At 47.9% G+C, this 60,000-nt stretch overlaps 1 protein-coding gene across 1 annotated transcript; it reads right to left on the bottom strand.

Moving 5' to 3' along the window:
- Positions 1-1,189: 1,189 nt before the first annotated feature.
- PYGB (glycogen phosphorylase B) lies at positions 1,190-58,209 on the bottom strand. Its single transcript, XM_082744271.1, has 20 exons — positions 57,812-58,209; positions 44,115-44,216; positions 32,567-32,645; positions 29,774-29,877; positions 24,736-24,867; positions 22,607-22,718; positions 22,140-22,222; positions 20,654-20,797; positions 19,956-20,048; positions 18,555-18,701; positions 17,145-17,308; positions 16,108-16,222; positions 14,843-14,944; positions 14,023-14,170; positions 10,813-10,871; positions 8,747-8,888; positions 6,780-6,987; positions 5,263-5,397; positions 4,007-4,073; positions 1,190-2,601 (listed from the first exon to the last, which is right to left on the bottom strand). Exons 1-20 carry the CDS (start codon positions 58,052-58,054, stop codon positions 2,449-2,451), a joined length of 2,532 nt encoding a protein of 843 aa, XP_082600397.1. The 5' UTR covers positions 58,055-58,209; the 3' UTR covers positions 1,190-2,448.
- Positions 58,210-60,000: the final 1,791 nt, after the last annotated feature.

The raw sequence follows: 60,000 nt of genomic DNA, 5'->3' as shown, positions 1-60,000 counted from the left end.
CCCAGTGCTCCATGCAATCCGTGCCCTCTCTAATACCTACCACCTGGTTCCCCCAACCTCCTACCACCCCACCCCTTCGAAACCCTCAGATTGTTTTTCAGAGTCCATAGTCTCTCATGGTTCACCTCCCCTTCCAATTTTCCTCAACTCCCTTCTCGTAACTCCCCATGTCCTCCATGCTATTTGTTACACTCCACAAATAAGTGAAACCATAGGATAATTGACTCTCTCTGCTTCACTTATTTCACTCAGCATGATCTCTTCCAGTCCCGTCCATGTTGCTACAAAAGTTGGGTATTTGTCCTTTCTGATGGAGGCATAATACTCCCTAGTGTATATGGACCACAACTTCCTTACCCATTCGTCCGTTGAAGGGCATCTTGGTTCTTTCCACAGTTTGGTGACCGTGGCCATTGCTGCTATAAACCTTGGGGTACAGATGGCCCTTCTTTTCACTACATCTGTATCTTTGGGGTAAATAGTCAGAAGTGCAATGGCAGGGTCATAGGGAAGCTCTATTTTTAATTTCTTGAGGAATCTCCACACTGTTCTCCAAAGAGGCTGCACCAACTTACATTCCCACCAACAGTGGAAGAGGGTTCCCCTTTCTCCACATCCCCTCCAACACACATTATTTCCTGTCTTGATAATTTTGGCTATTCTAACTGGTGTAAGGTGGTATCTCAATGTGGTTTTAATTGGAATCTTCCTGATGGCTAGTGATGATGAACATTTTTATGTATCTGATAGTCATTTGTATGTCTTCATTGGAGAAGTGTCTGTTCATATCTTCTGCCCATTTTTTTTTTAAGATTTTATTTATTTATTGACAGAGAGATTACAAGTAGGCAGAGAGGCAGGCAGAGAGAGAGAGGAGGAAGCAGGCTCCCTGCTGAGCAGAGAGCCCGATGCGGGACTCGATCTCAGGACCCTGAGATCATGACCTGAGCTGAAGGCAGCGGCCCAACCCACTGAGCCACCCAGGCGCCCCTGCCCATTTTTTGATATGATTATCTGTTTTCACACAGACTCTTAAGTCCCACCTACAGCTGGGATGGGAGAGCTTGGTCTGTCCTTAATCCCAGAGTGATGGGCCCCTTACGAGGGAGGGTCCGAAGCCTGCCCCTGTGATGTAGCCCCCACCCTGTCCTCGGTGCAGAATGAAACACAGGCCAGGTCAACGAGGCATAGGCAGGAAGGTTTAATCAGTTTCTCACACGAGGCAGTGACATCAAGTGGCACAGTGATGGTCACACATGGCGTAAGAAATGGGGCAGCGGGAAGGTGGCGGAGGTGTGACCACAGCCCCAGAACGTGGGCCTCCCCAGCAGACCTCTGCAGCTCTGGTGAAGGGCACATGTGAGCAAATCCTCCATGGCCTGATTCTGTGAGCAGTCAGGACCTGGGGTGAGGGCAGAGCCCTGTGCCATCCAGACCCAGCATGCAAGGATGTAGAGCCTCTGGAAGGGTGCTTCCCCTCGTTGTCCCATTAAGCCTGTGGTGAAGCACGCTAGCCTGCTCCCTGGCTCTCTCCCCTGGGCAGCTGAGAGGAGCTCCTCCACCCTTCCTGCCACCAGCCTGCTGTCCACACAGAAGCAAAGTGGGCTCCCTTCTGGGCCTGCTCAGTCCTTTCCAAGGTGGTCACTCTGCTGGAAACCAAGGGAGAAGGGAGGGTGGCCCCAAGTGTAAGACAGGAAAGGCAGGCCCCAGGACACACGTGGCAGGGGCATTTGGCCTCCCCAGCAAAGCGCCCCACCGCAGGGCCCCCAGGTATGGACAACACATTCCAGCATTGCCTCTCCACAAAACTTCAAAAGTATAACTTTTAGTTGCTAAAAAAAAAGAAAAGGCTTCAGCTACTTTCATTTCCCTGGGAAGCTGATTATCCTCTCAAGAATGCAAAACCACGGTAGCTTTGCGTCAGCCAGCCTTGTCCTAGCCAAGGACCCCAGGATGCTGGACACAGATGTCCTCCCCCATGTCCCTCTTAGCCATCCTAGAGCCCCTTTATCTGATCAATCTGGAACTTTGGGCCACAGCGCCCACGTTGCAGCTGCAGACATAGCCAGAGTACTAGCATGGCCAGGAGGCTGGGAGCCCACGCCAGCGGGCCAGCACTTGTGGTACAGAAAACACACAGTTCCCCAGGCTTCGCCACAGCTATCTGCCCGGACCCTGGAATCCAGAGGCTCAAAACTAAAAACAAGCTCACTGCAAGGTGCGTGCAAGGTCTGAGAGGAGCCCACCCGGTGGCTCTACCCTCCCCACCTCCTTGTGTCAGGTGAGCAAAAGCTGCGGGGCCAGCTGCCCCAGTCAGTGCTGCAAGCTCTGTTTCCTGCAGGAAACTAGGAGTACCTCTCTTTGCACCCTTTCTTCCTTGCCCACCCCAAGCCATCACCACTACAATTCTCATGGCCCTCCAGAAACAGCAGGCCATTGCTAGGGTACCTAATCCCTGGGGAGGTTGGGGAGTGGGATCTGTAGGTCGGAGGGCTCCACGCCCCAGATGTCCCGGGCATACTCTGTGATGGTCCGGTCACTGGAGAACTTGCCCGAGCAGGCGATGTTCCTGATGACCTTCTTGGTCCACTCCCTGGGGTTCTGCAGAGGGAAGAAGAGGCTGAGTAATCTCAGGTACCACACAAGACAGCCTGCACTTCCAGAACTTCAGGGCTGCTTCTAGATGGGCTCTCAGCCCCTGTTCATCAGCATGATGAACAAAGATGAAATTGCAAACAATAGCTCACTGAAATGGGGATCCTCACCAATCAGAAAAACTATCAAATGACTAGATATGGGGGTAAGGAGCCTGAGAAGGCCCTGGGCCTCAAAATGTACCACGTATTCTGAGGCACAGCCCACCTGACAACCACCACCAAGTGAGTACCCGCCAAGCGCATCCATGGAAAAAGGCTAAGTGGTCTCCCCTCCACGGCTTCCCCCAGAGCCTGACAACCATCCCTGGACTGAGCCAGCATCACGGGGAGCCTCCCCAAAAGGGAAGACTCTGCTGAGCCCCGCGTCTGGGAAGCAAAGGTGCCCCCACAGAGCCCTGCCTGGCCCCCCTGTTCTTTAATGGGTCTCCAAGGGCAGACAGCTTCCCTAAAGGTGGGGGATAGGGGCCAGGACCACAACACATCAGAAACATCCTGCAGGCCTCATCCAAGAACCAGGGGAAGAATCCATCTGACTGCAGACTCACACTACAACACCCAGAGTCCTCTCCCCCTGCCACCACTGGTAGGGCACACAGGCTGGGTGTCCAGAAAACCCCAGCAAGGGGAGGGAAGTGGGCACCAAGGGATACCCTCCTTCAGCCCTGCAAGCTCTGGTCCTCTGTCTTCCTATGAGTCCCCACGTGGATACACCCACTCCCTAGGGGACATGCTCCATACAGAAACTGGGATGAGGGGTCCCTCCTTGTCCACCTTCGCCAAGGACTGGGGAGCTGGCTATAGTGGTCCAGCCTTAGAAAGACCACTCTTTACAGCAATGGCCCCTCACTCAACATGGAAGCTTGCCCTGTTCAAGGAAGCACTCTCATTTTTAAACATAGGCTTTCTGTGTGCACACATGTCTTCCTGGCTCTGCACTTGCTCCCCACATCTTCCCAATCACACCCACTGGGGGCTCAGACCACAGTGCCCATCGTCTCTGCCGTCCACAGAAATTCCTGTCCTGCTCACATGTGTTCTGTGGCAGCCACTCAGAGCCTGGGCAGAAACGTGCCAGTGTGGACAGTGGCCTGGCCCCAAGGGGTCGCAAGGCACCAGCCTCACCAGGGGATAGCAGAGGGACAACGGAGACCATGTGAGTAGGAGCTGATCAAGAACCCCTGGACAGCCCATGTCTATGATGTCCATGCTCAGCCTGCTGAGCGCCCACCCCCCTTTGTCCAGGCCACAAGGTGAACAGTGGCCTCCCAGGACTGGACCTTACAGACGTCCCCTGCTGCTCCCCTGCCAGGCCACCCTCCCATCCCAGCTTGGGGGCCCTAGAACCATACCTGGTACAGCTGATCCACCTGGGCCTGGCATGCCACATATGCTTCATAATCTGCAAACACTTTGAACCTGAAACAGGAGACAGGGAGCTAGGCCACTGTGGCAGGTGGTGAGTCAGAGGTCAGGAAATGGGCCACTAGGCCCCGGCCATCCAGGTCCTCATGCTTTGGGATGAGCCACAGAGGTGGCTCTAGGAGCAGAACTTTTGTACTGGGGATATTATTCTACAGAAACCTTGTTTTCACCTGTTTCTAACGCACCCTCCCCACGCAGGCGGGGCTGAGTGGCACAGGCTGAGAGGCTTCCTCCAACTCCACTGCCCCAGGGTACGTGGCACAGATAGGCAGCAAGGCTCCGCCTGGCCATTCCTTCCCAGAGCCAAGGGGGTGAGAGCTGGTGATCCAGGGAAAGGATCCCGTGGACAGCATGGCAGGAGTTATGTAAGGGGACTGTGTTTCCGTTTGTGATTGAGTTGCGGAGACAGTTCAGGAAACTGAGCAGTGTTTCCTTGATTCCAGTCTGAATCAGGGCCAAGCTCCCATCCTGCGCTGTGCGGGGCCGCGATCTGGTCTGACAGACACCAGCCCCCAGCCCTCACAGGCCAGCAGCAGATGGCCAGCACAGGCCACCACCTGAAGGCAGCTGAGAGTGGGACAGAGCTCAGCTCTTGCCAACAGGCCAGAGCAAAGAAAGGCCACAAGAAGGCAAGCGGCGGTGCTGACCTGCTGCAAATGAGCACGTGCGGGAATGTGGACAGTATAGCCCTTTGTTGATGCGTTGTAATAAAATATCACAACTTAATTTGCATCACAAGTTAATTCCTCTTAAACCACCTGGTGTCACCACTGGCCAACAGCTGGCTCAGTTGGGCCTGTGGGACTTTGGAGGTAGAGGCCCAGCCCCCCACCTCACCCCGCCCCCCAGAGGTTTCTGGGGCATCCTGCCCACAGGGAAGAGAGGATCAGGAATTGCCTCAGACCAGCCCCATGTGAAACCACCCCTTTGGTGGGGGGGTAGGGTTAGCCAGTGCTGGGGGGCCCTGGGGCTGGACCATGCACTGGCCACCCCTACCACCAGGGCCCCAAGCAGGCAAGCACCTCCAGAGGCCCCTGCAGGACCTGGTTGATAGCCTGGGGCTCTGCCCATGGGCTCAGGTGGGGAGCAAGCCTTACCATGGGTCATCCCCAAAGTGCAGGCTTTGGCCCACCAGGAGGACCCCTCTGTCTGGCCAGCGGTGGGAAGGGACGTGAGAACGAACCTATCGTGGTTCAGCAGCATGTTGACCACGTCCCTGAAGCAGTCTGGTTCCTTGGGAGAGAAGAAGCCGCTGCTGATCTGGTCCACGGCCTGCTTCAGCTCGGGCAGGCGGTCATAGTACTCTCTGGCATTGTACCTGTGGAGAGGTGGGGCCAAACCTCAGGTTCCAGAGTGAGGGACAGGGTGTCTATATTGGGCACACCTCTGGTCCCAGACCACCCCTGGCTCTGGGCCTGCCTAGCCACGTGCGCCGCTGGGCCCCACAGAGGCAGTGATGTGCTAGACGGGCAGAATGAATCCTGCAGCTCCCTGGTTAGAGAAACACAATCACTGGAAGACCCAGAATCACATGCTTGGTACCATCATATTCCTGTAGGGGAAGGCTGCCCGAAAATATGCCCACTTCATGCCACCTCCACGCCACTCCCCTACACCCTACCCCTAACTGTCCTTGCCCTGCTTCCTGCCACCCCCTACCCCCCGTCCACCACGACAAAGGAAATGAGGTGTACACCAAGTACAACCAGACACAAGAGGCCACGGCCATCAGAGTCTGGAGCGGAGCAGGGGCAGGGGTGGGGGGCGAAGCACGGAGCAGGTGTGCAGGTGTGCAGTGCCAGGAGACTGATGTGGCAGAAAGTCCAAACTGAGGGTCAGGCAGAAAAGGACACGGGGGAGTGTTCTCAGGTTGGGTGACTCTCATCCATGACTTCTGGGTTTTCACTCAGCTGGTGCCTGAGACCTCATCAATTCCCCTGAGAGCTTTTAGGCAGTTAGGCAGTACTGTCTTTGATTTTGCATTATTGCTCTGAATCAGGCTGCGGCCAAACTCAAGAGGGTCTGAAGTCATGACACATGAGGAAAGGCTGAGAATGTGTCACACACCAGAGGAGACTGGAGACCTGCCGTCTAAACACAAGCGTGCCCTGGGTGGGATCCTGGGACAGAGGACATTCATGGGGAAACATTAAAATCAAGCAGGGACTTTAAGTAACACTGCACTGCTGCTGGTTAGCTAATTCTGATAACGTACCACCCTACTTAGGAAGATGTCAGCAACAGGAAAACTACAGAACTCTGAGATCTCTTTGCAACTTTTCTAAAAACTTGATACTATTCCAAGACGTCAGTTTACTTTACAGAATCAGTCCAGGGAATCTCAGCTGCAGGCCAACCCCAAATCCCCACACTGGCCTGGAGTGCTCAGGGTTTTGCCTCCAGAGACGAGGGCCTTCTACCCTTTTGAAAACACTCGCTCTGAACCCACGGTCTGGGCCAGTGGAGACAGCACAGAACATCTAGTTCCCGCCCAAGCCAGCCTTCAGGACAGCCTGTGGCGTGCTCAGGAGAGGAGCAGGCTCAGCCAATGTGCCCATAGCCACCCCCAGCTGCCAGGTGGGCATCACCCCAGCAAGCATGGGCCTGGCTCCCAGACTGCTCTCAGCTCCCCCACCCCCAGTGCTCCGAGCCATGCCAAGGGAGCTGCTGGGCCCTGACAGCACAGGGAGGGACACACACCCTTTCCGGTCCAGGGCCTCGACGTCCTCCACACGCATGCCAAAGATGAAGAGGTTCTCAGCCCCAGCCTCCTCAGCCATCTCCACATTGGCGCCGTCCATGGTACCAATGGTCAGGGCCCCGTTGAGCATGAACTTCATGTTGCCTGTGCCCGAGGCCTCGGTGCCTGCAGTGGAGATCTGCTGGGACAGGTCTGCTGCAGGGATCACTGCAAGCAGGTGGGCGAGAAGGTATGTCACCACAAGCTGCTCACAGCATGAGAGCCATGGGAACTCTGTGTAGGGAAACCACACGCCCTCCTCCAGCCCACAGCTGGTGCTCCCAGAGCAGGTGCCATCTGCTGCTCAGTCCAGGATGGGCCTGAGCCCTGCAGCCCACCCATGCTAGCCTGTAAGGGCTTCCCTTCCTGAGTCAGAGCAGCCTGATGCCAAGATGGTAACTCCTGAGAAGACCCAGGTCACAAAAGACCTTTGTTCTGGGACCTTCCAGGGACTGGGCCCAACCATAGTCTGGGGGACCCTGGTTCTGGCTTTTGGTGTTATCACTGTTTCATCCCGACAGGAGTTCTGTCTCATGCCATCGGGTCGGAAGGCTCCTTAGAGCACTTCAAGAGGACTTTGGACTCATAGAACCAGAGAACTAGGAACTTCCTTGTGTTCACATGCACGCAAGTCACTCTATAGTATGCACCCTGGGCACAGCTTGCCACGGTGATGACCCTAATGCCAGGGCCCCGAGGTTTCTCCCAAGGGTGGGCTCCCTGTGCCTGGAAGATGTGGCTAGTGGGAAAGCTCCATTTTCCTACCCCGCCCTGGCCTCCCTGCTCCCACACCTTCATCTTGTCCATGGAGCTGATGCTGCTCCCCCAGCCCAGTGGCTGGCACTTGGGGTCAGCAAAGAGCAGAGTCCAGCGCTTCTTCAAGGTCAAGCCCAAGCCCCCTTATATCTCTACACAGAGAGCAGGCTGATGTGATAGTGTACATGCTGCTACAGCAAGTTCAAGAGCTGAGGGAGCACTTGGGGGACCCAGACTTCAGCTCTGAGGTCCCAGAACAGGCACCCCAAGTTCAGTTCTAAAGATGCCCAGGAGCCAGCCGGCCCCAAATATCAGTGAGGAAGGGCAGTTCCAGGCGGCCAAGGGCTTGACAAAGATGTCAGAAGCTCAGTGAGGAGCTAAGCATGGCATTGACCCTGAACCACATATGGTCTGTGACAGCTGAGGGACCCAGAAATGGTCCGATGAGCTGGCTGAACTGGCAGGAAAGGGGAGTGAGTCAGCCTGCACATCGTTACTCAGGGTAGAAGGCAACTGCTGGTCTGTCTGAGCTCCAGATGTCCCTGATACTCAGAGCTCAGGCTTCCCATCTCTTGCTTCCTGCCAGGACCTCCAGACAGGGCCAGTTTACAAAGTCCTGCCCAGCTCAGGATAGTCATGCTCAAAGGCACACCTGGCTGCAGGAACTTCTCCAGAGGGCAACACACACCCTTGGAGGAATAGCCCCAGGGGACGTGATGTCAGGTCCTAAATTGCCTTTGGAAACCGATAGAAGAGGCAGGTGCTGGCCCAGATCAGAAGCAGTTACGCCCCTGAGAGCACATCGGTGGTGATAGCAGAAGCACCCCTGGGGGTGGGAGGAGGGGATAAGGAGGCCGACCTGGAAGCTGTATCCCACCAGAAAGAGTGAGCTCTAGGAGCAGAAATGAAAGCTGGGGAGCAGAAGAGGAGGTCACAGGCAGAAGTGAGAAGGTCTGGAGACGAAGGATGTCTGAGGTTGAGAGTAACTCTCTGCACTCGGTGATGGGCAGAGAGCTTCCCCAAAGCCTTTCACTGCTAGAACGGAGGCCCGCTCCAGCAGGGAGAGCCTGGTATCTGGGGCAGAGTTCATCGGCCCCACCAGCAACCACCACCCACATCGCACCCAGGCAGGGGTAGGCTTTCCTGTCTGACATGGCTGCCCTGGGCCTACCTTTCTCAGCCAGAGACACTCGGTAGTTTTCCAGGAAGATCACTTTGAGCTTGTCACCCACAACAGGATCGTGGTTGACGACACTGCCAATGGATGTGACCAGCTTGATGATCATCTTTGCCATGTGGTAACCGGGGGCCGCCTGGAGACAGAGGGAGGTTTAGTATAAGAACACCTGTGCTCAGGGCAGTGCAGGGTCCTCAGAGCATCCTGGGGCCCTGCGCTGGATTGCTGAGGTTACACCTGGCCACACAGCCCCCTCTGCCTGTCCTGCATGCAGTCTGGAAGACAGCCTCATGACAGAGGAACCCACGCCCCACAGGGTGCAACGCCTGCCTGTGACCTCACTCCAGGGACTGCCTCAGCCAACCCACAGCTGCCTCAGCCTGGGCTGAAACCTGTCAGCCTCCAATGCATCTCTGACTCTAGTTAGTTCTTCAGAAATGAGATAAAAGGATGAAGAATAAATGAAACAAGATGGGATTGGGAGGGAGACAAACCATAAGTGACTCTTAATCTCACAAAACAAACTGAGGGTTGCTGGGGGGAGGGGAGTTGGGAGAAGGGGGGTGGGGTTATGTACACTGGGGAGGGTATGTGCTTTGGTGAGTGCTGTGAAGTGTGTAAACCTGGCGATTCACAGACCTGTACCCCTGGGGATAAAAATATATTATGTTTATAAAAAATGAAAATAAAAGTTAAAAAAAAAAGGATGAAGACTTTCAGAACTACCAACTTATAGGAAACACAAGGAACTAAGCAACATACTGGAACATGCCAGACAGATATCTGGAAGACACACAGCCCAGTCTCTGTAACAAATCAATTGCAGGGAGAGAGAGGAGGGTGGCATGGAGGAAAGCCACCGACGATGACGTGGCAGACAACAAGCAATCACCAGGTGAGGCCCTGCCGGGGTCCAGAGTTAATCAATCTGTTCCAGATATTTGTAAGTTCACTATCTATGTGTGAAGATGGAATCGTGTGGTGGTGTTAAAAAGAGTGTTTCTGTGGCAGTTTGGAAGGAAAACGTCATTGGAAACATGTGAAGTACTTAGAGGTGAAGTGATACTATGTCTAGAATTGACTTTGAAATGGTCCCACAGGCGTCTGGGATGGGTGTATGGATATTATTACTAGGATTTCTACTTTTCTCTAGGCTGAAAAATTTTAACAATGAACATTTAAAGAACTGTTGGAAAGCCCATACCTCTAAGAAATGCACCCTGGGATACTGACAAAGGAACCAACAGGCACTAGGGGAGGGAAGGGGCCCAGCCGGTAGCCCTGTGGGGCTTGCTGGCCCCAGGCAGGTGCTCATACCTCCTGCCCACCTTCGTGTGTGCTTGAGCTGGCGGGGCAGATAGTGCCCAGTCTCCGCCCCGTAGTCACCCATAAGAAGCTGTGCTCCACAGTGTCCTCATGTTTTCTGAGGACACAGGCTCTTGGGGAAAAGTGGCAGAGAGTGGAAACACAGGTCCTAGAGCTCAGAGTACGGAGAGGAGACCCACCAGGGAGTAATGGCCGCTCACCGGGACCCCATGATCACATGTCCAAAAGCATGCACCACCGTGAATAAAATGAAAGAAAGCTAGGCTGAGCTCCCAGCTGGTGTACATTGGGCTGAGGAAGCAGCCAGACATCTATGTCCGCTCAGCACACAAGTACAGGGGAGTGAGTGGGCAGCATGCTAGGGCCTGAGAGCTGGGCACAGGTGTGGAAGGCAGTAGCTACGCAAGGAAAGGCATGGCCCCATCAGATGGAGGGCCTGTAAGCCCGCTGTAGCTGGGGACCCCCACTCTTATTTTTGGCAGGTAGTGGTCCCGTTCGGCTCCCTCCTGTGGCTGTTCTGATGGACACTGAACCAACTAACTCAGTCCACAGGCACAGAGGGGAAGCAGAAGGCCTCTAGCAGTCTGTGCATATGCCAGCCTTAAGCCACCACAGTGTCCAGCCCACTGGGCAGCTGGCACCGCAGTTAGGACACAGTCTGCACGGACAAAAAGCATGGTGGTTTGTGTATTAAGCCTAATATCAAACAAGGAGCAAAGAGGACATCACCTCACCTTGCCCCCGATCATGACAGTCCTGGGCACAAAGGCCTTGGCTGGGTCCTTCTTTATTCCTGCAGGACAAACAAGAGATTCAAATAAGGCACTAAAGCCAGACAAACCCCTGCTTTGGGACACGGCGTGGTGACCAGCATCCTCAGAGATCAACCCCAACTCATGGGGCAGGGTGCAGCCACTGGGGCCCCTGTGTCTGTTGGGAACTCTCACTTACAAAAAGGGGGACAAGCCCCTAGATGCTGCATTTATATCCCACTTTGGTGAGGAAGGAGGCTAGGAACAAACTCTTCCAAAAGGCTCACAGAAAAAGATGCACCTCTGTTTCCAGAACAGCCCAAAGCAGGGGGGCTGGCTTGGCTCTAGTCACTGGCTATCAAGGCCCTTGCACATGGAAAAAGGGGGCCCCGGGATGATGGTCATTGTACCGTCAGCCCTTGACAGGTGTCAGGCAAGACTCCAAGTTTCCCCCTACCCTTGCTGTGTTCAGAGGTGAGAAGCTCTCCTGAAGCTCTTGCAGGGGTGCAGCCCGAGTCAAGGTACAGTGGCTGGCTCACTTGCAGCCCCAGCAGACTGAGAGAGTCCTTTGCCAGGCCCCTGGGTCTCAATGTCAGTGGGTATGGGCAGATGCTGGAGGGGGTCTACAAAGAGGGATGAGGCAGCCCTCCATCACATTCTTCAGAGGCCAGGGACCAATCAGAGCAGTAAGAATTGTGGCTGAGGGCGCCTGGGTGGCTCAGTGGGTTAAGCCGCTGCCTTCGGCTCAGGTCATGATCTCAGGGTCCTGGGATCGAGGCCCACATCAGGCTCTCTGCTCAGCGGGGAGCCTGCTTCTCTCTCTCTCTCTCTCTCTGCTTGCCTCTCCGTCTACTTGTGATTTCTGACTGTCAAATAAATAAATAAAATCTTTAAAAAAAAAAAAAACAAAAAGAATTGTGGCTGAGCTTTAAATGACTCCAGGTCTTACCAAGAATATGGCTGTCCCTAGTTCTGAACTTTCCCACTTCCAGAAATCAGACCAAACAACAATGCAAGGAGGAAAAAAATAAAACACAAACTACATTTTCACCAAAACCCAGAAAGAGGAAAAACACACAAACTCCAGGTCACCGAACAGCTATGCCACATCACGGCGTGGGTGGGGGATAGGGCTATGAGGGCAAGGGGTCCCCAGGACCCAGCCTCTCCAAAGGAGCTGACGGCAGGGCTGGTGTCCTGGGGTACAGGACCTGTACCTCTTTTCTAGGGAAACCTGCTTGGAGGGTCTGACATCCTGGGGCAGAGGCCCCCAGGCAGAAATCAAGGGGTCAGGGCGAGTGGCCTTCTAAGCCAGCTTGGGGACCAATGGCCACACAGACAGGGGCCACGGCAGCACTGAGGAAGCCCACAGCTGCCCTGGGCTCCATGAAGCCCCTGCTGGTAGCCCCGGGTAGTGCAGCTCAGGCAAATTCAAACACAGAAGATACATGGTTTCCCTCTGGACAAGAAGCTGAACTGCCCTCCCTATAACAACCTCCAACTTGGGATGGCCGTCAGCCTAGAAGAGTCCACAGATTGGGAACTGAGATCCCGGGGGGGAGGGCATCACACTGGAGTGCATGAAATGAGAACTGTCAGGATAAGGGAGTGAAAGGAAGCCAAGAAAGAGCCGGATGGAAACAGCACACACACAACACACACAGGATAGAAACGAAAGAAGCAGACAACATAGCAGGAAAGGAAAGATCTTTGGAAATGTTTAGAGAGTACTCAAGAGACAAGAAGAAAATAGGTAGAAGGAAGCCATTGCATACCTCACTGGAACCTGGGAAGAAGGAAACCAAAACGGTGGCGCCAAATAGATGTTTTAAATACACTTCAAGAGACCTTCCTAGAAATTATACAAGACCTCAGTGAGTGTATTCGGAATGCCCTGAGTATCCGGGAAAACTGGAAAACTGACATACAACATTCAGTACCAAGACCAGCCCAATGACATCAGCACAGGTCCTCATGACACCACGACACACCAATGTCCCCCCCCACTCCAGACAGTGCAGGAGGGACCTAAAAGATGCTTAAGGAAAGAAAATGAAGCCAAGAATGTCACCTGCAAATGTCCTACATGTTCTGAACAAGCAAGAACTCACTCAGCACAATTCACACAACTGGCTGTCATGAACCAGAGGGAAATTTGAGCAGAAGGGCAGAGCAGGACAGCTTTGCAGAAAGATGGGTGGTGAGCACGAACTGTATTCATCTTCAGACTGAGATGGGAATTGGGATAGCAGAGCAGAGTGACATGGCAGTCTGCTATGACCAGGGAGAAAGCGCACCTGGCAAGCAGGGCAGATGATGGGGGGGAATGGCCCAAGCCCCCAGCAGCCTGCCTGGTAGTACAGCTGGGCTCACAGGATGCCAAAGAAAGCTAGCAAGCCCAGAAGTGGTGTGGATTGGAAAGAAGCACTCGGGCCCACACAGACCGACAGGGATGGCGTGGGCACCCAGGGACATCATAGCTGCTCACAGACAGGGGACGGATGGCATGCTTCCAGCAGAGGCCCAGAACAAAGAAAAGGTGGAAAATAACCACCACAAAAGAAAACCATGGCAAAGAAAATAAATCACAGACTCTGTGAACTGCTGTCTCTGGCCAGGGAGGGCCTGTGGAGTGCCTCCTTCAGCCACACACAGGCGGCCCTCGGTTGGGGCCTTTCCTGGAGGGTTGGCGCCAGGAGCATCAGAAACACTCAGCCATGAACGTCACCTGTCCTGTTACTTAACTGTCTCACGAGGGAGCGGTTTCCTCCACCTGACCAATATGACGAGCTCTGTATCCTGAATAGAGTATTTGCGGTTCCTTGGTTTTCAAAATTAAGAGTCAGCATATTAAATTACAAAATTCTAAAATCTAAGTTTTTGCATAAGACTTTATTATATATAAAAATCTGGCAAATATTCATATTTACTTATAGTGGTTCTTTGATTCATGTTTGCTCAGTTTAAGGTACATGTATAAATTTAACACCTTGTATTTTATTTTGGGGAAGTATACTTCAAATGATTCTGTTAAGTAAAATCTTTCCCAGTAACTCATGACAAGTCTACCGGATAGCAACTAATTTTGAATGCCACACTATGTGGAGCCTCTCGCCCAGCTCCCGTGTCCCTGTGGTGCTGTGGAGGCTGCTGGGGGCTGCAGCGAAGGCCCTGGTGCCCAGGCACACTCACGGTTGTACAGGGTGATGATATGCAGACAGTTCAGCAGCTGCCGCTTATACTCATGGATCCTCTTCACGTGCACGTCGAACATGGAGGAAGGGTTGATTTTCACTTTATATTCCTTCTCCAGGAAGGCAGAGAACTTCAGCTTATTTTCCTGGGGAGGAAAAAGGACAAGGAAGGTCAAACCCCTGAGTCCCCAAGGTCTGACTGAGGCTTCAGCTTTCCAGCCACACAGCAGGGCAGGGGCTCCCGGAGACCTTCTGGGGATAGGGGTGGGGCAGCGGGGTACTGAAGCTGGGCACACTCCCTGGTGGCAGAAATAAATGGGAAACTAGACCAAAAAGCAAACCTACACAGAAGCAGAAAGGTAAAAAATGTAGAACGAAGGGGAGTTATGAGTGTGGTGTCAAAAGACACAGATGGGGGCAGGCAGGGAGAGAAGACTCAAGAGGTAGGACTCTTTCTGGGGCCTAAGACCATGTGGCAGCCCAGGAGAAAGGCAGGTTCCAGAGGGGCTGTGTTCTTGGTCATGGGGGTCACCTGTCAGGTTTGAGGGCTCTAGGGTCCCTGCTCATCTGGTTGTGAGGCTGGCTGCCCTGGGGAGAGGCTCTCACACTAGCAAGCAATGTGCCACGTGAAGGGATGCCAGGACTGGATGGACTTTCAGAGTTCCTCCTGTGGACAAAGTCTTCCTGTAGAACCTGGGGCAACGCATCCTTGGGCTGCTCTGGGGTCTGCACCCACCTGCCCGCCTGATGGTGACCTGAGGGCAGCCACTGGGTCTGACACCCAGATCACGCAGCACTGCTGTCCCACACTGGCCTACCTGCTTGACCTTGGCCACATCCTGGATGAGTGCCTCATCATCAACCAATGGCAACAGCTTCTTCAGTTGGCTCAGGTCAGTTAGGAAACCCTCTCCGATTTTCTATAAAACATAAAGGGAAGCAGTGTTTCTGCTCACTGTAGGACCTGTCGTCCTGGATACTGTCTTCCCATTTTGTCATCCCTGCCTCTGCTTTCCTTGCTAGATCTGCTCTAGCCTGGCCCCAGGCCTGCTTCTTTCTTACAATAGCCAGCAATCAGAAAACACCCCCAGACCATGGCCGCAGCTGCTGCGAGCATTCCTTCCCCAGGCTCTCTCCAATCAGACCTGGGTTTGCTCCTGACTAGGACGTCACAGTCTGGTCAAGCTCAAACATCCACAATAATCATGCAATCCTTCCTTGTCCCCTTCACAGACACATCCCAAACCTGGGGGCCAACCATGGCCCAGCAGCTCCTCACCCATACCCAAGGCCCTGCACCCTCCAGCCACTTCCTGGTCCGGCCCTCTGCACTACAGCAGAGCCGTCGGTCTGAATGCACTGCTCATCAAGTGCCCCCGCCAAGTGCCCCTGTTGCTAACTTAGGATCACAAGGAAAACTCCTGGCCTGTCCTCCCTCTGCCCGCCTCACCTGGTACTGAGCCCCGCTGGCAGTCCAGCTCCCAGGTGGGCCATGCCCCTCGGCCAAAGGAGCAGAGAGTCAGGGCTCCTGGTTCCCTCCCCTTAGCCCTTCAGGTCTGTGCTCTGCTGGCCCTTTGCCAGGGCTGCCTTCCCTGACACATCTAGCCAGACTGCCAGTGTCCCCATGGCAGGCCCTCACCAGGCGTCACCCTCCAGCCACCTGCTGCATTCTCAAGGCCAGCACAGCACCTGGTGTGTAAAAGCACCCACTTCCTCCTTCCTTCCTGCACAAGCACATAAATGATCAGCTTATCACCACATGTCTGCCTCACCAAACCTCTCCAGTGGGTCTCTGGCTGCTGCTCAGCTAGGCAGCCCCACCCCAGTCCTTCCCAAAGCCTAGGACCTCACTTCTGAACCCCTGCACAAGCCACTAGGGCCACTGACTGGCAGTATAGCTTGGCTCAATGTCCCCATATCTGACTCCATGCGTCCCCAGCCAGGAGCCACTGCCGGCCAACACACAAAGGAGGATCGCTACCCCCTCAGCACATCCTGGAGACAGGCCTGTGGGCCTTGGGTGACAGCTGAGGATCTAAGTGTGCCCGCAGCTCCCTGGGGACTCAGGTGCCGTGGGTCTCACCTCCACGATGGTGTCAGCCAGCCCTGGGTTACACAGCAGCAGCCACCGTCGCGGTGTGATGCCGTTTGTCTTATTCTGGAACTTCTCTGGCTCCAGCTCATAAAAATCCTTAAAGCTAAGAAAGAAGACAGGCAAGTATCACAAGAGCTGTGTTTGGAACAAAGTGAGCAAGAAAACATTAAGGAAATCTTCTGGAAGGTCCCAAAGTTCCGTTTTTCTGTTCTGTTTTCGAAAGAGCACAGAGCAGTTAGCATTACTGCCCACCTTGACCACAGTGGGCATAGAGCACACGCTTTTCAAAGCACTGCACATTCGGCCACAGAGCAATGACCATACAGGCAGTGGAGCCTGGCCATCTTCCATGGGGACTGTGACACTGGAGAGGGTACAGGCTATGAAGCCTGAGAACTGGGGTTTAGTTTCCTCATCTGTAAAATGGGGATGCGCCCCACTGACAGGCCTGCTGCAGGGAATGAAGACTATTATACACGAAGCCCTTGGGCCGGCCCTGGGAACACAGAAGCCTCCACACGGACAGACCCAGTGTCATGGAGGTGCTCCACACACATCTGGGTCGAGGATGGAGGGAAGGAGTTCCAAGATCACATCCCACCAAGAGAGGGAGCAGAAGCATGAGATCCGGCCTAAGAATACTTCCTTCCACTCGCTGACGAGCCCTGGCTCTTCCCTGCCCTGACCTCCATGCTGTATAGGCATTGGGACACTTGTCCTAAAGTGGGGCACTCCCAGCACCTGGCAAGCAGCAGATGGCGAGGGGAGAGCCTGAAAAGAGGAGGGCACTGGTGACAAGAAGGCTCAGCATCTTAATACCACTGAGTTGGAGCCCTCGGTGTCTTCATCCACAGAAGGATATGCCCCAGGCAGTTAAGTCAGCGTGCATGACGGCAGCAGAGCAAGTGTGGAACGTGGGCAACAGGCCTCAGCCACCATGTGTCTGGCTGCTAACCGTCCCCAGAGGCAGATCTGGGGTCAGGAGGAGATACACCCAGCTCAGGGCAAATGCTGGCCCTACTCACACTGACTGCTTCACAATTTCCGAGTGGATCCTCGCCACGCCATTGACGGCATGCGACCCGATCACACACAGATGAGCCATGTTAATCCGCTTGCAGTCCCCTTCCTCAATCACAGACATCCTCCGCAGGCGGTCCACATCCCCGGGGAACAGGGCAGCCACGTGCTGTTGCCAAGACAGAGAGCTGTGAGCAGAAGGCCCAGGGGCCCACATGGAAGAGTCCACCTCCTCCAAGAAAAACCTGGGGTTGCTGTACTCCATATATGCCTCTGAGTTCCTGGAATGCACTTCCCAGAGCCCTGAGGGCAGGAGGAGCTCTCCATGCTGCTGCCACCCAGGGAAGGGCCTGTGCTGGCCAGAGGACTCAGCAAACCTGCCCTGCCAGAAGCAGACAGTCAGAGGACCTTGGTGCGGAGGCATGCCACGTGACTCACAAGGATGAGACAAGAGTGCTGCCCTCCTGGCCTAGGCACGGTCCAGCCACAGTCTGATCAGCCGGTAATGGCTACTTTTTCACCAGGTTAACAACTGAACAACAGGGGCATGTGGGTGGCTCAGTCAGTTAAGTGTCTGACTTCGGCTCAGGTCATGATCCCGGGATCCTAGGATCGAGCCCAGGGTCAAGCCCCAGTCTGGCTCCGCTCTCACCAGGGAGTCTGTTTCTCTCTCTCTCCCTCCGCCCATCCCCTCACTTGTGCTCTCTCTCAAAAAATTAATTAAAAAAACTTAAAAAAAAAAAGAATAACAGGGGCACCTGAGTGGCTCAGTGGGTTAAGCCTCGGCCTTTGACTCAGGTCATGATCCCAGGGTCCTGGGATTGAGCCCTGCATCGGGCTCTCTGCTCAGCGTCGAGCCTGCTTCCCCTTCTCTCTCTGCCTGCCTCTCTGCCTGCTTGTGATCTCTCTCTCTCTGTCAAATAAATTTTTAAAAATCTTAAAAAAAAAAAAGATCATTAAAAATGAACAACAAACACACCTGGACTCGAAGTTGCCCTTTTCGTGTACATTCTCCTCTCTGCAGTAACAGAGGAAAGACAAATGCTACTTGGTTTCCAAATCACCCAAATGTTGCTGTATGGCCCAGGACAAAGACATTTCAAGAACAGACACATCTGAGCCCTACTCAGGAATGGGAATGTTTTAAAAAGACCTGAATCCATGACTCCTACATACACTGTGGGGGTCTAGGTGTGGGAACTAAATATCACTGACTCTGCCACCTCTGCCAGATTGTCCCAAGTCCTCAGCGGGGCAGAGGCTATTCAAGAAATAAGGCACCTGTTCTAGGCCAGACGATTCCATGTGGAGGATGGGAGGGCCCTTTACCTCTGCCCACCACCTCCACCCCTGATCACGACATGGGGAGGTCAGGCAGCAACCCCAAACCTCCCACCCGCATCCCTGCTGCTCACATCTAGGTGCCTCTGGTTGATGGCATAGATGATCTCCAGGTGCCGTGGCAGGAGCGACTCAAACATGGACACAGGCCATCGTTCCAAGGCCTCGGGTAACACGGTGTGGTTGGTATATGCACAGGTCTTCTTTGTGATTTCCCAGGCCTAGAACATTCCAGAACATTCCAATGCACTTTGTTTAGGAACAGTTCTTCTACCAGATGCCTAGGCAAGGGGCAAGCCCAGGATCAAACAGAGATATTCGGATCTACCAGAAAGGGGCCAGGCCAGCTAGCTATACATCTCTGCCCTCTGGCCCTGTCTAGAATCTTCTCAAAACCCACAAGTGAGCATCATGCCCTTTACATTTCAGACATGACCACATACATTCTACTTCCTAACAGAGCACACACATATAAATGAGTAACGCTTTCCTCACCATGTGGCATCATTCACTGACTGACTTTTCCTCTTTGTAAACCATTTTTTATTGGTGAACAAAGCAGAACACCAAACAATTTTCTAATTTATTTCCACCCAACTAATCTCACATCCAGTCCGAGAACACTGGGAAACTGTGAGACCTCCCTCCACTGGCCAAGAGCAGATGGGACCATGGGAGTGCTGCCTACCCCACCTGGAAGTGCACTACAAACCAGAGAGGGGATCTGGGTTCTACACCATGACATAAAAGTTGCTCTACAGTTTTACATGTTGATTTAAACTAGATCAAGAAAATCCCACTATACAAGGATCTAAGACCAAATGAATCAGGAGAACAAACATAAAAACATAAACAATGTGTTTCTTTACACTTGATATTTCTGGGGATTTTGTCACAATTCTAAGATGAGAAAATGTATGTGAGAAGCTCTAAGAAGTGTCAGGATCCTTTTCCTGTCTTCCAGAAAACTGCTCATGTGCCTTTGTACCACTGTCCCACCCACCGTGTCCTGGTCCCCTGGGATAAACCCCAGACCCACTCCTGGAACGTCCTCCTCCCCAGGCCACAGGAGAAAAGCCTTCCTCAACATCCTAGGGCCAGCTCAGTACTCAACCACTGTTGTTGGGACAGGCTTGAAAGTGAAGGGGACACCATCACCCCACATGCAGGTTTGGGGGGGAAATCATAAGCCCATGTGTCCAGGTCTGAGAGGAACACTGTCCTACCCCATGCAGGTCTGGGGGGAACACTATAACCCCACATGTCTGTGGGGGACACGACCACCATACATGCAGGTCTTGGGGGGGAAACCATAACCCCATGTGCCCAGGTCTGGGGGACACTGTCACCCCACACACAGGTCTTGGGGGATACCATAACCCCACATACCCAGGTATCTGCAGGGGACACCATCACCCCACATGCCCATGATTGTGGGGATACCATATCCTTGGTGCCCAGCCTTCAGTGCTCACCTTGTCCCAGTCCACTTTCTCCACGTCCACCAGTATCCTCATGAGCTCAGGGATGGCAAGGGCTGGGTGGGTGTCATTCAGCTGGATGGCGACCTGCAATTTACATAGGGTCTCCCCCTCAATCCTCTTGCCTGCATGGGCACCACTGTGGTCATTGTGTGCAGAATGGGGGTCCTCAGCTGCCTACCCCTGAGAAGCCTGGTCTACAGGGCCAACAATTGGAGCTGAAAGCAATGGCACAGGTGCTGAGCCCAGCAGGACAACCAGCCAAGGAACAGGGAGACAACGGGGTCACAGGGGCCACAGGGAGGGGCCAGGAAGACCCTGGAGGCAGGTTCCTCAGTAGGACCTTTGGCCCGCTTCCAAGGCCTCCTCATGCTCTCTACTGCTCCCCCTGGCCCAGAACGTTCCTCCCCCCTAGGATACGTTGGCCTTGTTTTAGAACACAGAACCCAGCCTGCCAAATGCATCATGTTTCGCCCACGGGAACCTTTTACAGTGTCCTTTGCTTCTAGGATGCCCTGTGTGGCCCTAGTCAGGGAGGAGGGGCCCAGCCCCTGACGACAAGGAGACCAGGATAAGGGGAGACCGCGGTCCTGCCCCTCCCCTACCTTGAGGATCCCCAACCTTGAGGAACAAACAGAGCCTGGGAATGTCCTGCCTTCTGCACCGGCGTTAAGACCCATCAACAAACCAACCTTGTCGGGGAAGGTCTCGAAACAGGTCCTTACTGGGTCCCGACAGCCAAACTTGGAGGACTTAAAGCGGCGAATAATGTCCTGGAGGGTGGCAGCCACCACAAAGTACTCCTGCTTCAGGCGGAGCTCCTTCCCCTCGAAGAACTGCAGACATGGGATAGAGCTGGCATCACCAACAGCCAGCGGGACCAGCACAGGGTCCCTCGAGAGACCCCCTCAGGACCCAAGAAGGGCACTAGGCTGAAAGATCCCGCTCCAGGGGTGCAGGGACATATGTGTACATGAGAACGGGAGCCCTTGGGGGCCCCCACCCCACCCCCGGCCTGGGCCCAAGGTCAGGTAACCTGCAGCTCAAGGGCACAGGCATTAAGTGATGACGGCCTAATCTGCATGTGATCTTCAGACAGGTAGGCAGCCAGCACAGGGTCACACTGCCCTGCATGAGGACAGCAGGCATGCAGGTCTCTTTCCTTAACACCCAGAGTCAATCGGGAGCACAAGCTCCAAAACTTTAGAATCTTAAAATCTTGGCGGGGGGCGCGCCTGGGTGGCTCAGTGGATTAAGCTGCTGCCTTCGGCTCAGGTCATGATCCCAGTGTCCTGGGATCGAGCCCCGTATTGGGCTCTCTGCTCAGCGGGGAGCCTGCTTCCCCTTCTCTCTCTGCCTAAATCTCTGCCTACCTGTGATCTCTCTCTGTCAAATAAATAAATAAAATCTTAAAAAAAAAAAAAATCTTGGCGGGGGTAAAATGCTTAAAATCTTGGCGGGGGTAGTGAGGATGGGGTGTGTTTGGTTGTGAGCCTTTCAGCACCAATGCCCTTTGCTACTAAGGTGCACATATTACTCGGATTAAATAGAAAATGCAAACCCACTAAGACAGGTGAATTCCAAAGGGCTCTTGCCTGGCAACAATAACGAAGCCAGCAGATGTTAAACTCGGTGGCAATGGAGGCTATGGTTGGGACTTGATCTAGTGCGTGGTGACACATACTAAAAGTTTTTCAAACCATGACTGCACATGCCTCAAGGCATCACTGACAAACAGGGACCGCTATCCCCACTTGAGAAAGGGGTCACCCAACTCTCAGGGAAGCAGCATCACATGGCAGAAGAGCAGAAACTGGCCACAGGTGAAGTCACGTTGCCCCCATGGCGCCCTGCATATGGCCTCATATGGGATCAGCTAAGAGCCAGCCTGCAGGGGCAGCCGTGTATGGGGCAGCGTGGAGGTGTGAGAAGAGGCCACGAACCTCCCAAAGTGTCCCCTTAGGGAGATGGCAAGGGGGAGATGCTGACAGACACACACAGACTCGTGGGGCATAATCAAGCATGTGGGGTGCCGTCCTCACCCCAAGGAGCCACATGAGGGCTGCTGGTGGGCACTTATGTGGTCTTGACCTGATGATAAGTGTGGTTCTTCTAGACAGCTCCAGCCCCCCAGGGCACTTTCCTAGTAGATGAGAACCAACCACGTGAGCTACTCACATTATCATTTGGATACAAGACTCTGGAGATGTTCTCGGCCAGGTTCCTGTCCAGGACTGCCTCGATGTAGCCACCCACATTAACTGTGAGCAGAGACGGTGAAGTCAGGACCCGTGTGCCTTCCCGACTCCCCATGTGCCCTCTGCCTCCAGTTTCCCCCTCACCTCTCTGAACTGTGGGAGGGGCATTCCCAAACAGGGGGTGCCCACAGAGCCATGGTTTCACTGAGCCCTCACACCCTACAGGACCCCAGGCCTCTCGCTCCTTCCTGAAGGCACAGGGTCCCAGGAGCACTGGCTTTGCCCGGGGGTGCTCCCTGAGAGGCCCCAGGTCTCTGAGGAGCCGCTCTCTGCCTTATAAGGAGAGCCTCATGCTCTCCACAGCAGGGACAGTGCAGACAGGATAAGAGCTCTGAGAGGCAAGTTTGGGGAAAACCACCCAAAAGAGACAAGAGAGGCAGAACACACAGTCATGGAGCTTGAAGTCGTTGGGCGCCTTGGCGGACCACAGCCTCATGGTGTTGACAGTGTTGTTCTGGTAGCCGGGCACCGGGGTGTCGTATGGCATGGCCAGCACCACCTGGCCAAGGAGAGATGGTCCAATCCAGTCAGTCAGAGATGCAGGCCCCAGGCCCAGGTCTCCTCATTCCACCAATAACATTGTGCTGCATGCTGGCCGCCAACCTGCTTGCCCTCTGGCTGTTCTACCCCAGACTCCTGCCACTCACCCTGTGACAGGCCACAGTCCAGCCCAAGGGCAGCCAGGCCAAAAGCACCTGTGGTGGCCCTGCAGGAAGGTCCTGACCACACTCTTGAGGTCACTTCTATCTTCTCTGAGTTCACCTCCTTCAACACTGGCCTTAAGAATTAGTGGAGTGCTTGGGCAACTCAGTGGGTTAAAGCCTCTGGCTTTAGGTCATGATTTCAGGGTTCTGGGATCAAGCCCCACATGGGGCTCTCTGCTCAGCAGGGAGCCTGCTTCCCTCTCTCTCTCTGCCTGCCTCTCTGCCTACTTATGATTTCTATGTCAAATACATAAATAAAATCTTAAAAAATAAAAAAAAGAATTCTTCCCACTCAGCTGCTCAAGGGGCCACTGTGTCAACCTCAGTGATGCTCAGGGCTAGCAGCCACACCTCCTCAATCCTCGTCCTCTGCCCGCAACACTGTCCCTCTTCTTGCTCAACTTTGCTTGTGCAACTGCAGGACTCAGCTAACTTCTCCACAGACAGCTTCTATTTCTGACTCCATTTCCCAATGTCTGTAGAAGGTCTTGACCTCTAACCCTCAGAGAAACCAAACCAGGCCACACTCTACTCACAATGGAAAATGTATGGCCTGTGCTACAAACATAGGGCCTGCCATGTCCCCTCCTGACCCCCCTCTGTCCACAAGTATCTGCTTTACTCTTACCAAGGACAGGAAGATATGCACAAGTCTCACGGTCACTTCCAACCCTTAGAACCCTGGAAGGGGCTTCTCACACTCAAGCATGTCTGTGGGGGCTCATACAGTTTCAACTCTGTAGCTTTACAAGATGAAATCCCCTCCTACAGCCAAAAGGACTACAGGATAGCATCACGAGAACCTTAGTATCACCTTTCCCCTCTCTTTCCCTCTCCCCCCGGCTCCCCAAAGCCTTGTCCAAGCCAGTTACAAGCCCTCCAAAGCATCCCTAACCACCCCTCCTTCCCTATCCAGGGCCAGCCCTCCAGCATAAGGCCCCTATGGTCTCTACACTTTTCTCTATCAGCATACACTGATATGCTTATCTTCTACAAGCACTAGGATAACTGACCCCTTCTCTATTCTTTCAGATTAAAAACAATGTATGATGGCATCTTAACATGGCTTAGCCATGTTAACATGGCTCTAGCCAGCGTTAGCCTATGCACTCTGTTTAAAACTTATGCTGCAGAAAATCTGGACGACTCACATTTGCACGCCCAGGGCTTCCCCAGTCTCCCAGGCTCACCTCCCCACATCCAGACAACTGAATCTTATTCATTACAGCTATGTCCCAGGAAGGCTCTCCTGCTACCTCCCTCTGCCCCCAAGACCACCCAGATGAGCACTACCTGCCATCCCAGAGCCTAGACTGGACTCGCCATGCTCCTGTCCCCTTGTCAATGCCAGTGCCCTGTTCTGGGACATCTAGACCCAGCTCACCACACTGCCCAGGGCTCAGATAGCTCAGTGGTGGTGCATGACACCTGGGAGGCATTACTAAGGCCTGTGGTATGCGTTTGAGAGCAGGCATCAAGCACCTGCTCTCTGGAGATGCTGAGGAGCTATCTGTGTCCCCCAGGGCCTCAGTGCCCTGCCCCCATCACCACACTGTCCTGCCAGCCGTTCAATGACTGCTGGTCTCAACTCCCACACAAGCCCCCCACGGAACCTTTCTCCCTGCCTGGGCAACTCCCAACAACCGACAACTGGTAAGAAGCAGGCATATGAGCACAAAACCTCCCAGGCCTTCACCTCGGGTCAGGCTGTGTGGGGAAACCACACAGTGTGCACTCCCAAAGGGAAGCTGGTATGACCAGGAACTGTGGCCATCCCTCACTGCGCCCCACACTTCCCCTGGGGGAGGCTACCTGGGTGTCTAGCCACTTGACGCCATCAGGGGTGTGCTTCACTCTCCCGTAGAAGTGCACAGGCAGCATGTACTCTGGCCGCGCCTTCTCCCAGGGGTTGCCGTAGCGCAGCCAGTCATCCGCCTCCTCCACCTGGAAAGGGGCCGGCAGTGAGGGAAACAGGCCCTCAGCCCACAGGGATTGGCCGTCCAGGCGCCACCGTGCTGTGCCGAACAAACCACAGCCTCTGTGCCCAGGAACATTTCCAGTTCTGGTCGAGGGCATGTGTTCAAAAGTGAACATGTTGGACTATTAAAGAAACAAACTCAGGAAAAAGCATTAAAGTAAAGACATTAAGAATCACCGGAATTTAGGGGCACTGGGTGGCTCAGTGGTTAAACATCTGCCTTCACCTCAGGTCATGATCCCTGGGTCCTAGGATCCAGCCTTGCATGAAGCCCGGCATCAGGCTCCCTGCTCGGCAGGACGCCTGCTTCTCCCTCTCCCACTCTACCTGCTTGTGTTCTTTCTCTCCCTGTGTCAAATAAATAAAATTAAAAAAAATAATAATAAAAAGAATCACCCAAATTTAACAATAAAAAAGAATGAAGTCCCGCTGCGTGCTGCAACATGGGTGAACCTCACAGACACGTGGAGTCAAAGAAGTACTGGTAGGGTACAGCTCCATTCACAGAAAATGTCTAGAACAGTCAAATGCATAGAGACAGCAGGTAGATCAGTGCTCATCAGGCACTTGGGTGTGATTGCAAATCCATGTAGGACTTCTTTTTAGGGTGATGAAAAGTATTCCAGAAATAGTGGTGATAGCTGCCCAACTTTGTAAACATTAAAAACCACTTGATATCTCAATAAAGCTGTTATTTAAACTTTTTTTTTTTTTAAGATTTTACTTATTTGCCAGAGAGAGAGCACAAGCAGGGACAGCTGCAGGCAGACATAGAGGGAGAAGCAGGCTCCCCACTGAGCAAGGAGCCCGATGCTAGATTCAATCCCAAGTCCCTGGGATCATGATCTGAGCTGAAGGCAGCCGCTTAACCGACTGAGCCACCCAGGCATCCCATAAAGCTGTATTTAAAAAAAAAAGAAAGAAAGAAAAAGAAATTAAAGAAAAGAATCACTGGAGCCCACTGCTTGGAAAATAATACCACAAATTAGTGGGTACCTGTGGCTGGGCTGCCTTTGCCGCAGGAGTGCCTGGATACACCACTGGAAGACACTGCTTTTCTGCAAGGCCTTCCTTAAACCAGGTTGTTTTTCAAAAACTGCACCTGGTAGCATCCAAAATCAGTAAATACACAAAAGAGTATCCCACAAATAAAACCAAAAGTAGCCCCACAGATCTAACAATCTTTGAGCAGAAGCATTTGGTGGGGTTGCAATGGAATAAATTAATTTGGTAAGCAGTGAATAAAGAATTAGAAATATAAATGTAAATGGGAGTCTTCTTCAAATTGTTAAAAAAAAAAAAAGGTCTATTTATTTATTTTAGAGAGGGAAAGAGAAAGCGTGCACACACTGTGCACATGTAGGGATGGGGCTGAGGGGGACAGAGTCCTAAGCAGGCAAGATCAGGGCTTGATCTCAAAGCCCTGAGATCACAACAGGAGCCAAAACCTAGAGTCAGACATTTAAATGGCTGAGCCACTTAGGTGCCCCTGTCTTCTTCAAAAATTTAATAACCAAGTTCATGCATACCTTGGAGATATTCCAGGTTTGGCTCCAAACTACAGCAATAGAGTGAATATAGCCAGAGAGAGAGCCCAATGAATGTTTTGGTTTCCCAGCATATGTGAAAGTTAAATTTATACTACATTGTAGTCTATTAAGTGTCCAACAGCATTACGTCTTAAAAATATATATAATACCTATGTGGTGGCTAACATAACACAATAAACATTTTTTCTTAATTTTGGCGAAAAAACAAAAAAAATATAATGCCTTAATTAAGAAATATTGCTACAAAATGTTAACCATCGGGGCGCCTGGGTGGCTCAGTGGGTTAAAGCCTCTGCCTTCGGCTCAGGTCATGATTGCAGGGTCCTGGGATCGAGCCCCATATCGGGCTCTCTGCTCAGCAGGGAGCCTGCTCCCTCTCTCTCTGCCTTCCTCTTTGCCTACTTGTGATCTCTGTCAAATAAATAAATAAAATCTTAAAAAAAATTTTTTTTAACCATCATCTGGGCTTTCAGCAAGTTGTAATCACTGATCACAGATCATCAGAACAATGTAATAATAACATTTGCAATACTGTGGGAATTACCAACATGTGACAGAGACATAAAGAGAGCAAATGTTGTTGGAAATATGGGACCCACACACTTGCTTGATGCAGAGTTGACACAATCCTTCAAGTTGTAAGAAATGTGTTATGTGAGAAGCATGATAAATTGAAGTACAATAGAACGAGGTGTGCCCATATGTTACCTTCAGGGTTTTAAAAAATTTTTATTCTTTAATTTTTATTTATTTATTTATTTCACAGTAAGCTCTATGCCCAGTGTGGGGCTTGAACTCACCATCCCAAGATCAAGAGTTGTATGGTCTATTGACTAAGCCAGCCTGGCACCCCTGGGGTTTTTTGTTTTTTGTTTTTTTGTTTTTGTTTTTGTTTTTTTTAAAGATTTTATTTATTAATTTGACAGAGAGAAATCACAAGTAGATGGAGAGGCAGCCAGAGAGAGAGAGAGAGGGAAGCAGGCTCCCTGCCGAGCAGAGAGCCCGATGCGGGACCCTATCCCAGGACCCTGAGATCATGACCTGAGCTGAAGGCAGCGGCTTAACCCACTGAGCCACCCAGCGCCCCTGTTTTTTTGTTTTTTTAATGGTTCTTACACAGAAGTAAAAAGTCAAGAATTTCTGGTTGCAGTTATAGGGAGATGACACAGCTGAGATTATTGCATCAGTATGTGTCTCTGCATCGTACTCCTGGCTGGGCTTTTCTGTCTGGTGCAGGCAGCTATTCATCATGGGACCAGCCCTGCCTTTTGATCTGGTGCCATGTCCTCGTACATTAGTAAGATTCTCCAATACCACAGCCTGGCCATCTACGTCCATGAATAGTTTGCAGAAGCAGCATCTCCTCGACTGTAAGAGGTTGTTGGAGAGGTCTCTCAGGGACCCCTATTTCTGCCCCTATGGCCAACAACACTGCTGTCTGACCAGTGCCAGCATTTAATTCTGCTATAGATAAACTCAATCAAAAACTGGCTCCCATCACAACAGGGTGGGAGGAGGATGAATTTATAACTCACCCATCATACCACAGGTGTCTTTAAGCGATTATGCAAGATGGCAAGAAGAAGAACAAAAACACAACAAAGAAATGTCTGTGATGAAGCAAACAAAAGACAACACAAAAAAATCTTCCTGCTAGGGGCGTCTGGGTGGCTCAGTGGGTTAAGCCTCTGTCTTCAGCTCAGGTCATGATCTCAGGGTCCTGGGATCGAGCCCCACATTGGGCTCTCTGCTCAGCAGGGAGCCTGCTCCCCTCCCCCTCACGCCCCCGCCACTCTCTGCCTGCCTGCCTCTCTGCCTGCCAAATAAATGAAATCTTTAAAAAAAATCTTCCTGCTATAACCATCACACTAGGTTGGCAATGAGGGGCCTCTAAGTTTCTGTCTTATGAATGCACATTGCACAGACTGTAAGGAGCCTGAATGGGTCAAAGCACACAGGTGTACGAGGGCTGGTGTGCCTCTGATAGACACACATGCATAAGGAACTCTGCATGAAATCACCCAGACTTGTCCAGGAGGACAAGTGCAGTTCTAAGGTTGGAGAAAGTATGTTTACAAATTAAGCAATAGATACAAATCTGTTTTAAGTTTTCTTTACTGTTAGCCATACTTTTCCCTGTCAACTTTTTATTATGAGTGTGTTCAAACATACAGAAGTATTAGAAGAATTGGCAGTAAACACTCACGCACCTTCAACTTAGGATCCATAACTGTTAACACGTTGCTGTATCAGGTGTGCCCATGTTACCTTCGGGTAACAGATTTATCACATATCCATCCATCAACCCATCCAATTCTTGATGCATTTCAAAGTCATCTGTACACTTCTCCACGAACAGTTGAGCATGCACCCCGTAAAGGAGAGTGCATCCTGTGTTTACGTTTTAGGTTTATTTGTATACAGTGCAATGTACAAAGCTGAAGGATACTCTTGAGCTCTGGCAATTGCTTGTGCCCTTGACCCAAGCCCCATCAAGACTCAAGAGCTTTCCAACACCCCAGTCTGTTCATGTTCTGTACTACTCTCCTGTTACAAACCTTTTAATCCCAACCCCAGCCTTGCTTTATGTGTCACTGTTAGGCCTCAAATTATACTACAGAAACTATTCTCCAGTCAAGTGGAATATGCCTTCTATTTTAAGTCCTGAATGAGGGAAATGGTCTCCTTGTCCACTGGAGGGCAATGAGCCTGCACTCAGACACTGCATTCTTTCCACCAATGTGGTCTTGGCCACCTCCCTTTGCTTGTGGTTTGATGCTTCAAAATCCAAGCTCACTCTTCCCCAGAGCCACTTTGCTTTGCAGTCTGGCCTCTAATCCCCAGGACATTGTCCTGTCTCTGGGGTCAGGGAATGAAGGCAGAAGGTGGGAACAAAACCTACAATAACTGCTATTTCTCAAACTACTCTGAGTCAATTGTCCCACTGAGGGTGAACCAGAGAGGGTCACCTTTGCTCCACACGGAGGTACAACAGGGAACCAGCACACAGCATGTGACGTCCTCAACCCCTGGTGCTCCTACAGGACCAGCTGGGTGCCAGGTCCCACCCCAACAGGCCTCGCAGGCTCACAAAGAAGTTGTGTGCGATAAGCTCACACAGATCAACCTCTGGCAGCCCACAGAGAACTCTAAGGGAAGAACGGAGCTCACAGGATAGATCTGTCCCACCTCTGCTTTGGCCAGGACTAGCAGACAATCTCTCCAGAAAGGAGTTCAACATATAAAAGGCTGGACTGAAAGTGCCTGTTTTCTTGTGTACATGAGAGCTGGAAACAAGTGAAGAAATGGGAGTCTCACTCACCTGCCAGCCGTTGACAATCTTCTGGTTGAAAATCCCAAACTCATAGCGGATTCCATAGCCGTATGCTGCTAGGCCCAACGTGGCCATGGAGTCAAGGAAGCAGGCTGAAAATTCCAAACACAAAGCACTTCTTGGGATCAAAGACAATCAGCAGCTTCAAGGCCCACTGGAAGCAAAGCCTAGACAACCATGTTAATTAAGTAGGTCCTGGGACGCTAGCCTCTGGGTGCCAGATGGCAATTAAAGGCTGACCTATCATCTTCAGATTTCATGAAATGAAAACAGCCACCTCCCCTCCCTGAGAGCCAGGGGACCAGGCCAAGAGGGTGTTCAGCATGAGGGTGAGGGGAGGTGGCAAGGACAGAAGTAAGGCACCCCACAGAGAGCCCATCTAACTTGGCATGCCTCTGAGTGCACAGTTCCCTCACTGCTAGCTTTGTCTTGGAGAGCCTCAGGCAGGCTGGAGGGTGCAACACCCCTACATGTTCTACTTAAACTCCAAGTAGTTTGGACAGTAACACCACAAAATAGCTCTACGCACTAGTGAAGAAAGCACAGGGATGGGGGCTGAGAATGGATGGACATATAAGGACTCAAACACGTCAAACACCTAAGAACCAAAATTCCCCAAGACCTCCAGGAAGGTGGCTGGAGCAGCTAGTTGACATAAGGAGTCTTTGTTCCAATCAAAATGTCTTGGGGAAAAAAAAAAACCAAAAAAACACCAATGTTTAGAAGACTCATTTATTTATTTGATAAAGTGAGAGAGAGCCGGGGATGGGGAAGGAAAAGGGAATGACAGTATTAAGCAGACTATATGCTGAGCATGGAGCCTGATGCAGGGCTTGATCCTATGACCCTGAGATCATGACCTGAGCCAAAATCAAGAGCCAGACACTTATGATGTGATCATTCCAGACAGTAAGCTGAACCTTACTTCCCAAGACACCAGGCATCCCGACAAAAACAATGTTTTAAGTAAAGATCCAGAAAGCAGTCTTATTAAACTTCCAGATTAAAAAGAAAAGAAAAAAAAAAAAAACAGTCCATAAGAAACAAGCAAATAAAATACTTGCTGAACTGAACAAATACTCCCAGACCCCTGTTATCAGACCTTGTACTAAGGGGAAGCAACAACAGTATCCACAAATATAAGACCTAGGCTCCTGTTTTGAAGAAATCATTCTCGCAGAAAGAACACAGGACATATCAAGTTACAAGGGGCAGGAAACTGACTAGGAAGTCTAAATAGGATCCAGACTGTGGAAGGCCTGAACCCCTGAAGGGCATAGATGGTGGAAGGCCATGGATGGGACTGTCCTGGCTGACAGTCACCAGCCTTGGGGTCGGAGGAGAAGTTAGGAAGCTGTCCTGAGCTGTGAAGGAAACCAAGTGTTCTGGAGCCTTCCTTGAGCTTGGTGAAACGGGTGCTGTTTTACTGACTGGGAGAGAGCTGTTGAGGGTGCAGGGGGCTGCAGGGGACTGATGTCCCAAGCTTGCAGCACAGTGGGGCTCCCTCAGGAGGGGGCACCCTGATTCCATCTGTGGGGGAAGTAAGGTTCAGCTTCCTGTCTGGAATGATCACATCATAAGCTACAAAAAAGCCCTGCATTTGAGCAGATGCAGGAACCTCGAGACCTTTCCCACAAAGAGGTGAAGGTGGGGCAGGCCCTGCCAGCTGTTCCATTACACAGATACAGGTGTTATTTCGTTTGAGAGAAACATCTGCTGCTTTTATAATTTTTGAAGAATTTAACTTAAGATTTGAAAACATAAACACATACATATACTCAGATAAATCTGAGGGGGTTTGATCCCTTTACAAAATGACAACTCTCAGAAAGAGCAGTAATACAACATGGCAGGGGTCTGAGCCCACCCTCCCGTGGCCCCCACACAAGGGGACATAAACATAAAACCTGGGCTATTTCTCTTCCAGAAACACTGTGCCCAAGAGCCTTGAAGCACACAGCAAAATCAAATTTCACTGTGACAGTGATTTCCACCTCTAAGTTCTTGTTTTCTTTTTAAGTCTATTTACTTATTTGTTTGTTTAGTAATCTCTATACCTAATGTGGGGCTTGAACTCACGACCCTGAGATCAAGAGCCACATATTCTTCCAACTGAGACCACTAGGCAGCATTCTACTTCTAAGTCCTTCACTCTGCTCCCTTTGCCCTAAAAGGCTAGCAAAAATAACTCAAACAGGAAAAACAAAACAAAACTGGATATGCTCTCCAACATAATGACCCAAAGGAGCAATATCCCAAAAGGAATGACTTTGCTATTCTGGGGCAATCTGTTTACTACAGTAAAGCAGGAACAGCTTCCCAGCAGGACTTCATTCATCAATTGCGCAGGTGTATGCACACATGTATGTGCCTGTACCTGTGTTTGTGTGTGTACAGACATGTGCATGCATATATGTACATGTTCATTCCTGTGCATGTGTATATGTGTGTGCCTGTGTGCATGCGTGTGTGTGTCTGTCCATCTTTCTCCTAATTACCAGCTGTGGGATGTGATCAGTACCTTGGAAACCACCCCCCATGGCCAGCTACCCAACACTGGCAAGGCCTGTCTTCATGATCATCAGGAAGTATCCTTGTCTGAAGGAAAACATGTTTTGCATTTTATTCCAATTGGATGACACATTCTCCCATCCACTCAGAGAGGCCAATTTACCCCAACAAACTGCTGCTGGAAGCACAGCTGACCTCAGCCTCACCATGATACCAGCGACCAGGGCACCGTATCAGGAGAGGCCATGCCTAGCCAGAAGGCGGGGTTACCTGCCAGCCTTCCCAGGCCACCATTCCCGAGGCCAGCATCCTCTTCTATTTCCTCCAGTTCTTCCAAGTCCAACCCCAGCTATGAAAAAAAACAGCCAACATTTCAATATCACTTAATATCTTCCTCAAGCAACAGGTGAAAAGATAGTGAATCTTGTCAGTTTGTATCAGTCAAAGCTCAGAGTCTGCTTTCTTTGAGACTTGAAAATCTAATATTAAAATCAGACACTTAATCAAAGCATGAAAATGAAAGTTTCCAGGCATTTTAAAAGCTGCCAAACTACATAAGAATTAATAATCAAAAGGGAACATGGTTTAATAGCCAAAGATAAATATTTATTATTTATAATAATAAATACTATTAACCTATGTACAGTGAACAGATTATAACATGTATCCTAAAAATGAAACCAGTAGCTTCAGTAATTCTCTAGTTTTGTATGGTCTCATAATATTTATGTGACTTATTTATTTACTAATTATTTAACTAGCTGTATTTATTATCTGCCTCCCCAAAGTGTCCTCTTCACTACATTTAGCTGTAGAGTATCTGTTCTGCCAGGCTTCAGGTCAGTTTCTGGGTTATTTACACTGATGTGGGAGTCACCTAACTGTGCCTGTGGATGAGGTGAGCTTATGGTCCTTCTGCTCTGCCATCTTCTCTGGAACTCCGATGTGACAGCTTTTTAAACTAAAGCACCTTTCCCGGGGTATCCCAACTGCATTCAAGCAATCTTGTGAAGCAGGTATATGGAATGTTGAAAATCGGAACGAAAGTAACAAAGTCCCCCCAACTTCTTCACCTGACTTGAAATCATCCCACAATGGTTTGGATGGATAACTGTTCCATCAATCTCAATCTGGCTTTAGTGTGTTAAACTTCACAAATCACTCACATTAATTATCTTGATGAGTGTGTTTTAAACTTTTTGGCTTCTGGAGGACTTCAAGAGCTATTCTTTAATGGAATTATATCTATAGTATTTATCAAGTTAGAAACTTAAAACAGATTAATGTTTTTTAAGTATATATGAATTCATTTTAAACTAATAATCCCATTAATATTAACATAACACAATGTCATGACAGGGTTTTTTTTTTGTAATGACAGAATTTTAAAACAAATACTAAGAAGAGTAGCAGTGTTTTACATTTTTACAAATCTCTTTAATAAATTTTCTGCTTTAGCATTCAATCTATTGAGATATTACACATCATATAGACTCTGGAAAGCTTCACCACATAGTCATGATAGAATAAAAATAAACAGTTCTGACCTAGTGGACCACTTGAAAAGGTCTTAGAGTTCCCAGAGGTCTCCAGACCACACTTCAAGAATCCGATAAATTACAAAGGGTGAAAGCAAACTTGTGGAAAAATAAAAACAAAGTCATAGAGATGGCTTAGTGTCTATTAAATAAATTGAATGGTACTAACACAAACAGTAATCTGATTCAGAGAAAGATTTCAAAATATTGACTGAATTCCCATAGCAATTTCAAGGAACATGTTCCACCAAAAATATTTTGGATATGTGGGGGAGGCAGGATTTACCTAGTAGTACACACCAGCTCCAATGTAAGAAACACGTTTAACTATATTTTCCAAATTTATCTGACTATGGAACCTCTTACTCATGAAACATTTGCTAAAGTCAAAGACCACTACACTACATAAAGGTGAGCTAAGAGCCAATGTGGGAGGCAAGATGTTTTGTTCTCTTCTGTTTTTACCTTGAATGTTGTAGGTACACCTCAGCCTAGTAAGGCAAATTCTGCCATGAGTTTGAGACTATTCAAAAGAAGCACAAAAAAAAAGCTAAGTGACAGCAAGTCTAAAATCTCGCAAAAGTGGGCTCTGAACCGAAGACAGAAAAAGCACGATAGAGCATGTTAACCTGTTTATTTATTTATTGAGATACTATTCACATCCCATAAAAAATCCACCCTTTAAAGCAAACAATTCAATGGTTTTAACATACTCACGAAGTTGTGCAACCACCACTGATTCCAGTACTTCCTTGCCCCGCAAAACAAACCCCATACTTTCTGATAATCACTCCCACTTTCCCTATTCCCTCAGATCTTGGCAATCACTTTTCTTACTTTCTGTCACTACAGACCTGCCTATTCTCATCATTTCATATAAATGGAAATGCATACAAACATTTGGCCTTTTGTATCTGGCGTCTTTCAATTAAAATAATGTTTTCAGGGTTGATCCATGTTGGAGCACGTAACAGTACTATTTATCACTGCATAGCTTTCTGTTGTAGGACTAGTCTACATTTTGCTTATCCATTTATCAGCTGACGGTTATTTAGGCTTGTTCCACTTTGGGGCTATCAAGAATAATGCTGCTATGAACATTCATGTACAATTTTATGTGTGGACATATGTTTTCATTTTTCCTGGAAATAAACCTTGGACTGAAATTGCTGGTTTAAACAATTCTATGCTTAACTTTTTGAGTAACTGCCAAACTACTTTTCAAAGAGGGTCCACCACTTTACTTCTCCCAGAAGTGTATGAGGGTTCCAATTTCTCCACATCCTAGCCAACACTTGTTCTCTGTCTTTACAATTATAGCCACTCAAGTGGATGTGAAGCAGTAGCTCATGGTTTTGATTTGCATTCCCAGATGACTAATGAGGCAGAGTACCTTTTCACATGCTTTTTGACCATTTTCATACCTTCTTTGGGAAAATGCTGATTCCAGTGCTTTGCCCATGTTTAAATTAGGCTGTCTGTACATTCTGGACACCAGACACTGATTAGATTTATGATTTACAAATATTTTCTCTTATTTTGTCTTTTCACCTTTTCATAATATACTTGGATGCCCAAAAGTTTTTACTCTTGTCCAGTTTAACTATTTTTCCTTTTATTGCTTATGCTTTTATGTCATTTCTAAGAATCTATTACAAAATAATGAAGAATTACTCATATATATTCTTCTAAGAGTTTTATGGTTTTAGCTCTTATATGTAGATCTTTCATCCATTTTGACTTAATTTTTATATGTAGTGTGATGTAGGGATCCAACTTCATTTATTTGCATGTGGACATCCAACTGTTCTAGCATCATTTATCAAAAACACTATTTTTTCTCTGCTGAGCTGTTTTGGGAAATTTCTTCAAAAAGAAAAGCAATTGACTACACAGGCCACCAAAAGCACAAGTGACAAAAGAAAAAAAACTGGGCTTCAAGAAAACTGAAAACTTTTCCACATCAAAGGACACTATCAACAAAGTGACAAGGTAACCCAGGGAAAAGTATTAGCAAATCATATGTCTGGTAAGGGATTAATATCCGGAATGGAGAACTCCTAAAACTCAACAACAGCAACAAAAAACAAAGAGTTCGATTGAGAAATGGGCAAAGGACTTGAACAGACATTTCTCCAAAGATATTTAGATGGCCAATAAGCACATGAAAAGATGCTTAACAGCACTCATCAGTAATAATGTTAATTAAAACCACAATGAGATACTATCCCCCCTACAACAGAATGGCTACTTTAAAAAAGAAAGAAAAAGAACAAGTGTTGATGAGGATGTAGAGAAATTGGAATTCTTGTGCACTACTGGTGGGAAATTAAAATGGTGTCACCACTGTGGAAAACAATATGATGTTTACTCAAGAAGTTAAATATAGAATTACCATATGATCAAACAATTCCACTTCTTGGTATAGACCAAAAAGAACTGAAAGCAGGTTTTTTGTTTTTTTATTTTTTTAAGATTTTATTTATTTCAGAGAATGAGAACGAGATCCAGAGAGAAGTGGGGTAAGAGAGCACGAGTAGGGTGAAGGGCAGAAGGAGAAGCAGATTCCCTACAGAGCAGGGAGCCAGATGTTGGGCTCAATCCTGGGATTCCAGAATCATTACCTGAGCCACCCAGATGCCCCTGAAAACAGGGTCTTGAAGAGATATTTATACACTCACATTCATGAAAGTATTATTCACAAGAGCTAAAAGGCAGAAGCAATCAAAGCACCTATAGACAAAGGAATGGATAAACACAGTATGGTATATACATACAGTGGAATATTATTCACAGAACCTTAAAAAGGAAGGAGATTTTGACATATGCTACAACATGGATGAAGCTTGAAGGTACTAGTATTAAGCCAGTCAGCCACAAAAAGACAAACATTGCATGAGTTCACTTACATGAGGTACCTAGAATATCAAATTCATAGAGACAGAAGGTAGAATGGTAACTGTCAGGGGCTTAAGGGAAAGGAGAATTGGGAGTTAGTGTTTAATGAATATAGAGGCTCAGCTTTGCAAGACAGAAAGGGTTCTAGAGATGGACAGTGGTGAGTATGGTACAATATATGAATACAATTTCTGTTGTGTCTATTTTACCATAGTTTTGAAACACTTGAGGAAAAATCATTGGACTATAAATGTGAAGGTTTATTTCTGGACTCTCAATTCTATTCTATTGTTCTATATGTTTATTCTTATGCCAGTACCCAGTACCACACCGTCTTGACGACTAAAGCTTCACAGTGAATTCTGAAATTGGGAAGTATGAGTCCTTCAACTTTGTTCTTCTTTTTCAAGTATGTTTTAATTATTTTTGGTCTGTTGCATTTCATCTGGATTTTAGGATCAGTTTGCCAATCTCTGCAAAGAAGACAACTGGAATTTTAGTGAGAATTGCAATAAGTCTGTAGATGGATTTGGGGAATATGGCCATCTTAAGATTAAGTCTTCTAAGACATGGATGGACCTGTAATGTCATTTCATTTTTAGGTCTCCTTTAATTTCTTTCAACAATGTTTTACAGTTTTCAGAATGTAAGTCTGTATCTCTTTTGGAAATTAATTCCTAAGAATTGCATTCTTTTTGATGCTATTTTAAGTAGCATTGCTTTCTTAATTTCATTTTTGGACAGTTCAGTGCAATATATAAAAATGCAGTTGATTTCTGTATACTGATCTTATATCCTGCAATGTTGCTGTACTCACTCATTTGTACTAATATATTTTTATTGGTTTCCAAAAGATTTTCTAGATCATGTCAGCTGCACATAGAGATAGGTTTCCTTCTTACTTTCCAATCTGGATGCTTGTTATTTCATTTTCTTGCCTAAATACCCCAGCTAAAATCATCAGTATGATGTTGAGTAGAATTGGTGAGAGCAAAATCCCTGGGACAGGTGGGAGGTTAAACACTAACTGGGGGTGTCTGGTGTCTCAGTCAGTGGTCTGCTTTCAGCTCAGGTCATGATACCAGGGTCCTGGGATTGAGTCCCATGTCAGGATCCCTGCTCAGTGGGAAGTCTGCTTCTCTCTCTATCCCTCCCCACTGCTTGTGATCTCTCTCTCACTCTTTCTCTCTCAAATCAATAAATAAAATAAATACCAGCTGGGGCACCATCACTCAAATAGAGACTGTACGACCCTCTACAGGACAAACTCAGTTTCAGCAAATAAACCGCAAGGCAGAACACTAAAAAAGTGAAGAAGTTTACAGATTAAGAGAGACCTAAGAGACATATCAACCAAATGCAAATAATTGTCTGAATACATTGTTAAAAAATTATAAGGCAATCAACAAGTTTGTCAATTGCCTGAAAATTATTGTCAATATCTTGGGGGTCATAATGGTATGACCCTATCTTTTGAGATACTTGTTGAAACAGCAATAAGTGAAATATGCTGTTTGATATTAGCTTAAATAATCTGGGAGTAGTTAGGGGTATGAGGGGAAACAAGAGAGGTCATGAGTGAGGCTTAAAGATAGGTGGAGGCCAGTGATGGGTGTATGGAAAAAGTTCATCATAGCAGTCACTCCATTTCTGTACATAATTAAAATTTTCTATGATTAAAGAAAAGATTTAAATGCACCCTTGATGGCTCAGTCAGGAGGGAGGTACTTCTATTCAAGTTCCAGTTTTTAGTGTAACCTGCTCCCCAGAACTACTTTCTAGCTCTGTACAATAGAGTAATGGCATGTTTCACTTTTCACACTACATTATAAAATCAGGAGCCTGGGGGAGGGGGTCCTTTTCAAATATAAGATTAATAAAAAAGCTTAAAGTGAGTGAAGTATCACTTTTAAGAAAAAAACATACATATCTGGTTTTGGAATCAAGGTAATGTTGGCCTCACAGAATGAATTTTTAAGTTTTCCTCCCTTTTCTATTTTTTGAAATAATTTGAGAAGAATGGGTATTTCGCCTTCTTTAAATGTCGGGTAGAATTCACTTGTGAAGAAGCTGTCTGGTCCTGGACTTAGGCTTGTTGGAAGTTTTTTGATTACTGATTTGATTTCCTTTTTTTAAAAAAAGGTTCTCAATTAATTAATTAATTTTGTTGGACAGAGACACAGCAAGAGAGGTAATACAAGCGGGGGGAGGAGAGGGAGAAGCAGACTTCCCATGAAGCAGGGAGCCCAAAGCGGATCTCAATCCCAGGACCCTGGGATCATGACATGAGGCAAAGGCAGGCAGATGCTTAACAACTGAGCCACCCTGGCACCCCTGATTACTGATTACTGATTTGATTTCTAAAGAAATCAAGTTTTCTATTTCTTCCTGCTTCGCTTTTGGTGGGTTATATGTTTCCTGGAATTTATCCATTTCTTCTGGGCTGTCCAATTTGTTGGCATACAGTTTTTCATAATATTCTCTTATAGTTATTTGTATTTCTGTGGTGTCAGCTGTTACTTCTCCTCTTTCATTTGTAATTTTATTTGAGTCCTTTCTCTTTGTTTCTTGATGAGTCTGGCTAGAGGCTTATCAATTTTGTTAAAGTTTTTAAAGAATGAGCTAGTTTCATTTATCTGCTTTACTTTTAAAAACTTTATGGTTTTTATATCATTTATTTCTGCACTCATCTTTATTATTTCCTTCCTTCTGCTGCTTTGGGGTTTTATTTGTTTTCTCGCTGCTTTATGTGCAAGGTTAGGCTGTTTGAGATTCTTCTTGCTTCTTGAAGTAGTGTCGTGGTCAGAAAAGATGCATGGTGTGACTTCAATGTCTCTGAATTTGATGAGACTTGCTTTGTGGCCTAATTAATATGTGATCTATTCTGGAAAGTGTTCCATGTGCACCTGAAAAGAACATGTATTCTGCCGTTTTTAGGATGGAATATTCTATACATCTGTTAAATCTACCTGGTCGAATGTGTCATTCAAAGCCACAGTTTTGAGTGCCTGGGTGGCTCAGTAAATTAAGCATCTGCCTTCAGCTTAGGTTGTGATCTCAGGGACCTGGGATTGAGCCTCACATTGGGCTCCCTGCTCAGCAGGGAGTCTACTTCTCCCTCTTCCTCTGCCCTCCTCCCGCCTCGTGCTCTATTTCTTGCTCTGCTCTCTCTCACAAATAAATAAAATCTTTTTTTTTTTTTTTTTTTTTTTTAAAGCCATGGTTTCCTCATTGAATTTTTGTTTGGATGATCTATCCATCAGTAAGAGGGGTGTTATGGTCCCTTACTATTATGGTCCCTACTATTATTACATTATTACTATAACTGTTTATATATTTGGGTGCTCCTGTGTTGGGTACATAAATATTTACAATGGTTTTATCTTCTTGTTAGATTGTCCCCTTTATTATTTTATTTTGTCTTTCTCTGTCTCTTGTTACACTCTTTGTTTTGAAATCTACTTTTTCTGATAGAAGTACTGCATTTCCAGCTTTCTTTTGATATCCATTTGCTTAATAAATATTTCTCCATCCCTTTGCTTTCAATCTTCAGGTGTCTTTAGGTTTAAAATGAGTCTCTTGTAGACAGCATATAGATGGGTCTTGCTTCTTTTATTCATTCTGATACCCCATGTCTTTTTTTAAAAGTTTATTTAAGTAACGTCTACACCCCACATGGGGCTCAAACTCACAACCCCGAGGTGAAGAGGTAATGTTCTTCTCACTGAGCCAGCCAGGTACCCTTGCCCTATGTCTTCTGATTGGAACATTTAGTCCATTTACATTCAAAGAGATTATTGATAGATATGTATTTATTGCTATTTTATTACTTATTTTGTGGTTGTTTCTGAAGTTTTTCTTTCTTTTCTTTCTTTCATGATTTGCTGTTTTTCTTAGTGATATATTTGGATTTCTCTCTATTCTTTGCATATTTGTTAGTGGTTTTTGATTTGTGGTTACTATTAGTGTTTTTGTTTTGTTTTAGATTTTATTTATTTATTTGACAAAGAGAAAGTGTTCATAAGCAGGGGGAGCTGAAGAGGGAGAAGCAGACTCCTTGCTGAGCAGGGAGCCCAATGCAGGACTTGATCTCAGGACCCCAGGATCGGGACCTGAACCAGATGCAGATGCTTAACTGACTAAGCCACCCGGGCTCCCCCTATCAGGTTTTTATATAACATTTTCTGCATATATGTCTATATTAAGTTGATGACTGTTTGGACCAATTCTTTACTTCTCTCCTCCCTATGTTTTAGGTATATGGTGTTATATTTCACATCCTTTTGTCAGTTCCTTGACTGATTTTTTACTGAAATTTTCATTTTACTGCTTTGTGTTTCCTACTTTCATGGTGTCATTTTTGGTCTTTCCCTTCTATTCAAATGTCCCCTTAATATTTCTTGCAGGGCTGGTTTAGTGGTCATGAAATCCTGTATTTTTTTTGTTTGAGAAACTCTTAATCTCTTCTATTCTGAGTGACAGCTCTGCTGCATAGAGTACTCTTGGCTGAAGATTTTTCCCATTTAGCCCTTTGAATATATCATGCCATTCCCTTCTTGTCTGAAAAGTTTCTACTGAAAAGTCTGCTAAAGGCCTTAGGGGGTTTTCCTTCTGTCCTGTCTTCTTTTGTCTTACTGCTTTAAATTTTTTTCTTTATCACTATATTTTACCATTTTAAATACTATATGTCTTGGTGGGGATCTACTTTTGTTAATTCTGTTGGGAGAATTCTCTGTGCCTCTTAGATCTGGCTATCTGTTTCTTTCCCCAGATTAGGGAAGTTTTCAGCTATTATTTCCTCAATTAAATTTTCTGCCCCCTTTTCCTCTCTTCTGGGATCCATATAATTTATTATGCTTGACAGAGTCATTCATTACCCTAAATCTATTCTTGTTTTACATAATCCTTTTCTCTCTCTTTTCTTAAACTTGATTACTTTCCATATTCTGTGTTTTAAGTCATTACTTCGTTCCTCTGCTTCTTCCAGCCTGCTGTTCATTCCATCAAACATGCTTCTCATTTTGTGTATTGAACCTGTTATGCCTATTATATTATTTATCTCAGTGTTAAATGTCTGAGGCCTTCTACTCTCTTCTCAAGTCCAGCAAGTATCTTTATGATCATTACTTTACATTCTCTATCAGGAATAAATAAATAAATAAACCAACAAACAAGTAAAATTCTCTATCAGGCATGTTATTTTTATGGGTCTTGCTTAGACATCTGACTGTGGCCTTATCTTGTTCTGTCATTTAGAACAAATTTCTGTCTTCTCATTTTGTCTAAGTTTCTATACCCATTTCTCTGTGTTAGGAAAGTCAGCTGTATCTCCTATTCTTGAGGTAATGGCTTAGGAAGATGAGGTTCTATAGTGTTCTGTAGTACAGTGTCCCATGTTCCCTAGGACCTGGCATTTCAGGGAGTGTCTCCAATGTGTGCTCTGTGCACTCTTCTGTTGTGTCCTGGCCACTTTGTCCTTCAAGCCAGTCATCTGCAGTCACTCTCTTTGTTGTGAGCAGTGTTTAGTCCCTGGCCCAAACGTGCAAGTTTTGACTTAGGTGTGCTCTGGTCTGCTTGTGAAATGATACCTGTCTCCACCACTGCAGAAACTGAAGCCCCCCAAAACTCCCGCAACAGGAGACACAGTGTGAGCAGGGGTTTGGTCCAGTCTTCTGGTGGAAGGGATCACCACTCTGGGACTGAGACAAGTGTGACTGGGAGGAGCAATTCCACCAGGGGGTTGGGGGAGGGTGAGACCTGGTATAAGCAAGTGACCTAGTGAGTTTTGGCACTGTGCCAGTTCCCCCAGGTGGCCCTGTGCATATGCTGAGGGGTATGGGAGAGAAATGGTGACTACTAGTTCCTTTGTTCTCAGAGGGGTCTCTGTGAATGCTGCCTCTCTGTAACATGCTCTGAGATAAGCAAATAACCTCCCCACTGTGTGTCCCAGGTGCTCTTCAGGTAGCTGTTTCCATGCTGTGTGTCTGTGGGTTGTTTGCCTGCCTTTTCTCTAATAGCAGTGCAACGCCCACTATCCCAGCCAAGCCCACTGATCTTTAAAACCCCAGGCTTTAAGTAAGCCCCACTGGTTGCAAGAAGTCATGAAATTCAGCCTCAACCCCTCTCACTTTCCATATCAGTTGCTGTGGGGATTCGTCTTCCCTGCATGCTCCCCTCTGTGCTAGTCTGACTCTTGCCATTCTCTGCAATCATGGCTCCTTCCCAATCACCGTGGCGTGATCAGTTTCTCTCCCAAACCGTTCATGTCTCCATACTTCCAAACTTCTCTGATGTAGCTTCTTTTCTCTCTTTAGTCGTAGAGCTTGTTCTGTCAGTCTCCAGATTGATTTCTGGGATATTTAGGTGTTCATGGAACAAGGTGAGCCTGGGGTCCTCCTACTCCACCACTGTCTTCCCTTTCAATCTCTTTTTATATAATTTTGAGGACTGATTCCCATTTGGGGGAGTCACTTTTTTTTTTTTTCCCAAATTTTTACTTTGCCAACTGAAACTACCTGCCCCAGTGACTCCTCTCCACTAAGTTGTGGAAAGGGAGACGGGAGCCCCAGAAATGTGAGGCTGCTGAGACCCATGTGAGGTCCCTACCACGTTGCTACCAGTGGCGCCTCCAGAGCACCTCCCACACCAAAAGTGAACAAAAGCAAGGGAGCTAGGGGAGGGAAGGCTCTGGTGAGGACCCTGATACATTCACGCAGGAGGGAGGGAGTGCTGCACGTTCATACCCTAAGAACTATGTATTGAGTGTCCAGTGCAGGAGGAAGGTGGTATCCAGAGAAGGGGGGTATGTATGGAGACAGAAAACAGATGTTCTGGATTTCAGATCTGCTCTAAAGCCACAGATGAACTGTGGGTGGAATCACAAATGTACAATTGTTAATAACGAACCCTTAAGCAAAGGCAGTTTTTATTCTGACTGGGGAGAAAGGGCAATTTTATACCTAGAGGGCAAGATGAACACAACAGGTTGCCTGGGGTGGGAGAGGGGACCAGAGGTGGGTTACTAGTTCAGTAAAGTGACAAAAAATGGGACAGAACCACCCACTTCTGCCCTGCAGTAAATCTGCCCCTGGGGTGGGAATGAGGAGTGCAATGGCTTTTAGAAGCCTTGAAACCTTAGCATCACTATGCATCCGTGTGCTCACAGGCTCATGCATTAGCTTCCCCTACAATCCTTATGTTTGCCCCTTGAGGAGTGCCACCCACTGACCCATTCTGTCCCATGTAGGATAGACTATGACGTAAGTCACTCCTAGCCCCAGATGCAGAAAATGTCAATGTCATTGCTCACCTCTGTGAGGCCTGGATTAAGACTTAGTGTGCCATGAGAGGCTACCCAGCAGCTGGGCCCTAGGGTCCCATACCTGATAAATGGCTTCATCACAAGCATTCTGAAGGCCCAGGTTCACCATTGTGTTCTGCAGTGTGCGGCCCATGTAGAATTCCAGGGAAAGGTAATAGATGCGCTGGGGAGGCAAAAGAAAGCATCTCAGATTTTGCATTCCAACCCCACACATGATGAAGATTAGGGTGATGAGCAAATTCATAAGAGTATCTACTTCGGTCTTTCATTTGGGCTACCCACACAGCCCCTAGATGGGCTCACTCCCTGTGCAAAGCCTTGGCCAACCTCAGCTTTCCAAGGGCAGCACTCAGGACCCTTTGACTACAGAGCTTCTGCTCACTGCCCTACTGGATGTAAGCTGGCCTCCCCCAGATGGCCGGAGGGAGGGCAGGGCAGCGCTGGGGAACAAGGCTCCCAGAATGGACAAAGCCAGGTCTGAACTTACCTTGGCCTCTTCCCCACCACGTGCCCATGAGTAAATGACCTCCTCACCTCTCTAACATAGGAGAAAACAACCCTGTGACAGGGGAGTACTTCCAAGTATTAACAACTTCTAACACCCACGATAAGTACACCCAGTCAACACAACAGGATGGATGGATGGACACATCCCTTTCCACTGGGCACACGTCTGGATAGTGCCTGCTGCCTGACTCTGGGGGACTAGGATATGCAACAGTCTGTGTAAACAAGGATAAGGACCAACCCCTCGCTGGGAGCTAAGCAGGGTTCTGAGCCCTTCCCACGCAAGGTATGAATTATTCCTCACAACCATCCATACAATGGGCCATGGGGCGGCAGTGAATGAGCCACACTCTGGCCCTCAGAGTCTTGCTCTTACACAGGACTCCATGCTGCTTCCTGCCATCAAAAGGAAAGCCTGGGAAAATAAATGGGGAAGAAGGGAGAAATATTGCTTACAGAAGAATTCCAATGAATGCACACAGGTGGAATGAGCGGGACAGAAAATCACCACAAATACAGCACAGTATAACTGTCACAGATAAGAGTCACCATGAACACTGAAACCAGCAGACACAGCTTTACAGACTAATGGGGTATCTGTCAGCCTCCAACATCACCCCCAAAATATTTATTAATTACAATGGTGGTTTCAACAAATGTCCAAAATTCTGATATCTGTCCCTTCAGTAGGTTGTGTCCAAGCCCTTTCCCTGAGGGTAGGCTGGATTGGGGTGACTCCCAGTTACTCAACAGTCTAGGAGTGGGGGGAAACTGTAACTTCATGGGGAAGGGAACTGGCTGTGCCACCTTCCTCAGGTGACAGGGATAACAGACTCAGTACCAGGTCACAGTGATATGCTGTGACGAGAAGGTACCCTGTGGTATTCCTTCCAAGCCCCCAACCAAGACTAATCAGGAGAGAGCCCTGGACAGGTCCCCAACTAGGGATCATTCTGTGAACTGCCTGGCTAGCATTCACCAATTTGCCAAGGTCACGAAAGACAAGGACAGACCAATAACATTCACAGGTGGGAGGAGATTAAGGAAGCATAATAACCAGAGGACCCTGGGTATGATCAGGTACAGAGATAATATTAGAGGAAAAGGTGCTAAAAATCTGAAGAAGGTGCTGAGCCAGTGCCAGCTCATTTTGATAATGGTGTTATGGTCATGCAGAAAGAGAGCACCACACAGTATTCCACACTATCTTTGTGACCCTCTGCAAATCTAATGTTGCTCCTAAATAAAAAGTTACAAAGCAAAACCAGGCTTTGGAAAGGGGTGTGTCTGTGGTGCACATGCACGATGAGTGTATGTATCTCAGATTCAGGTGTGAATCCATGGGGAAGTATGGACTGTACTATAGTTTTATCTTTCCTTCAGGTTAAAATGTTCAAAAGACAATTTTTAAAAAATCAGCTGGTTGCAGAATGCAGCAAGAGAATTCACTTTCCACAGACCGTCATCGTCAGGCTTTGTCGGGCCAGGGTTTGACTGGGATGTCCAGCCTGTACAGGGTGACCAGCCTGAGCCACTTTGCAACCCATATTCCATGCAGTGACACTCTTAAACTGTATTTCTTTATACCCCATTTACAATTCTGACCAGCAGCTGACCAGAAGCCTTTTGATAAAACTCCACGGTTTCAGTTTCAGCAGTGTCGTCTTCTGATTTTTTACAGCTGCGTTCATACCATTACTTCAAACTTTCATGCAGCAGTTTTTAGACAATTCTCCTCAGAACCAAGAAGCAGCCTCAGAAGGTGAGCCAAGGTAGAAAGGGGCTCCCAATTTGCAAAATACACAGGCAGGGGAATTAGGAAAATGGAGACATCCCATGTCAATGGATTGGAAGGCTTAACATTGATAAAATGGCAATACTTCTGAAATGATCTACAGATTCAACATAATCCCTGTCAAAATTCTAGCTGGCTTCCTTGCATATTGATAAACTAATTCATGAGGTGGATTAGGTAGATCGATGGAAATGAAAGGGATCTGAAATAGTCAAAGCAATCTTGAAAAGGAAGGACAAAATTAGAGGACTTAACACTTCCTAATCTCAAACCTTATTACAAAACTATAGTCAACAAGACTGTGTGGTACTGGCATAAGCATGGACACACAGGGCAATGGAATAGAGGCCAGAAATCAACCCTCACATTTATGGTCAACTGATTTTCAACAATCATGCCCTGATAATTCAGTCAGAGGAATAATCTCTTTAACAAATGGTTCTGGGCAACTGGATATCCACATACAAAAGAACAAAGTTAGACAGACCCCTACCTCACACCATATATGAACATTAATTCAAAGCAGATCAAAGATTTATACAACTTGGAGAAGAAAACACAGAAGTAAATCTTCATGACCTTGGAATAGGCAATGGTTTCTTTTGTATGACACTGAAAGCACAAGTAAGAAAAAACAGAAAAATTAGACTTCATCAAAATTAAAAACTTCTGATAACATGAAGAAAGTAAAAAGGATGGGAAAAAACAGAATAGGAGAAAATATCTGCAAATCATATAACTGACAAGAGATTTATATCTAGGGCGCCTGGGTGGCTCAGTGGGTTAAGTCGCTGCCTTCGGCTCAGGTCATGATCTCAGGGTCCTGGGATCGAGTCCCGCATTGGGCTCTCTGCTCAGCGGGGGCCTGCTTCCTTCCCTTCCCCTCTCTCTGCCTGCCTCTCTGCCTACTGTGATCTCTCTCTGTCAAATAAATAAATAAAATATTAAAAAAAAAGAGAGAGATTTATATCTAGAATATATACAACTTAATAATAAAAAGACAACCCAATGGTTTTTTGAGCAAAGGATCTGAACAGATGTTTCTGTAAAGAAAATACCCAGTGCCAATGAGCACATGAAAAGATGCCCAACATCACAATCATCAGGGAAATGCAAATGAAAACCACAATGAGACATCAATTCACATCCTCTATAGGACAGCTGTTATCAGATGATAACAAATGTCAGCTAGAGTTTGAAAAAATCAGAGTCTTCATATATGGGGTATGGAAGGTGAGTTCTAAAATGGTACAGTTGCTTTGCAAACAGTCTGGAAGGTCTTCAAAAAGTTAAAAGTAGATACCATGTGTCCAACTGCTCTATGCTGAAGCAGGTACCTAAAAGAAATGAAAATCTATGTCCACTCAAAAACTTGTATGTAATAGAGGATGGAAGCCACTCAAATGTCCATCAATGGGTGAATGGGTAAATAAAATGTGGTATATTTGTATCATGGAATATTCAGCCATAAAAAGAAATCGAGTACAGTGTACTTTGATAGCTCAGTTGGTTAAGTGTCTGCCTTCAGCTCAGGTCATGAGTCCAGGGTCCAGGGATGGAGCCCTGAGTAGGGCTCCCTGCTCCATGGGAAGCCTGCTTCTCCCTCTCCCTCTGCTTGCCACTTCCCTTGCCTGTGCTAGCTCTTGCTCTGTCAAATAAAATCCTTAAAAAGGAGAGAGAGAGACGCTACAATAAGACGGAACCTAGAAAATACTACACTAGATGAAAAAAGCCAGTCACAAAGGACCACATATTATATGATTCCCTTTATAAAATATAGATAAACCTATAGAAAGAGAAAGTAGATTAGGAGTTGCCTAACTGGTTGGAGGTAGGGAGTTTGGGGTGGGTGATAGCTAAAAGCTGTCGAGTTTCTTTCTGGGGTAATGAAAATGTTTTAAAAACTGACTGTTGGTCATGGCCCAACTCTGTGACTATACTGAAACTCTGTGACTATATTGAAACTGAATTGTTACTTTAAATTGGTGAACTGCATGGTATCTGAATTTTATCTCAAAGCTTTTACCAAAAAGTATAAAATATAAGGGCACCTGGGTAGCTCAGTCAGTTAAGTGTCCAACTCTTTTTTTTTTTTAAACATTTTATTTATTTATCAGAGAGAGAGAGGGAGAGAGTAAGCACAGGCAGACAGAATGGCAGGCAGAGGCAGAGGGAGAAGCAGGCTCCCTGCTGAGCAAGGAGCCCGATGTGGGACTCGATCCCAGGACGCTGGGATCACGACCTGAGCCGTAGGCAGCTGCTTAACCAACTGAGCCACCCAGGCGTCCCTAAGTGTCCAACTCTTGATTTCAGCTCAGGTCATGACCTCTGGGTTCTAGGATCAAGCCCTGTGTTGGGCTCTGCATTCAATGGAGAGTGTCCTTGAGGAGTCTCTCCCTTGTGCCCCCCCCATGAACACGCACATGCTCTAATAAATAAATCTTTAAAATATATATATACATAAAATAGTACAAACAATGTATAAAATTTTGACAGATTATAGTAAAATAAATGTACATTAAGTAGAATACTTCCAATGTAAAGATGATAGAATAAAAATGGCAGAAATGTCCATTTTCCCCTAAAACACACTGATGGGAAGTCAGAACAGGGAGAACTAAATTAGAAAACTGGCCCTCATACCTCTTTACCACCGAGCTGCAAGGGGAGGACAAGGGTGATTGTCCGCAGCTGGCTTCTGCTTTTCTGAAGTGGAGGAATGGATAAAGCACTTTACGCTCCCAAACCTGTGCACTCACACACACCCAGAGATGCATGCACTTATGTACACAGTCACAAGTGGTCACACGTGCATGCACTTACAGATGTGCACACTCAAACCTGTATGCAATTCACTCACTCGCATATGTCTACTCACACATATGGACACACACAAACACATGTACACACTCATAAATCTGGGGACCAAGAAAGGGCTGTTTGAGGGCTGTTTGCTCCAAGGCTGCACACATCCTCCAGTCCCCTGCCCCATTATCTAGTTGCAAAAAGCTAGTTCAGGAAGAATTCCCTCCACTCAGGGAGATGGAACTCAGGATCTACATCCTGAAATTTAAAACAGGAAAACTTGCCCCTTTGGGCTGCATGGGAAAAAAATAATAATACAACTAAAAAAAAATTAAATAAAACAGAAAACAGAACAGGAAATAAGAAGGGCAAACAACACCCAGCATTTATCAAGGGACAAATACAATTTGTTAATACAGACTAATCCCAGATATCAAGAAACACTGATAAGGTAACAAAAAGACACCACCACACACAGAAATAAAAATAAATAAGAGATAAAACCACCACAGAAATGGAGATACTGATAAATGCAAAACAGGGGCAAAGCTGGAAACAAAAACCTGGCTGGAAAAGTGAACAAAATGGGGGACAGCACGAAAAAGATTGGAGAGGAAAATATCCATACGGAATACAAAGAATACCTAATATCTGTGTGATTAGTGTTCCTAAAGACAGCACCTGAATAAAATATTAAAAACTTTTTTTGATATAATTGAAGAAAACTTTCCATACCCACCTAAATCCACAAATTCAGAGAACCCATACGTTAAAAAAAATCATGCCGAGTTCCGTCTCTGATAGCCTTTTCTCGCACACTTGGCAGCACAGTGAGTGAATCCACAGCCATGCTGAGGACAGCTGCTGTCACCACGGCTCATGGTCCATTGCTTCTTCCCAGATGCTATTTACTCTGCACTTAAACTGAGTTATTGTCATACAGGGTTTCCATAGTGTTGTGCAGCCCTTCCCTCTAAACGGGGCTCAGCCACCATAAGAACACATGGAGCCCAACAAAATCCAGCTGTCTGAGAAGAGTGTGAGTGAAGGTTTCAAGAACAGTTGTGCCCTTTTCCTATGTACACATGAAGGCTTGCTTCTCCCCCACGTAACTACTTTTGAGATTCTCCCCAAGAGGCTTTATAATAAGTTGGTAGCTCAGGAATATTAATCAAGACGTTTTTATGTTGCCTTTAACTAGAATGTGTGTTTTTATTTTGTTTATTTATAGATAGAGCATGCGCTCACACAATGCACAATGAGGGCAAAGGCAGAGGGTGAGGGAGAGAGAGAATCTCAAGCAGACTCCACACCCAGGGCAGAGTCCCATAGGGGGCTGGATCTCATGACCCTGAGATCATGACCTGAGCCAAAATCAAGTGCCAGACGCTTAACTGGCTGAGCCACCTATGTGCCCCATAGAAATATGTACTTTTGAGTTGTAGTTCCATCTCTGCTAAAGTCTCTAACTTTTTTTTTTTTTTAAGATTTTATTTATTTATTTGACAGACAGAGATCGCAAGCAGGCAGAGAGGCAGGCATAAAGAGAGGAAGGGAAGCAGGCTCCCTGCTAAGCAGAGAGCCAGATGAGGGGCTGGATCCCAGGATCCTGAGATCATGACCTGAGCCAAAGGCAGAGGCTTTAACCCACTGAGCCACCCAGGTGCCCCTAAAGTCTCTAACTTAACTAGCATTAGGAAAACAGCTTGACTATCTTTTTGTAAGGGATGAAATGTTGGGTCTAGTTTTAAAATCTTCCAGTCTTTCTTTTTCCTCCCAAGTCGAGCACAATGTCAAGGGCTCAGTGGTTTATTTAATTCTACAGACAGTTCCAGGGAGCCTCCCCTGTGAATTAGAGGGGAGCAGAAGCAGTGACCCTAGGGCTCCCCCAGTCACTCAGAGAAGACTGGAGACAGTGGGCTCTAAGTCAGGCATAGCTCATCTGCCCAGTTGGAGCTCTGCACTCTGGCCTGTGGCAAGTTTTCTGTTGTTGCTGTGTAATTTGTTCTAGGAACTTTTATAGTTTCCTCAAATGTATTGAAATTGTTTTCCCCATTTCCTTAAGATGGTTCAGAGTAAGGCAAACTGAAGAAGGCTTGCCAGCGGTGCGGCCCAAGGAGATGAGCACACTTTGGAATCACGCACACTCAGGCCCAATCTCGGCATGTAGCCTGGCCAGCTGTGTGGCCTGGATCCATACACCTCCCTGAGAAACACCGTGTGTACCTTGGGGTACAACCAAGCTTTGAACTCAGGCTATATTGGTCCCTTTGCCAGGCCAAACTTTCAGGGAGAGTAACAGAACCTAATTAGCAGGGTGGCAATTTTGGACAAAACCACTTGAGGGCACAGGCTTGGCATAAGAAAAAGCATAGTCGGCTCACCTGTGAAGGCCCAGCTCCTCAGTATGACCAAACTCTGCTGCTGCTGCTGCTGCTGCTGCAAGTCCAGATTCATCCCAGGTCTGGCCCAGCCTCTTTCCACCCCTCCCACCCTCCCAGCTTCCCTAGCCACTGTCTGTGCAACTGTGGACAGGGCCACCCAGCTCAAGGAGAGCCAGCTGAAAAACCAGACGCTCCCCTGTTTTGGCCTGAGAGAGACAGGGACCCCTTTAGCCCCTCTATAGCAGCGGGGGGGCCTGCCGCCTAAGATGCTGAGCTGGGCTGTTGAACTTTCCTGTATGGTCCCTTCTTGCAATACGACTGTAACACATATTAAGAAGCTTAGACGGGTGCCTGGGTGGCTCAGTGGGTTAAGCCTCTGCCTTTGGCTCAGGTCATGGTCTCAGGGTCCTGAGACTGAGCCCCACATCGGGCTCTCGGCTCAGTCTGTCCCCGCCCCCACCCCCCGCCTGCCTCTCTGCCTACTTGTGATCTCTGCCAAATAAATAAAATCTTAAAAAATATATATTTTTTAAAAAGTGGCTTAGAGGCAGCTTTTTTTTTTTTTTTCAAATTGTGTTCACCTATTACAGGCGAAGCCTAAACTAACAGGCAGCACTGCAGAAAAACAAATGAAACTCCCTAACATAAAGAGATGAAAAGAGGAGCAACACAAACCCTACACCACACAGTAATTTCCTGAAGACATTTTAGGAGTTAAGGAATTTGAATTGTGGAGCTGGAGCTGAATGACAAGAGGGAGAGCCTCATTTTCTCTTTACACGATGGAGATTCATTAACAGAACTGGACTTCTACAGACCACCAATTTATTTTCCCTCCCCAAGGGAAAAGAAAGTCTTTGTTTAGCAGAAGGCTCTGAATGCTCTGCAGGAAAAGGAACAGAGAACTTCTCCAACATTCAGGGCAACGGAACACAGACTGGGCAATTGTTTTCAACAAAAAGAAGCAGATTCTGGCCAGAGACATGTCATCCTGTGCCCTGGAAAAGGCAGCAGCACTCCCCTTCTCGACCAGATTCTGTCTGTGCTATGTCTTCACACGCCAAATGCCTTCTCGTGGTGGCTAATCAGGCAGAGTGGCCCCCACAGCAGGCAGCTAGCTCTGTCAGGGAGCTGGCCAGGACAGAGACCACCAGCCCAACAAGAGGCCAACTCTGGTGGGCTCCCCAGCCTCTCCAGGGGCTCCAGGGCCACACTGCCCCAGCCTCTCCCTGCTGCCGACAACTGAGGCTCATCCTAATCTTCACTGGCTGTGTCACGGCACACATTCTGCTGCATCTGAGGGGCTTTTTGGAGAGTCACACTGACAACACCTTTATGAAACCACTGCTCTGTCTGCCATAAGGATGTTGAACATTAGCTCATCTCTCTCTTTCTTAAAGATTTTATTTATTTGAGAGAGAAAACATGTGCACATGGAGGGGCAGAGGAAGAAGCAGACTCCCCACTGAGCAGGGCACCCAATGTGGGATTCAGTCCCAGGACTTGGGATCATGACCTGAGCTGAAGGCAGATGCTTGACCGACTGAGCCACCTGGGTGCCAACATTATCTCAGTTCTTAAACCCCCAATCTATGAAGTCACACTCAAGCACTTTCTTTTAGGATTTAAGTGCCAGGGAAACTTGGCTTCCTGTAACTGGAAGATTTTTGTTCCGGTGTGGATCAAGAATTTCTTTTTCCACTTTAGGTACTGGTACCTAGAACTAGAACATGGGGCTATTTGCTCAATTTGTAAAATGTAAAATATAATAATAGAATTTGAGAACTTACAAGGATCACAAAGATCACTCAGTTCTGCAGGGAACAGATTTCCTGTGTGCTCCGTGACATTTTTAAAATCCCCTCCCTTCTGCCTTCCATGCTGTTAAGCTCTACAAAATATCTACTCACTCCCATTCCAGTGCCAATCATGCAAGTCTCCCTCCCCCAGCCAGAGAAGCCAGAGCCTAATCAATTTATGTGAAATGATCTGGACTATGTCGAAGTAGGTTTATAACCCATGTGGTCCTAGTCAGCACTTTTTTTTATTTAAAAAAATTTTTTTCTAGTCAGCATTTTAACCAAGCTACCTCCACCTTTCATCTTAAGTGCTATTTCCAGGCTGAGAAGATGCTCAACTAGAGCTAAAATCACATGTAATTCCTACACCAGAAGATCCCATCCAAGATAGAGCTGACCAAACTTTTCTATAGTCTGACTACCTTGCTAAATTTGTGTTTATTTCTTTTCCCTTTACTGTGTCCTAAGAACCCCATCCTATAGAAGGTAGGAAAAAAAAGCCAGTAATTATCTGTTGCTGATCTGCTTCATATCTCAGAATGTACAGATTTCTAAATAGCTTAAAGCATGGATTTGTTTGATGAAAAATTAGGTACAATCTGAAAAGATGAAAAGACATAAAGTTCTCCCAATTGTCTTATTTGTATTTATAGGAGATCTGTAAGAGGCAGCACCATGTCTCTATGAATGTCCTGGGTTTACTCTTTCATGGGGTTTTTCTAACAGAGTCTCCCTGATTTTTGGAAGTACACACTTACATTTTTAAGGGTAAAGGAGCAGCAAGTCTGCAACTTACTTTCAAATGGCTCAGAGAAAAAAACGTATTAATATATAAAGAAAGGGACACAAGGGGATGCCTGGGTGACTCAGTTGGTTGAGCAGCTGCCTTCGTCTCAGGTCGTGATCCCAGTGTCCTGGGATCGAGTCCTGCATCGGGCTCCTTGCTTGGCGGGGAGCCTGCTTCTCCCTCTGCCTCTGCCTGTCACTCTGTCTGCCTGCGCTCACTCTCGCTCCTCTCTCTCTTACAAATAAATAAATAAAATCTTTAAAAAAAAAAAAAAAAGAAAGAAAGGGACACAAGAAATGTGTTAAAATGTTTAATGTTTGTGAATTTGCATGAAAAAGAGAATTTATTATTTCTGCAACTTTTAAGTATGATAAAATAGAATTATTTAAAAAGTCATTTAAAAAGGGCTAGGGGGCGCCTGGGTGGCTCAGTGGGTTAAGCTGCTGCCTTCAGCTCAGGTCATGATCTCGGGGTCCTGGGATCGAGTCCCACATCGGGCTCTCTGCTCAGCAGGGAGCCTGCTTCCCTCTCTCTCTCTGCCTGCCTCTCTGTCTACTTGTGATCTCTCTCTGTCAAATAAATAAAATCTTAAAAAAAAAAAATGAATAAATAAATAAAAAATAAAAAGGGCTAGGATTCAGAAGCAAGGTCAGTGATGGTATTTCATAAAAATACAAAGGGTCCTTGCAGCCATCCATTGCATCTGGGTATTAGAGCTCTCCAGAGACACAGAATCAACAGGAAAAATACATATATAAATTTATTTTAAGGAATTGGCTCACACAGTTGTGGAGGTCTGAGGCTAAAATCAGATGAGGGAGGGAGGATGGTATTTGCAGTCCAAATGCAATCTGCTGGCAGAATTTCCTCCTGCTAGGGAGGGGAGAGCCTGGGGTGTGGGGGTCAAGGGTGGTGCTATCAGTCCTTATTCTATTAAGGTCTTCAAGTGATCAGATGAGGCCCACCCTACATAACAGAGGGTAATCTGCACAACTCAAGCATCCACTGATTTTAATATTAATCTCATCTAAAAACACCTTCACAGAAACGTCCAGAATAGTATTGGATCAAATTTCTGGACACTGGGGCCCAGAAAAGGTGACACAGTAAATAAGCCATCACAGCTCTTAAGAGCAGAGCCAGATTGTCTTCTTCGAAAAATCATAGCACATACTCTGAGAGGCTTCTTAATCTCATAAAATGACAGCTTAACCCTATCTTCCACTTGGTGAGCTGTCAGGTTAATCAGCAACACAAAACATCTGTCTATCCTCAAGCTTCTAGCTTGAGAGAAAATAACAGCTCTCTGATGTCAGGGAAGTTTGCCCATGGGATACAAGGTCAACTTCACAAAACAAGTGGAAACATACCAAAACTGGGTGTGTTAAAAAGACCCCAGTGGCTTGTCCCATCACTAAAAGGAAATCTTTTAAGTGGAGGCAGTGGGCAGCCAAGAATGCAGAAACACTGCTCTAGATCATATTCCTTTAACTCCTGTGTCCAGCCAAACCATAAGATTAATCATATTCATTATGGTTATTCTATCAGAAATATTTAAGACTGCAGTCTGGGCCCATGGCGGAGCTGTCTTTACTTAATCTACTATCACGGCTATGCTGTGAGCATAATTATGGGAAAGAGCTGTTAGTAAACAGGCAAACAACCTTCCACTTACAGGCTGTGCGGTTTCTTTAAAAGACAAAACTTTCCATCTGTATCCACCATGGCAATCAAAACTCAGACCTCTCACAAGAGGCAGGAGGACTGGGAAAGCCGTTTTGTTAGAGGAATTAATTCTGTTCATTAAAGGTCATTTCCATAATCCCTGAGCCTCACTGTCCTTTTCAGGATCTAATTATACATAAACACTTTAATGGGAACGCAAGGTTTTGGGGTGTGTCCTGGCCCAGGTCCAGGGAAATGTCCTTGAATGTGCAAGCAAAGCTGTACTCCTGTCAACTGCTACACTGACAGCAAAAATGATGTTGCAAACCAGAGCTCTGACATCCTCAGGAGTTCTGGGGCAGCCATTGCCTCTTGGCTAGTGTCCCTGGCAAAGTCATCCTAAGCCCCTGCTGTAAAAATCCATTTTGCCCATTTGGTGCCACTTCTTTCTATGCCGTCTTGCATGCTAAATGTGAAGCAGCCCATTTGGTATTCTAACAAATCTGTCCTTCTTACCATCTCTATTTTAGAAAAAAAGAGTTCCCCAGAGTAAGTTTGGAAAAGCAGTCAATCTCAGTCTTACCACTTATTAAACATTTCTTAATGCCTCATGAAAATACTCTAAAATACTATCAACAAAGCTAAGCACTGCCTATGTGTATACTGCAAATCGGGTATTTGCAAACTGGCTTCAGGCCTGCAAGTGTGTCCTTTCCTCATCAGTCGCTCTACCTCAGAATCATAGAAAGAACAATATTCTCTACAGTCAAGAGCAAAAAGAAAAACCCCAAACTGGCAGCAGATGGGTGACCAAGACTATGATAGGCCCATCAACCTACCAATGGCATTCGAGAAGCATATTTACTAACTTGGAAAGCTATTGAAAAAGCTACAAATGTCAACAGAAAAACCACAAAACTGTACATGCAATATACTTTTAAAAATGTGATGTATATTTAATAGAAAAGGATCTGAAAGTCCATACACTTTTATTTTAATATGGTTAAGAGTAATGGAGTCCCATCAGTGACTTTTCTTTGGCATATTTCATCTTTTTCTACATAAGCATAAATTTCTGCAAAATACAAGTAACAATTAATTAATCTCCGCGATTAATTACTTAATCTCCGTGAACTTTAACCCAAAGACAACGTTCTTCAAGGAAGGTGCAGAAACCCCTAACGACAGAGCTTTCTTGGAGGGCTCCTTCTCTGAGCTCCTTACCCCCTAGCAGGCGTCCTCAACGATTTTCTTCTGGTCACCGCCTAGCCAAAAAAAGCCCCACAATTCCCCGCAGAAGACTGAGCTCACCCACCTCCGACACAAAATTGCCCAGGCCTGGCTCCAGTACTCTCTTCTCTAACACTCTGCTGCAGAAAAACAAAAGGTGGGGGGCGGGGACAGCGGAGGAGGAAGCACGGACTGGGCCGCCGTCGCGGAAGCTCCGGGCTAGAAACAGACTGGAAAATTCCGCCAGGACTCCGGGGCTCAGCAGTCGCGGGGAGCAGCGGACCCCTGCAAGACTGAGCTCTTCGTGCTAAGGGTCTGTGGGCTCGGGCCCAAGCAGAGGATGCTGAGGCCAGGTCCCCCGGGGGCCCCAGGGTAGACAACACCCTAATCTGCCTACTTAGACGACCTCCTGACCCCCCAAATCCGCTCTGCGCCCGGGGTGGCAGTGCGGGAAGTCCCGGACTAGGCCTGTGCAAAGCTGGCTGACCGGGGAAAAGCGGTGGGAGAAACGTGCCGCCGCCGAGGCTATTTTCCCAGCAGAGAGCCCGGTGCGTGGACCACCGACGGCCTGCGGAGACGGAGAGGGGGTGGCCGTGCCCAACTTAAAGACAACCCGCAAGCACGGGCACTACGTGCGTCTTTCAGGGAGAGACGCGTCACTCTGCTCTCTCGTCACAGGGTCCCCCGGCTTGCGAGAGCCGGCAGAAGGGCTGCCCTTTTCCGGGATGGGGCAGCGGCCGCGGCAAGACGGACGGAGTGACCCCAGACAGGCGACCCTGGCCTCACCTTGGGGTCGCGCTCATAGTAGTGCTGCTGCGTGCGGATCCAGCGGCCCACCAGGTGGTCCCGCACCGTGTGCGCCAGCGCGAAGTAGTAGTCGCGCGGCGTGGCCACGTTGCGGTCCTTGACCAGCGTGAAGTGCAGGTGCCGATTGAAGCTCTTCCGCACCTCGGCCACGTCGCCCAGCCCCGCTATGCCTCGCACACTGATCTGCTTCCGCTTCTCGCTGTCCGTCAGCGGCTTCGCCATCGCGCCGGCCAAGGAGGAGAAGGACGAGATGCAGAGCGGGGAGAACACGCGGACACCGAGGATGCTGCAGCGGCTCTGGAGTCGGGCACTGCGGCTAGGCGGCTGGCATGGGCCGCGCCTGCGCGGTGTGCCGGGGCGGGGCCGAGAGGCGAGGAGGGGCGGGGCTACATAGGGGCGGGACGCTAGTCTCCTGAGTCAGGGCCTCAGGAGACGGGGACGGCTCAAGGGGCGGGGCCTCCAGAGAGGCATAGTAGGGTCCCGGGTCCAGGCTTTAGTTGTCAGACGGCGGCAGGGGCGTGCTATTTCACAGGTGGGGAAGATGAAGTGATTTACCCACGTCAACTAAGAGTGGGGTCTGGGGGCGCCTGGGTTGCTCAGTGGGTTAAGCCGCTGCCTTCGGCTCGGGTCATGATCTCAGGATCCTGGGATCGAGTCCCACATCGGGCTCTCTGCTCAGCAGGGAGCCTGCTTCCTCCTCTCTCTCTGCCTGCCTCTCTGCCTACTTGTAATCTCTCTGTGTCAAATAAATAAATAAAATCTTTAAAAAAAAATGGTCAAGGGATGCCTAGGTGGCTCAGTGGGTTAAACTCCTGCCTTCAGTTCAGGTCGTGATCCCAGGGTCCTGGGACTGAGTCCCACATCAGGCTCCTTGCTCAGCAGGGAGACTGCTTCCTCCTCTCTCTCTGCCTGCCTCTCTGCCTACCTGTGATCTCTCTCTGTCAAATAAATAAATAAAATCTTTAAAAAAAAAAAAATGAGTGGGGTCTGACCCAAGATGTCCAAGCCCGGCCAGAGGCGGGGAGACTGGAGAAGCCGGAGGCCTGGGAAAGAGCTTCGATCCCGCCCTGCCTGCCCCCAGTGCCACGTGGGGATGGAATACTCTGTTTTTCGCGGCTTTTGGGATTTGAGGGCCGGCGTGCCTCTCGCCCGGCCAGGGTTCCGCGCTGCCCCAGCTGGGAGCGCCCTGGGTGCTGGGGTGATGCCAAGGCCTGGGAAATGGGAAGGGAAACCGGTGCATGTTAAAAACGCACCCACCAACGCCTGGTGGGCTCAGTCTCCCGAACTGGAGGCGGAGTGGCTCTGAAAACGACAGCTAATGTAAAACTGCTCATACTGATAAATGCCAGCCTGGCTGCGACCCTCAGCCTGGGCTGACACACAAGGCTGGGTAACAGGAGACAGCATTCCCCAGGGGCACTGCCGCCCTGAAGTGTCACAACAACCCCTCTGAGGAACAACCGCTGCTTACTCACTGAGAAACTGGATTCCCTAAATCACTGGCCCTCACTTTGCCCTACAGATTACTTAAGGAAGAAGGAAACACCACACTCTGGCCAAGGATCTGGGTGATGTGATGCAGGCTCCACCATCCCACCCAGGTGGGAGCCCCAGATAAGGGGAATCTGGACACAGACTCCCACATCTGCTTAATACGGGGGTGGGGGTGGGGTGGGGGGGTGGGGGGGGTGGCAGTGGTTTCCCAAGGGAACTGCACCTGGCACCTTGCATACAGCTCTGCTCTGCTCTGAGCTTCTGCTTTATGGGAGTTTCACCCTGACCCCTGCCTTTCTTTTCCTTTGTTCCCTGGATGCCCATGTCCCACTGCCTGTAGTTACTTCACTGCGGTGGATCAGTCGCCCAATTTTGTGCCACTGCAGGTTTGCACTTGGTGGTCTCACACTGATGGGCTGCAAAGATTCCCCACTTACATGGAGGTCAAATTTGCCTGCAGAAGATGCCATGAAAGTAGATGCAGGAGTTTTCTTGGTGTGATACTTCAAGTAATCCTCTTACGTGGACTCTCTCCTATATGCATACTTCTTGGAGGACTATAAATGTGGAATTAATTGCAGCCTGACTGCAATAAATTGCAGGCAGGCTGGCATTTCTCCAGGTGGTCACTAATATAACTGGAATGGATAATGAACCCCATGGTCATCTCAGCC

The sequence above is a fragment of the Mustela nivalis genome (assembly GCF_964662115.1).
Source record: "Mustela nivalis genome assembly, chromosome: 8".
NCBI lineage: Eukaryota > Metazoa > Chordata > Mammalia > Carnivora > Mustelidae > Mustela > Mustela nivalis.
This window is presented reverse-complemented; position numbering and strand designations above follow the sequence as displayed.

Excerpts from the sequence above, each read along its gene's own strand:
- PYGB (XM_082744271.1), bottom strand. The coding sequence starts at position 58,054 with ATGGCGAAGCCGCTGACGGACAGCGAGAAGCGGAAGCAGATCAGTGTG. Across the intron at positions 16,223-17,144 it reads GAAATTGTGAAGCAGTCAGT|CTTTAAGGATTTTTATGAGC; the intron begins GTGAGTAGGGCC and ends CTTCTTTCTTAG. Across the intron at positions 14,171-14,842 it reads ATGTGGCCAAGGTCAAGCAG|GAAAATAAGCTGAAGTTCTC; the intron begins GTAGGCCAGTGT and ends TTTCCTCCCCAG.